The following is a 57777-nucleotide window of genomic DNA, read 5'->3' as shown; positions in this document are numbered from 1 at the left end:
AGGTTTGTGCCCCAACGGTGACACAATAACCCCTTAAAACCGCCAACCTCAGAATCTGGACATATACCGTCCTAATACCTTTTTCCCAAAAAAACAAACAAACTGAAGTCAGAATTCTTTTAAATTTCTTTGTTCTTAAAATCCTTACACCTTGCTCAGAAGTACAACAGGGAACTGGCTAGAGCAAAACACGTTACACTCAAGCACCGTTCCACTGCCTACTGACGCTTTAAATACCCAGCCACAGGTGTGGCTGGTAATCAGCGGAAGATGTGAGCAACCCACAGGTGAAACAGATCAGAGGTAACCCTGCAGGAATGCACGGAATGTTCAAGCAGGAACAATCCTCCCACAGGAACCAAAAATAACGATTAGCCAAGTGGCTAATCTGCAAGCTCGAACTAATCGTCCCCACACACCAAAATAACGATTAGCCGAGTGGCTAATCGGAATGCTAACCACTGAGCCGGTGCAGGCAGAGAAAAATGATCTACCCTGCACAGAAACTGTGACACTAACAAACTGTATATTCCTCCGTGCAACCATATCCTGGACAAATGTGAATGCAAAACAAGGCATTATTTTTATAAGCTTTCTAAAATGTAAGCCTGCTGAACTTCTGATCAATGTGCTTTCAAAGTCCTCATAGCCATAACATAACTCCTCTTACTTCAGAACTTAATCTCCTCCTTCAGTGGCCCACACTACCATGGGACTCCCAAAACCTTGGCCCAGATTAAGCAAGCAGGCATCCATATCAGACTTTCATCATTTAAATGTGTTACAGGTGCTCTTAGACATTGAATACACCTTTATAGTCCTGTACATGAGTGAATTAGAATATAATAAAGTTATGCACATTGTGAAAAATATCATTGTTCCTCATATTAGCACACACACACAAAAAAAAAACAGTTTCTAGAGCTAAGTAGGGCCTTCATCAGGGAACATTCACAAAAGAGCATCTGCAAGTTGCTGGCCCATTGCAGTCTCAAGTAACAAAAAGAATGCAATCAGCCCAAATAAATTTTCATTTCATTCAGAGCAACCAGTCATTGATGTTTTTCCTTGGACGTAAAATCTTCTGTGGCACAGACGGACAAAACCAGCACACACATGCATGTTTATCCATGTAAAAACCAAACCAAACTGTTCTCTGTCCTCCCTATCAGAGAGGGGTCTGAGTCATTTATTATTCCAGTGGAATAATGAATCAAGGGAAGGCCTGCTGAAAGAGATAGAGTAACTAGCAGCTTCCCCTACCACCAGGAGTTTAAATGGACATGCTACATAACACGTTGATTTAAAAACTGTAAATTGAGGCTAGATTTGGAGTTGGTGGTGGATTTTTATTTAGATTGTGCTTGACCATTGACTGTATGGATAAGACAAAATGGGCAAGTTCATCTTGCAATCATTTGCTGGACTTGGAGAGTTTGGCAGAAGTTTTGGAAGAGAATGCAAGTACAGGGTAAGTCAGGGTTGTCTCCGCCCTTCCCATCATTGTGATCTTCTCTCTTATAAACCTTCAGCACTGTATGGTAACTGTTGTCATTGTCACTGGTAATGCTATCACACTACGTGCTGTCAATATCCTCCATTGTGCCACAAAATCAGACTTTATGGCAATCATGTCTCAGCAATGTAACCTCTTTCTAATATTAGAATGAACTTTCCACAAACTAAACAATTAAACAGTTGAACATTATGAACTGCAAATTCATTGTTACATGTTTACATGTTCATTGTTACAGAAAAGGAATCCTTCCAGTCATAGATCTTAAAAAAAGATAGAAAGAAAAAATACGGAAAATGTAACCAATTCTGGGATGGCACAATTTATGTAAGCTTTACTTCTCTATTTTCTCTACTATGAAGCCAGAGGTTAGGAGTTCAATCTTAACTTTAATGGAGACAGGTGTACAATAATTTATGTAATTCAACTCTCAGGTAATTGAACATATCTAAACTGAAATCCAGCACTACCTCAGATGGTTTTAAGCTTGATGTTGCAATCTGGGGTGTATAGAGCAATGTATTTACAGTAAGTCTGAATGAATCTCAATTCTGCTCCAGTTATCGGTGGTCATTTGCTCTATGTTAGCAAAGAATCGTTGCTCTTCCTTTCAAGTCTTATCTTATTCACTATGACTCACATTGGTCCTGTGTTCTGAACTGTGAATAGCCCTGTCAGTCCCTTTGAAATAAGCTTTATAATAAATAAAACATAATTGCTAAATTTAACTAGGTAATTTGTTAGTTTAGCTGGGATGGTTAATGTTGGTTGATTCGTTAACACACTGGCAGAATGTTTTTTTTTAACAGTGTGAATAGAGAAAGCAGCTGACTTAACGCTTTAATTGGGGGCTATTAACGCATCTGCACCTGTGCCACACACCATAAAACTGGAAGCACTGACTCCTAAGGCTTGAGAAAGTGAATAAAAAGTGGCCATAAATTAAACATTTGCTAAAAATGTCATGGTTTCATGGGTTTCCAGCAGACTAACTTCTCTCACAATTTTCCCGCCTCAAGTAGGCCACCAAAATCTAGAGAAAATGATGAAATCTAAATCTGAGAATTTCTTTTTGAATAGGACACTTGTTTGACATAAAATACTGTTTCAGTTGTATGTTCAAAGTACAAAAAACATATTATTAGCCAAATAAGTTGAATACCGTTTCAGTTATGTTACCATCAATTTTGTTTTTTTAAGTAGTGTGATTTGTTTACACATTCCCGTTGGATTAATAATGAATAAATTCAAGCTTTTGGGAAGGATACTGGGAACCACAATTTAACAGATCCCCTTGATTTACACTGTTGAATTGCTCAGAAATACTAAAGCGGCATGCAAATTCTCTTTACTCTAAAACTCCATAGAAAGGTAGACCCTCCCATTAATGTAATGACTAAGTGGACTTTGTCCTAGAAGTTCAGTAGGTATCATGTCCTGCCTCAGTTCAGCCTGCAAATATATACTCATGCTTACCCTTCGATGGTTTCAATTAATCACATTTTCTCTTTAGTTGCATTGCAGTAACGATTGCAGTATCACCTTGCTGTTACAGTATATATTTAATGTTGTCTCCTACCATTATGATGCAGGTATTCAATGGCATACTTGCCATGTTTGAATTTTTTGTTTTCCAAAGGGAAACATTTTGTATGGTCATAATGGAAGAAGAGCTACCATACTATTTAATTTAAAAAGAATCATGTGTTTATTCATAAACTGCCAATACTATTGATTGTATTAAATATTACCTAGAAGCTGTGTGGAGGATGAATGGAGGGCAGCTATAAATGCCCTCCACCTGTTCTTGTGGCCTCAGTGTACTCTTATGACAGCATATCACAAGACTGGAGAGGTTTAGGGCACAGCAGGTTGTGTTCATGCACATGAGCAAGACCTGGACCTGCTGTGTATCCTAACGTTTTCACCAAAACGAGCCTCTTAAACTTCAATCGACCGAAGCAGGACGCACCTTGACAGAGACGAGTGTTCCCTCCCATTGGTGTAGGAGAAAGAACAGTGGGGGGTGTAGAGTGAGGAGGGGAGGGTGGTGGGGGTGGAATTGGTTCACCAGGCTGAGACTGTGGGGTTGAGATAAACTTGGGGGAACCACTCACATCACTTCCGCCTTTTGTTCGGGAAATTATTTTCAAGGCTTGGAATGTAATTCCTGTCAAGGGCGAAGGAATTCAAAACAAGTTCATTAACCCCGTGCAGCGCGAACGGGAAAAGACATTTTGTGAAGCTGTGTTTGTGTGTGAGAATGGGAGTGTACCACACCCTGCATACATCCTGCACCACCCTTCTCCCTTTCCCTCGTCTGACCAGTGTGCCATGCTACCAACCCTACCATCCTGCAGTATTTCAGCATAGATCACAATCCTCAGGGAAGAACTGTGATATCTATACAGGGGCTGGAGAAAATCTGATCAAAATTGCATTTTAAAATAGCCCTAATAAAATGGCTTAAGCCATCACTCTAATGATCATACCAGTAGTTATAAATAGTCACAAGTATAATTTGTAATGTTAATCCACGTACGTATAAATGAACAATAAAAAGAACCACAAGAACACAAAAACACATGAAAGGAAAATGGGGCACTTTTTTTGTATTCCCAGACAGCCCATTCCTCATGGCAATATACCTTTCATATTTTTTCAAAAATAACAGACATGTGAACTGTATTCTATTCTCTAATGCATTTTGAAATGTTAGTTACTAATATTCATTTGATTTAATTATGGAAAATTATGGCAGTAAAATTACATTCAAGAGTTTGACAGGGTCTACAGGGTCAGGGTCTACAGATTTTACATAGAGAAATGTGTGCATTTGCTGCCGGATTTCCAGTAATCCTGTAGTTCTCTGTTGAAAGACCTCAATTGCAGTAATGGCCCAGTAGGAAACTGTTGTCAGCATGCTTCCAATTTACATTTGGATTACTGCAATTTTCCATCAGGCACTCACAGTCTGGTACTCAGAAGACTCCCAGTCTTTTGGAAATACATTGGAGGACAGAAAACATTACCAATTCCTTTCATGTTATTGCCTCTGCTTAACAACCTCACTTCTGAAACAGTGTCTGTTTAACCACTCACCTGTGGCTGGTGCTTGGCTTATGCTTATTTTCCTTACCTGTGGTGTGCAACTAGTCCCTTTTTTACTGTTACTACCCCCTGGGGTGACAGAATCAGAAAATACAATGCAGTTTTTTTCTCACTGTGTTGACAGGCTGCCACTCACAGGGTGTTAGAGTGATGTTGTTACTGACTTTGAGTTTAAGACGGCAGCTTGACTCATAAACTGAGCATTGGCACAGCAGAAGGGAGGGGTGTTCAGAACAAAGGGGTGACATTTGTGAGGCTTGTTTTTCAAGCGTTTGGTACTATGCACACATGCGGATTATTCACTTTACCAGACCCACTCCCCTTTTGCTGCTCTGTTTGTGTGCCAGTGGGTTTATGACTTTGTAAAAACCCATTTCCCCCATTTTTTACCTGTATCTGAAAGATTATTTAGATGACAATGCTGGCTCTGCCTATAGAAGAAATAACGCTTGAAGCTGCAGAATATTGGTGGCTTTCTTTCATGCTGTTAACCTGACTGGCAGATTTATTGAAAGGGTTAGATGAGCAAAACCCATTACATTCAATCTACATTTTGCTAAGGACTGTCATAACCAGTACCAAAAAAATAAGGCCACGAGCCAAGCAAATTCTGTGGGCCCAACCACAATGCTTTTTCTGTCAGTCAGGATTTCTGATCGTCAGTTGTAGGATATTCAGAGACATCACTGAGGTTGCTATCTAACTTTATAGGGTCTAAAGTTAGATAGACCCTATAAAGTTAGATAGCAACCTCAGTGATGTCTCTGAATATCCTACAACTGACGGCCTGCACCATCCTGCATAGAGTGATATCTTCTCAGTGGAAAGTCATTGTAATCCATATTATGCAATCTTTATGAAATCCAATAAATCAACAATATCAATAAGGATATTTAAACTTCTGAACAGATCAATGGCATGAAATTCTTCATGGACCAAGAAACTACTCTGATTTTACTGCCTACCTTGATAGACTTACATGGAGTCATTCCAGACAAGGATATAACACTTCTCGGCATAAAAAACAAAACTGATTTATGGGTAATAAGAGACAGGTTTATCCACACATAGCCTGATGGGCTTTTGCCAAAACATAATTTAATGCCTCTGATAGCTACTCAATAGCTCTGTTTATCATTAAATGGTTTTCTTCTCAATAACTCATGTCAAAGATTGTGTGTATGTCCTGTAGAAACCTATACAACTGACTAGAAGTACTTGCATCTATATAATTGTAAAAACATGGTACATTCAGCAGCTTTTCAACTTTTAATACCTGTAAAAATTGGATTTGCAAAGTATTTGGTATTTGTTGCAATGAAAAGGCCGGTAATCATCTGGTCCAAAAGCACGGAGAGTCCCTCACAGACGGAGAAATGAAACCTCTGGATACACTTAGTGGAACTTGCACACACATAGCAGAAAACCAGACATTATTTCTGACATCCATCTCCAAAAGTTCATGAATATCTTTTACCACAATTCAATTTTCGTCCTTTTCATGATATTACTCTTCAGGAATTTTTTTTTTTAATTTGGCAAAATAATGTGGAACTAAGTGTTTTCTTAAAATAAATGTCAGTGCAGTAAATGTTTGTTGTAAACTAAGACAATACATATTTTTTCTGCCTTTCGTTCTGTAGGACTACACGTTATATGAGTGTCTGATGCATCAGCTGTTTCAGACAGCTCTTACTGGAATTTGATCTCAACTCACGTGGTTGTCCAAATGTTGGGCTAAAGGGGGGGGGGGGGGGGGGGGGGATTTGATTGTAACAGTAAATTAACCCTCTGCTGTCATGTGTTTTTTTCCCTTCTTGATATTTGACGGAATGTGGATAAAACCTCTAATTCTGATGTCAGTTGCGGGGCAATACTGGTGGCAGAAGGAATGTCAGCGATTGTCTCCAGATGATTATTGCAATGTGCTCACTCTCTAGAAATGCACAATACACAGTGTTTGAAACTCAATTTGTCAAGGTCTATTTCATGGCTATAGAAAGGCTTCAATACAAGGCACATGTGAAAACTACTCTAAAAATGCTCAGGTTAAATGTCATTCTTCACATCATAATAAAAAGAATAAATATTGTAAGGTTTATGCAAAATACAAAAATTACCAAGAGAATCTGCATGTGGCTGCAGGTGAGACCCAAGTAACAAAATCATCATATAACTAAGCTACCTGTTGCCAATATGCATATAATTTAGTAACTCTCAGAATTGGCCTACCAGATTTAAAGGTGAAAATACGACCTAAACTGTGTTATTCCTATCCTTGAATCACATTTCCAAAGGAGAACACATAAAACAGTAAAGAATTACTTTTAAATGCAATTAACTCAGTAATTAATGGACCGAAGGTACAGTAACAATCTTCAATAATGCACAAAGTGAGACAAGACAAGAGATGTGTCAGACAATTTGGAACTCTTATTTTAGTTAGATTTTCACAAGGGAGATGTGCCTACTTCCTTGGCCTATTATGAGTGGAATATTTTATCACAATTACATATAAATTTATATGTGCTTAGGTGAGAGTACAGGATGTGGGATAACAGTTGCTGGGCCCCTGTTGGTTTTGCTGTGGGGGTTGAAGGGATCTGCTGCGTGTCTGCAACATTCCCCTTGTGATGGTGCCTGGCTGTTTCTGAAGAGGAAGGAGGGTACAAGCCTTCGGAGCCAGGAAATCCTGTTTGGCTCCTTGTGGTGGAAATCATGTCAGCGTTTTGGATTGGAATTGGGTGGGTGGGTGGGTGGGGGGGGGGTGGGGGGGGGGCGGGGGGGTCATAATCCCAGTGAGTAGGGACAGCTCACTCCTTCTATCTGAGCAATATCAATGCAAAGTCTGTATTGTACGTGTACATTCATCATCATTCTGCATATTGTAGAGCACATCATGGACCATCAGCCAGTGGTCTGAGATGTTGCAACTGGGATCCCAGATTTCATAGGGAAATGCATCAGCTCTATCTAATATGGCTTAATTCATCAACCTAATTAACTACAGACGTTTCAACTTGGTTAGACAAAACCAGGTAGTCAGCATAACTGCAAGGAGGGGTGGCAAATGAGTAACTCATTATTCCATGGTCTGAAATAAACTAACGGTGTGCATGCTTTTTATGGCATATGTACTAGACAGTTATATGACCAATATGCAATACTTTAGGGGTACTTAATTTTGCAGAGGGTGTACTCTCCATATATTTAACATGCTACCTGGCCTATGTAACACAAGCATCTCACTAAAAACATACCAGGAGGCTTAGCTTTCAATTTCATGTACTCTCATATTAAGTTTAGACCCACTCATACATATTTGCTTTCAGCATGACCATCTGTACCTAGGAAGAGTGAACCTTCTTGTCTTCCATTTTGTCAAAATAATATACATGGTAACTTGGTTTTTGTGTTTCTTGGTTTCCAGAGATGATTTTATCTTTGTTTTGGCCAGGACATTTAAAGAGAATGAGAAAGAGAAAGAGAACTGGATTTTTCTCTCTGCCAACAAAAGCTCAATGTAGATGTATGGCTGAAAATGTAAGGTTTATAATTTTCAGTGCTTATGCTTTTTCATTGTCCCACTTTGTATCATTTACCTGAATGCCTTTAGTGTCCAGGCCTAACTGAATTAGCTATTGATAATGTTAAATGTAACTAAGCGATTTTCAAAATATTTTCATTGTTACTGATGCAATATCCTTCCAAATGAATCGAACTGATACGTTCATGAAACCAAAATCTAAGGCCTCCCCATAAATTGTAAATAATGTTGATCATCCACTGAACCTGTCTTTGACTATTTATTCAGAAAGAACTGTTTCTGTACAGCAGAAGAAAGTAGCATACTGTAGACTTTACTGAAATGGTCCCTTAGTTTCTGTCTTTTCCACAGGGTCAGTTCTGCTGCCCTTTCCAAAATCTGTCAGGTCCCCTTTGACGCAGATCCGTTTCCTGCACAAGTGAGATTTTTATTGTTTCGAGGGACCAGACTCCAACATCTCTCCCCACCAGCCACTTCCCGCTTCCTCTCTGACAGGAAATTCTACAGCAGTCCTTCTTTTTTTTTTCCTTTAGAGCCAAAATCTGGAAAATGGAGTCTCAAATGAATGTGAACCAGTCCAGCTTTGATTTCAAAGAAAAAGGAGATTCAAAGATATCTTAAAGAGGGTTGGTAAGTGCATACAACCCTAAGCCCTCATATGCTCACTTGAACATATTTCCACCTGGGAACCTGAAGCCAATGTGTTCCCAAAGTACTGATATACACCCTCACTGTTGCTGTCACAAAGAACAGAGATGATGGTACAACAATAACTGAGAGTCAATGCTTCACATTACAGATGTGAAAGGAATAAATACAACAGACCACTGGGTGAAAAAGCATGCTTGCTCTTTATTGTTCTTACATAAATACTATCTCATTCTCCAGTCGGGTGTCCACCATAAATGTGACCATGAAAGCAATGCAACATAATATTAGTTACTTTCTTTGGCTTTTTAAGGCACGCTATTACACCGGTGGTTAAATACATTTTTGTACGAAACTATAAAATTGTTACCAGAGAAAATGTGAACTGCACTTGCAGATTAGTTCCATGAATCCCTAACGCAGCACATTTTGACCCTGTAGTCCCAAAAACGGCACTTCAGTATGATTATAGAGCAGTATTAAATTTGGCATTTTCCAATATCAACACAGGCCAAAATACATCCAGTATGACTGAGGGCCATGGAACAATCTCTAACTTAAATACAGATAGGGAAAGACAGCCTGAAAGGAATGGCCTGCTCTCTTTTTCATAATTTTGTGTATATTAAACCAGTTTGTGAATGGCATGACGAATGAAACAGAAAAGGAAATCAGGCAGAAATGACTTTGTGGGCAACTGCCTTCATTTTGAGAGCCATTGCTGACAGAACATCAGGAAGCTGTGAATATGAGTTCTCCATTGCACAGCTTGAAAGCGAATGCATGTCCACTGCTGTTGCATCACCACCGGTAACAGTGATAAGAGCTCTGTTAGTTCCCCTGGATAGGCCCTTTGTTTTTTATTTTGAAAAGAGCAAATCATGTCTCTTCTGAGGAGGTTGTGTCATGTTTGATCCCAGAACAGATCAAGCTGGCTGCAGATCCATGGCCATTCAGTATTGCTGGCCATTCAGTATGGAGCTACTGGTAGAAGGACTGCAGTCCTTCTAATTTCACAGCAGCAGGGCAGTATATGCTTTTCAGTCTGCACTGTCAAAGCTTCATAGTGGAACACTCATGAAATAACGATAAAAGACACTGAACATAAAACCCAGCATTTAAAATGATAAAGATTTCTTCACACTTATCTAATTGTTGCATGCATCATAAAGAATATTTTTTTAAATATGGCTAGTATTGCCTAACTATTATATATATATATATATATATATATATATATAAATAAAAAAACAGCTGCCCACCGCATACGTTTCTCCAGCGCAGCTGTTTTTCTAAACTTAAACCCCATCCACACCGCTGGCTTTCATCCACATTTTTATTAACTGTTATACATTCTCAGAGAGAAATATTAATCATAGCTAACGTTCATTAAAACATTGGTAGCGCTGACATTACACCACTGAGTAAACATGATTATTATTGAATTTTGAAAACAGAAAAGAGAAATTGCATTTAGCCCAAAAGCCTGGGGCTCCACAATCTAACTAAATCCAAAGACTAAATAAACACTGGACCTTCATAGCCATAGCACAAAGTGAATATTCAAAACTCTAAATAAATAAATAAATAAATAAATAAATAAATAAATAAATAAATATGCACTTCAATTTGCACCCTCCTTCAAGCCAGCTGCCTAAATGACTTTTCAGACTCAAGCCCTGGGATATGGCTCATGTCAAAGGAGGGGGGATGGCAGTCTCATTGTTGGAGAGGAATTTAAAAAATAAATGAAATTAAATAAAACATTATTATTATTGCTGTTGTGTATATTTCTTCTGCATGCAGTCTCTATTCACCAAGAATCTGTTTAAATCGGAGCCCTATCTTTTCATTAAATTAATGGGAGTTCCTTGTTTGTTAGAGTTGAGCCAATTAGATACTAATATTGAGAGCTTCATTTAAGTTAAGGTGACACTGTAAAATCATAATAATAATACAGAATTCTATGGAATTACAGAATCTGCAGAATTTATTTAAAGTCAGCACATGCATGCTGAAATTGTTCATCTAGATTTGTTTAGATTCTAGTGTGTCAGGTATTTATGAGCTAAAGCCATTTATCCTGTGAACATCTACGAGCTGCAGCTAGATCCATGTTCATTGTTCAGGTTCACAAATTAAACATCAGGAAGATTGCGAGAAACAAATGGAAAATGACTATTCGACAAAATAATATTCAAGCAGCTGCTTCTTGCCAGCGATACAAGGGAAACACAACTAAGCCAGAAACACACATTGGGCATAAGTGGATGATGACTGGCTAGCTTGAGCTTTGGTGACAACACAAGGATTTATTTTATTTTTTCAGAGGGCAATCTAGAGCCCCACGGCCAACAACCAAAGCATGATATGCTGAAATGAATCACTAGGTAACCGGTTGCTGTAATGGGGCAATTTTTTTATGTCACTTGGTTTTATTCTATTCTGCACTTCAGGATAAATTAGCAAGAAAGCAGAAAACTTTGTTTAGCATGTATTACTTATCACAGCTGCCTCTTGAACTGGTGATGAATGCTTCAGTTACCCAAATTCAGAACTCATGTAATATGTCAGTCCAGACTAAAATGATTCAGGAATAGTGTAGTGTGTCAGGTAAACTTGTTGAGCTCTTATTGTCAAAAAAAAAAAAGAAAAAAACATTACTACATGTTCCAGGTATCACACCCACACAGTCTGCAGTATAAAATAATCTATATGCTCCAGGTGTCACACCCACATAGACAGTTTAAAATAGTCTACGAGGAAGAGGTAGACTTCTTTTCTGTGAATTTGTATTTTTGATTGAAAAAACAAAACAAAACACATTTTCTTGTATGACACTTCATATTTGGGTGGATTAAAAAGTGTAGCACTTGGATGAAAATGCAATGGATATGTGTTTGTGAAGCACTTACTACTAGTGAGATGGGACCATGGAAGGTGCCAATGAAACACACTAAAAAGTAACATTCTGGATCCCCAATCCACACACACACGCACCCGCACGCACGTACACAGACACACGCACACGCACACACACATGCACACGCACACAATGTGAACTTTTTGTTATGTCAGAGACGACTGATCATTGGCACTATAGTTAGTTTTATTCATGTAACTTTTCTGGCTGGTGAAAACACCATGCATGCTTTATCCATTATAGTTTACATACAGTGCAGTCTGTAAGTACTTGGAAATTGACATATTTTTTGTTGTTTTGGCTCTGCACTCCAGCACATTTATATGAGTGTGTTTGTGTGTGCGTGCTGTCTTATTATCCAATAAAATCTGAAAAACAATTCATTCAGTCTTAAAATGGAGGGGGTCCGAGGCCATCTTGTTAGGGCTGAAAATAGCAGCTCACTTTCTATGTGTTTAACACAGGCATGTGGGATAGGATATGCTGAAAAATGTGGCTCATTAAGCAGTTTGAGCAGGATGGAGCATGTTTGTTCTGTAAAAACGGTTTTATCAGTTCGAAACACACACAGGAATTCCGGTTTGGGATTGTCCGTCCAATTCCTGACTTCCACAGGAAGGCCAGCATAAAAAGCAACTGAAAAACGCCCAAAGGCATTACATTTCTCTCCAGCCGGTTCAACGGGGAACATCGAGAACTTAACCGTGGGTTGTATCCTAATAAAAACTTTGGGATGAGTTTAAAAGAAACTATGGAAGAGTTTGGTAGACCGCCTGTCAAGTGGTTGGGTTTGGTGTCTATGGCTGCAGCTCTTCTCAAGACTAGAGGAGCCTCGTGCTACTTCAGAATCTGGGGGTAGGCACACCTTTCTTGGTAATAATGCAATGCACTTGTGTTTTATATATGTGATACGAGCAGGTTTTGCCCTATGGTATTTATTTATTTATTTAGCAAAATTCTAATCCTTTAGTCCTAGTCTAGCCTATAAGGACATGTGTTGAGGTAAAGTTTCACGAATTAATTTGATAAATAATGCGTTGAACCATTTTAAACATAAGCGTAACTTACTTTATTTTTATTCAATTATTGTAATGTGTGAATCTAAACGGGTGCAGTTCTTGAGAGTAGGTACAGTGCTTCAATTGTGCCGGGTAAAAAAGACAACCAGCTTTCACTAGCTAATACCACAGTGCCGCAAGACTTGAGATATTACGCGCTCACGCCATTTCTGTTCATTTAATCAACATGGCCATCAAAACATCACAACCTTTCCACAAGCAGCTTCTCAAGTTCTTTAAGGGTGAAATGTAGTCTGTGAAGTACAATGTAAATGTTACCACTACAATTACTATTATTAATATTTTTGAATTTTGGAAGTGTATTATAAATTGGCCATTGATCTGGTCCAACCTATAATTATGCCCAGGGTGCGCTATAGCGTAGCCTACTGTCTACGATTTAATGAAGCGGGCTTTGGATGCAGGAAAAGTCAATAACATTCACTCTGCCATGTGCTCTTATTATCAGGCAAATAGCATATTATATCCATAATGAACATTTTTCAGGTATCTCCCCAATTCACAGTTGCAAATGTTTGGCATCACAAATCCAGGGAAAATTCGGTTTTTATTACGTCACGCTGAGTGTTTCCTTGACCTGTAGCTGCGGTCGTGAGGCTTCCAGCTGGCTTGATGAGAGGAGGGCTGGAGTGCCCCCCTGCGCGGACTGACAGTTAATGTTAAAGCCGACAGAGAACAAACCTGTAACTTCGAAACAGCACTAAACGGGAATACAATATCCAAAAGGGATAGTTAATACCAACGCTCCTTCGATTCAAGAGGAACAAATATTACGTTCGGATCTACTTTTTTGCTGGATAGTTTCATTAATAAACACTAACCATTTTTCTGGGAATTGTGAATTTGGAAAGTATCGTGGGAGTGTTTCAGCTTCATAGGGAACGTTTGTGAAATCAGAAAGATTCTGTCAAACCTAGAACGCTACTGGCAAGTAAGTTTATGAAATGTTTACATCGTTACTGTAGTTTGTCGAAATTAAAGACTAGCTCATAGGCAGTATCACGCATGCGACTGTACACGCATCCGCGGAATTAATTGTTCCTGTCATAATGAAAAAACGTTTTTTTTTTCATGAAGGCGGATATAATATGGTAGCTGTACTGCCATGGCTACATATTGCGATGTTATGCGATGAATAGTTTTGCTTTATACACTTTGTTTAAAAAAAAGCTTGCGCTTCATTCATTCATCTTTTCTCGAACAGGTTACGGCACGGTAAAAGAACTTAGGTAAACTCAGGCAAAAAGTGGATGTGTAAAGTAATTATATATTTATTGTGAAACAGCGCTCCCTGTTGACCACGATTATTCATTTGAAGGACAACTTACTTTGCGACTAAGTTATAGCACTCGAACTTAAATAAATATTCCTACAATGCCTGTTGTGTAATGAAATGCTTGAGAATATTTTATGGTGAATTACAGTTTTCTGAAATGTTGCACTTAGATATGCTAAGTGGCATTACAACACTGACCAAATTGAAAACGTTTTTTCCTGCTTTTCTATTTTCCTGCAGTGCGTCTTAGTGATATTGTGATAGTAAATGAAGTTTCTCACTTATATTCGGGTTGTAACAATCATCACCCGACAATATTAGACGTTACAACGTCGCATATATTGTCCCGCATTAATAACTAGTAAATAGATCTGTTGTTTATTCATCTCTTTTTGGTGAGAAAATGATCCCGCAGAGTGAGAACTTTTTGTTTAGAGTTTTAGTTTTAGTTTAGAGAGACTATACTAACAGCTAACGTATTTTCTCAAGTATTGGCTAATTTTATTTTGTCTTAGATTTATTCAATTCCTGTTTGAAATCTTACTGTACCACTTTTAGTTGAGAGAGAGATTTTCCCTGCTCTGCTAGATATGCTATTGGCTGCTTCCCCGTCTCCAAGAACCCATTCATAAATATGTTAGAGGTGTGCACTGGAGATTCACTCCCACACTCATCACAATGAGGGAAGTGCAGGCTTTCACAAAAGCGCTCCCTTGGCTGATTCAGTCCCTTTTCTCCCACCTTCATGCTGAACATTGGCGAAAGTGGACGGGCAATTACCTCTGCCTTGTCAAAACATCAGCGACTTTTGTTTGCTCCTTGTCAGAGGGAGAGTGTCCCTACTGAGCAAAGACATCAGTCCAGCTTCAGTGGCAAGTATAATGGAACTTGGGCCTGCAGCCACCGGGTGATCAAGTGAAAATCCTCTGTGTAGCACAGAGCTCTGTTCTGCAGACTATCCTGATGACTTTCCACGGATTTTGCTCTGTATAATTGCCTGTCAGCCTGTATATCTTTGTCTGAGCTGGACATGCAGCTTCTCTTGTGAGTCACTCTGCTGGGTCTCTGTTAGCTTTCTATGGGAGGTCTTTATTTTCTTTTTGTTGGACGGTCTCATTTAAGTGAAGGGAGAGACACTCAGACAAATTCCGAAAACAATACCTGCTAATTGAGTGCTTGCAGGAGTATAGGAGTAATTGTAGAGGGCAGCCAAAATTGATTCGTTATTCAGAGCTAAATTCAATTGAGAGCCCACCTGCTCTGCATTGTCAGTCAGTCTTGGATCAGAACAGGGTCATCAACTTTTCTGTTGAAATAAGGATGTGGGGGGGGGGGGGGGGGGGGGGGGGCAAGAGAAAATTTGCTATAAAATGGACTTTTTGTCTTTAACTATGTCTGAGATGTGTTTTTCAACCATTTTCATTTCCACCCGTGTCCTCTGTGCCTTCAGGAGTATGACTCAATAAGTACAGAGGAAAACTTGATGTGACAATGATAATCTCCACAGCCAGGTGTAATTAAATAAAAGTAGAGTTAAAATGCTGTCCTCATTAAAGACTTGCAGACAGGTCTTTAATGAGGATAGCTATTAATTTCAGCACATGCTCCTGACAGTGAACTCCCCTTAATGATGAGTTAATGACATTTGTAAGTCTGTGCTCTCTTTTGCCATTGTTGTGTCGATGTTGAAAGCAGACAGAAAGTAGCTGCATGCACACTGACCCATTCTGTCTGCAGGAGGCCTTTTCCTCCTCATTCTTCACCTCCCAGTGGAGGAGGAGGAGGGGAGGGTGGGGGGGTTTAAGCAATGGCGCGAGTCGATCCATCCGCACTTCTCTCCGCCAAGGCTGCCCCCAGCCAAGCCGCGAGGCCGGCGCAGGGTCGCTGCCGTGACAGTTTCTGAATGAACGTAGACCGAGTCTTTGGGCTGCCTCTGGGCAGAGAGCCAGAGCAAATCAGAGAAACATGCCGTTTGTCAGCCAGTGCTCGGCTTCACCTTCTGGCTAAGGGAAGAGGCCATGCCATTTTTACACACTCCAAAGCTCTCTTTGAGGACACTGTGAAGGTTATTAGTTTTAACCTTTACACTGTAGTGTAGCGAAGACACTGTACATCATTTCAGTAATACAAGCTTCCCTTGATTCTGATTTTTTCAGTCAAATAAATAGCCTATTGACTTGGCGAGACAAGCCTCAGGTCAGCCGCTTGTCAGCCAGGCACCTCACATGTACTCCAGGGCAGCTCATAGGTTCTGGAGCGCTTTCATTTAAAAGAAATCTCCACTTCATACACCCTGTACAGATCAGGCACATTAAAGGGCAAGCATTTAATACCAACAGCAACAGTAACTTTAATTTTGGGTACTTCCTTTGATCTAAAAAGCTCACGAAAGAGAAGAAAAAGAACAGTTACAAAGTATTGTTTAATAGTAAGCCCACTGGCAAGGAGGTATAATGTGACTTCAGTGATGTGCCTTCATCGTGAAAGCAGAAATGAGGAACTGAGGAAACAGTCACCCCCTCCGTGACCCAATATTCCTTGTAAAATTCTGTGATATTCCATGAAAAAATGTGTTGTTGAAAGACTGGAAAGGAAAGCTGCTGAATAAAAATCAAATGATTTTGTTGTGAGTGGTGAAATGATTTTCTGACAGGACAAAGAAACCGCGTTGGAACAGCAGCAGAATCCCCCAGTGTAACTCCATAGGGGAACTCAGGCAACACTCTTGGGGGGCTTTTCATTTCTCGCTCTCCAGAGACAGTTTGATAGGGGAAGATCAGTGTAGTCTCAAGCTGGCCCAATCCCACCATTACGTCCCGCACGGAGACAGAGCGGGGTCGAGAGGCCAAACGGAATTGCCTGTAATCTCTGGGGGCCTCTTTCCTAAACCTTGAGTAAACCACCCATTAGCTCCGCCATGGTGCCACTTCCTGTGGCCCAGACCCGCACGGGGCTCAGTGACTTATTAACGGCCCCCTAATGGCTGACCCTTATCCCTGAGTGGCTGGGCTTATGTCAGTGTCTGGGTGATTCTGGCTCTCAGTCACCATAGCAATTTAATGTACGCCCAACTGGCGAGGTCAAGGCCCTCCCATGCAGACCGCACCATCAGCTTCTAAAAGCCAAGTGTGTGTGTCTGCAATCAAGGGTGATAAACTTCCTGAAAGCAATGGTAAATGGACCACTGCTACTCCATGGAATCCGTCTTTATTGAGTCCTTTATTGGAGTTTTACTGTTTCGGGTGCTTACCAGGCACTCTTGCTCAAACACCTTTGCAGTCATTCATCAGCTAGGAGTTTTTACAAATAAACAAACAGATTGATTAATGTAAGCTATTCAAGATGTGTGGATGGCGTAAGCATTTTAAGCGTTATCGTTTACTTAGTGTTGAGCAAATCAAAAAATTGAAATTGCGAAAATGTTGAATTTCTCATTTCCGGTTGTATAATCAACATCAGAGTAAGAATGATAATCAGTTCCACATTTTAATAAGATGAAAGAATGTTTCCCTTGCTTTCCCCTAGTCTGGCTTGCCTTTCTTATCTGCTGGAGAGACTGGCTGGTTTCTCTCTCCTGTCTCAGTGCAGTAATGTATTCACTCTTAATTTGTGCTGGATGACATGCAGGAAAGTTTTTCTTTTGGTTTTCACACTGTTGGGGAACTTATTTTAAGTTAAGAAAGCTTGTTAAATTGGCTAACTTTATCTTTTATACTCTCATAGGTAATTACACCAGTGATTCTTCTGTAATGCTCATTGGATTTTGGTTCAGCTGGGTACATTTTGGAGGGTTGAATATAATATTGGCACCTTTAATATTCATATCCTGTTTGCCAGTCTCTAATACCTACTCTTCTTGGAAAATGTTGGTGTAAATCTGCTGGGGGGGTTCTTTGACTTCATTTTGACATGATACAGCTGTGTCCCAGGGGAACATGTTTGCCCTAAAAGGCTAGGCCTTGCAGACTAGGGAGGATTTGTCACCTGCAGTGCCTCTTCACTACAACACCTGTTCATTTCCATCAGCATTAGCAGAACACATGGAGCTCCTCTCAGTTGGTAATTAGCTCACTTGAAAGGAAGTCAGCATAGTGGCAGCATCAGTGTAGGGGATATGTGGAGATATCAGTATAGAATATCATATGGGTATGGTGGGGGAATCTGAGGTGATTTGTTGAATTCACCTCAGACCTAGCAATTGTATAAGAGTGGACTATCAAAATAATGCACATTGCACATTGTTTCCTTAATCAGTTAATCCTTTTTTTCTCCCATTAAGACCAGTTTTGAATAACCAATACTATTTATGTAAATAACATGTGGCAAGTAGTTAATTCAGGGCAATTATGCAAGATTTTGCGAGTGAGGGGCAATGTTTCCACCTCCAGTTGTTGCCCTTTTAAAACCCGTGGTGCCCAAATGTGTCGTTTGATTTCAGGTAGCTGGAGTCTTCTGGAAGCCTCTGCAAGGCACAGACAGGCCAGGGTGCGCGGACCTCAGCCTCCTTCAGACGCCCCCCCCCCCCCCCCCCCGCTCACCCGCAGCACCTCCCGACTGAGGGGGTGAAGCAGAGATGTCCGTAGCGCTCCTCCTTCTGTCGTCCTCCCTGCTGCTCCTGCATGTGACGTGCACACCGCAGCATTTCAGCCACTCTGGGTACCCGCCGTCCTCCCGCACACTGTCTGTCCACTTCTGCTGCATAGCACAGTTCCTAGCTGCTCTTATTTATGAGAGGCTCAAGTCTCTCATAAGCAAGTCTTTGTTAAGGTTGGTAACAGGTCAGAAAGCTAAAAGCTTGCATGAGTGATGGTGTCAGAGGACCAGTTCAGGGCTGAGGTCTCTGCCCTGATACATCTTGAAGTGATCGAGGGGGGCAGCTGACATGAATTGACCTTGCATGTCGCCAGACACTCAGGTCTCACGGCCCTCACCTGGAACATAATTGGCCCTCCGGTTTATTTGTGTCCAGCGTCACTTATCTCTCTCCTTTTGGACCATGTGTTTCAAATAAATTAGATGGCTTCAGCTAGTCAGGGAAAATGCTTGAAAGGTAATGGGGATTAAGTTGCTATAATTTTCTGTTGTAAATCATGAAGGTTCCTGTCAGTTTTAATTCTAATTTTCACTCCTGAGAAGTTAATTTAATCCCTTCACATTTTTCTTTGACAGTGAAGCATATGCACTTCAGAGAAGAGCCTTCTGCACAAACCATGCAAATGAATATTTTGTTGTTATATATTTTGTTTGCCCCTGAGCAAAGTAATTTAGGGTTGTTCCGGATTTATGTGATCTACTCAACAAAAAATAAAAACATGAGCCTACCAGGTAATCATAGATTTCATGCATTCCTTATTCTCACCAGCGGTACCTGGTTGTGACATAGCCCTTAGCTGTGGTGTAGTAATTGGCTTAGGTGCTCGGATTTGATGTAATCTTGCTGTAGGATGACTGGGTGGTGAAAGGTGTCTGCTGAAGCGTATGTTTGTGATGGCTCTTTATGCAGGCGGCGGGCCTGTGCCAGACATGTCCCCCATCTCAACACTGTCCTCCACACGGAGTCATTCATCCAGCCCGTCCATAAGCCCTACATAACCCTCTGCCAGGGGCATCGGCTCTGCAGCACCTACAAGTAAGATCCTTAGCTCTGTGTACTGCTAGTACTACTACTAGTAATAATAATAATAATAATAATAATAATAATATTGAGGAGGAGAATTAGGTTATTTCCCCTCGGGATCTGTTTCTCAGAAACAAGCTGGGTCATAACGGCAGAAGATTTTTTGTTTAATCTGAATATTGGGCTTGACTCTGGGAAATCATTTGGCAGCAGGCCTTGTTTGTCCAGGCAATGCTACCCTCTTTGTGGTCCTCTTGCTTCTCGTATATGCTGTGCGTCATGATGCAGGAAAACTGTCCTGTAATTCAGCTGCAGTCTTCAGCACTTGCTGTGTTTGCTGGAATTCCCTGGACTGGCTGGGATAGTTTCTGGGAAGTCTTTTGGTGATGTCTTTTGGGCTGCCAGGAAAAATTTCAATTACCTGGTTCGAGCCATCAATGGAACCTCAAAAAAGGCTTGTTGCTTTTTGTGTAATGTTCTGCGTAACTTGCTTTTCTTATACCCTTGTTGAGAAACAGTGTGCCGTGGGGAATTCAGTTTAGTCTCACCAACCGCAGATCTACAGACTGCCTTTCATACTCTGATCTGTAGCTACACAACAACTTAGAGAGATAGGCCATTGTGCTGAGTGTAGTGATACACTGTACCGCTGTCTGTGTTTACAGGACTGTGTACAGAGTATCCTACCGGCAGGTGAATCGAGTGCCAGCGTCACACTTCTATCCAGAATGCTGTCCAGGATGGAGACGAGTCCACTCTCACAACTGTAACCAAGGTAACCGCTTCAAGTGCTCATCACACGCATCTGCAAAAGAGCTTACAGGCACATGCAAAGGGTTCTAGAATTACTGCTTGTGTGCACGCTCAAGTCTGTGGTCTTCTGAGGGTTAGGATCAAACCAAAATGACAGGAATGAAACATAAAACATGTACCGTGTGGTGTCATAGCCAGTTGGTCTGAATACAGTTACATCTTTGCTCTGGCAAACAGATATTGACAGTGTTCAGGTATGTATGCCTATTACTGAACTCTCAGCGTTCCTCTCTCCCACAGCCATGTGTGCCCAAGTTTGTGTGAACGGGGGCACGTGCATAAGGCCCAATCACTGTGCCTGTCCACTGGGCTGGACAGGACAGCACTGTCAGACAGGTAAGCATTCCCACAATGAGACACAAACCATTATTTCCTCTAAATCACTTTAGCAAATGCTAATGCTAATTGTAAGCATCTCACCGGCATACATCTTTTCGTACAGTTGATGTCTTTTAGGTAAAGCGCAGATTTTTCTACAGTATTGTCTGGTACTAGTGTCCAGGATATTGGGCTACATGAATAGACCTCACATATGACTGTACCAAATGATCAGCCTGTTCTGCTTACTCTATGTTTCTTGACAAACATAAACCAAACACAGGTGTGCACATGTGCAAGATCTCTGTGTGTACCTCAGTATATCTTTTACAGATTTTCTTTGTTTTGGACAGTATAAGGACTCCAAACACTGGCCTAAACAGGCAGCAGATGTAATAAATTGCTCTTAAAAATGTAACATACTGTTCCTCGATTGTGCATTCACGGTGCTGTTGTCATGGTGTCTGCAGTGTCTGTTGAGATGCGTTTCCACGGCAACGCTCACTCTGTCCCTCCACGCTCTCTCAGACATGGATGAGTGCAGTGCCCTGAACCCCTGCTCCCAGTACTGCGTCAACACGGCGGGCAGCTATCGGTGCGGGTGCAGGGACGGGTACCGCCTGGCAGGGGACGGGCGCTCCTGCCAGCCTCTCCCACCGCCTCCCACCCTGCCTGCTCCGCCCAGGCCAACCAGTCTCCCGCCACCCACCAGTCACGCAGGTAGGCCATTCCTAACCCCCCTCACGTCACGGTAATTAATAACAGAGCTCGTCAGATCAGAAGCAACCCTGTTGAGTGTTTTCTGTTACCAGCAGCGGTTCTCGCCTCCTTGCAAGCCCTTAAACTGCATGCGCAAACCACAAATATTAGGGGGTACTGAAAAATTGCCTCTTTAAGTCCCAATTATCTTAGGATGGGAGGGGAAAGCAAACTGTGAGGCTATTCTAAGCCTGTGTGCCTGTGCCAGTGAATACTGCTGTGTGTGAATATCGGGGCCAGCCGGGCTTCCGTTCCCAGACTCTCCCTCCCTCCCTCTCCACCATTCCATTTCGAGGCAGCAGATTCTCCTGGGCTCCCCTGGTTTTCCCTGCTCGCATTATTCCCAGTGGTCCACAGGGGGAATCAGATATGAGCAGAGCCTGAGGGCAGTTCATCTGATCAGCTGTTAATTACCAAATCAATGCATTTTGAAATTAGTAACACGATCAAAGGCAGCAAGAAGCTTCAGCAGCTGTTCAGGAGACCCTGGGGTCCTGGGGTAGCGAGCAGACTACAGATGCTCCTCAGTAGAGCTGGATCCTCAGTCCTGCAATGATTCTTTTAGATTAGGATAGAGGGAGTTGACCCCTCTGTCAGCACTGTCCAAAGACGCACTTAATTGAAACGACATGCACCTGTCTGTTTGCCAAATCTAAGGGTGCGGGTCATCTTTTTATACCTCCTCATCTACTTTTCCTAGGCAGAACTACACTTGGTTGTTTTAATATCAGTATATTCTCAAAATAATGTCAGTAGGGTTTTGTGAGCATGTGTGTGTGCGCATGTGTGCATGTGTGTGTGTGTGTGCATGTGCACGTGTGCACGTGTTTGTGTGTGTGTGTTTTAATGACAGTGCCCCCTACTGGAAAGAAGACCACCAGCTTCACGGTCCATTATTACTTTTGGTACGCGCTATGCCACTCTCAACTCGTACCGTGAGTAATAATGCACTGTGGCTGGTAATGCCACCGAAGGGATCATTCCTGGTCAGGTACTACATAAATTAGCCAGTCCGTGGATTATGACCCTTGAATATACCGATATTACACTTGTCTGGTATTGTGATCAGTTCTCCTTTGAGTGTTAGTAGTATGTGTGCTCGTAACAGCATGTGTCAGCTGGCGATCTGTCTATCAATGCTTGTTGCACTTTAATTAATTAGGGAATCAGAATGAAATCACTGTTGTTGTTTCACTTGTCAGTCACCTTAATCCAAAGCAATGTAAAAAAAAATGTGAATTTTTAACCTTATATGTAGTCTCTGACCCATGCTTTTAACTAATGTTTCCATTTTTAAAAGAATAGGTCAGAAAAACGTTCTTTCCTTTGGGGAAATGCAGTCTGTAGGATTTGAACCCACGACCCTATGCTGATATGTCTGGCATGCAGCAGCTTAACTATTTCAATCTGCTGGTTGCCATCGGTATGACCAGAATAGGATGGTTTATTGTATGCTAGCAACACAGGGAAAATAATCCTGTTGTTTGGAGTGTTGGACAGAACACAAGGAAATTCCTGCTTGAGTGCAGGCATGACTTCTCTCAAAACTGCCACTCTGGAGCTGATCTGACCCCCAAGGAGGTTCTCTCTTTCCCACACATGACAAACCTCTTTAGTCATGCACACAGCTTTTTTCAGCCTGCTCGAGCTGGTTATTTAGGTTTATTTGCTTTATCAGCAGAAAGGAAGAATACGATGAATATGCTAGCCAGTTTGTTTGTGGAGCTGACATTGGATAGTTCTGGGAAGGGGCTGCTGTGAAATGTTAAGCATCATTCAGCGGTGCTGAAGTTGCAGCTGAGTCAGCTGTTCGACTTTTCTTTCACTACAGTTGCGAAGAACATCAATATCATATTGACAAAGCTGTAAGACATTATGCAGTCTGCATGAAAGCATGCATGCACTGTATTTACAGCACATATACATGCAATCTGGTTATTGCAATGTGGGAATGTATTGTTGTTATTATAACATGCTGAATATAACAGAAAATGTACTAAAACTGAAAGCACAAGGCAAGAATAGCTATGTCTGGATGAGATTTATTTTAAGACTGCTTCATTAAATCAGAAGTTGGATGCCTTTTGTTTTCCTTGAAATGTGCGGGACTACACTGCTTTTTAGTCAGGTTTAGGTTAGAGTCCAATGCGGGCAAGGAGAAGCATGATCGCGTGAGCGTAGGCTGTCACATTTCTGGGGGTGCGATAAAGCAGATGAAGCAGGCAGTATCTCTCACTCCTCACTGCCAAACTGAAGCAGGTTGCAGTTGAAGGAATAGTGGTGAGAGAGGGGAGTGTGGACGTCCAAGGGCCTGCTCTAACTCTCTGTGCTTCCATTGGAAGCTCTTGAGTAGATTCTTGTTCCCTTTCCAGCTCCACCAACCCCATCTGCTGGGGGGAGGGGTCAACCCCCCCCCAACCCAACCCAACACCCCGGCCTTCACTCATGTCTCAGTAACAGCCAACATCTGGGAAAGATCTATGCTCAGAGCGTAGATTTACATGACCTGCATTAAGGTCCGCAACATGAGCAAATACTGCCCTGCCGAGCCACAGAGAGCACAGGGGACAGCTAGTGGCGGCTGGGATGAGGCCAGAGGCCCTGCCTCAGCCCTGACTTGGGGCTGCATGTTTACAGAATGCATGATGGACCGTTCTTCTATTTATGACACTGCTCATTTGCTTTCTCTTTCCCATAATTCGGGCTCTTGGTGGCCTATGCCGTGGAATCTATTTGCCCGGGGGTTAGCCCTCGAGCTTCATATTCCCCAGCCCCCTCGACCTGTTAGTTTTGGGACCCAGGCTAGCTATTAATCACATTGCGATGGAACGCTTCAGTGACTATCTCAGGGCACTTCTCAAGTTTGGGCCTTAGTGGCTAACTGGGAGATGCTGCCTGGGAGCCCCGCAGACACTGATGAGGTTGTGTAATGTGTTGTGTTTCGCAAAGGGGGAGGGCCAGGAGCTGCGGAAAACATGACCGAGGAGGTGCAGATCCTGAAGAACAGAGTGGAGCTGTTAGAACAGGTAGGGCCTGGAGCCATTATGTTCCAGTCCTATAACACTTATCACAAAGATATTGTCTCTCATTCATTGATGAAATTTAAATAACCTAAAATAAATTACACACTGTGTCACACGCCAAGTGTGACACCCCAGGGAGGGAGATGCGGCAGAACCGGGCAACACCGTTGTCTGTCGTATGGAGAGAGAGAGAGAGCGCACCCACACAAACATGAAATAAAATAAACAGACACCTTCACCCTTCCCCTTCACGGGTTCCGGGCAAAAACAATAAACTAAAACAACAAGCTAAAATAACAAAGACAAAAGAAAGTAAAACAGAGCAGCAACTTTTCAGCTCCCTGCTCTGTAGCTGAACCGCCTTCCCGGTCAGGTCCAGCTCCTCCAGCATCCCAGCTGAGGATTCCTTTCTTTTTTAGTGCTCAAAATAAAATGAATCGAAAATCATGCGCTCTCGGTGTTAGCTCCTAGTCTCAGCCCCAAACTGTGGAGAGCAGCACACCTTTAAGCACCTGGGCTGATTAGCTAATGCAACCCAGGTGTGTGTGCTCTCTCCACCAGCCGGCGCAGCCGAGACCAATCTGCCTCTCCGGCAGACTGAATGGTACAAAAATAAATTAAACACTGCTTATGAAAGCCAAGCATTTTTTAAAATGTCATTTTATGGGTGCAAATTTAAACTAAAGGACCTCAAGGCAATAATTTGTTTTTAAAATCATGGTGGTTTAATGTGAGTAAAATATGGGTACAGAAATGCTTTATGAATAAAATCCTGCCTTACGTAAAGTGTGTTGCTGGTAAATGTACAGGTACCATGGCTGTGGACTTGTAGAGTATCTTTTCTGTGATGTTTATTTTCAGCATTAATTATCTCGGCATGGTTACTTACTGATAGAGCTTCTTTTCAATGACTTCTCCAATCTAGCTTCCACGCAGCTAGGCTTAGGCCTGGCAATTGCTCATAGAGAGGCATGACACTTAACAGACATGCTTTTGTCACACTCTGTTACGTATATGCAGACACTGTTATAGATGCAGCTACTCTGATGTGTAGCTAACGGTTGTCCATAGCCTGACAGACCGATAGACGTCTGCTACACAGAAGCAGAAAACCTGTCTCATTGCAAATACTAGAGGTCAGTGTTTTTTAAATATTGGCTATTCATTGGGCACACTCCATTTTCTCAGTAGCACATAGAGTTTTAGGGCCTGACCTATGACGCCATCCCATGGGTTTGGGATGTGGGGAGCACTTGCCTCACACTGCACTTTGTCTCTCCTGACAGAAGTTACAGCTGGCCTTGGCTCCTGTCAGCAGTCTCTTCCCTCTGTCTCTGGATGAGGGTGTGGCTGAGAGGACCACTTTCCTCACCCATTCCATCCAGCAGCTGGATCGCATCGATTCGCTCAGCGAACAAATCGGCTTCCTCGAGGAGCGTCTCGGGACCTGTGAGTGTCTGTCTATGTGCTTTGTTTCCTCTCAGCAAGCATTCATCAGTCCATAGTCTGCATCAGTTTATAAATCCAAATCTTTTCTATAAGTGTACATCATAGGCACACTACATGGACCCTACATGCCCTGTAGAGTTCCGGTGGTTTTCCAAGATCTCTCCATTCTGCACTGTCTGTCTTCAACATGTAAGAGGGTTAACCAGACTTTGTCTAGTGCAGTGATGAACGAGTGTCTTGCTCCAGCTTCCAAAAGTTTCCAAAAAGTTAAAAGCCTTTGAACAAATGCCAAAGTAGCTCTTGGATAACAGCAAAATGGTATCTCGATACATAAAGGATTTTAAAAACTGAATAATGCGTAACAGTGTTACAAATACTTCTGTGTGCGTGTATTAGTCTGGCTGATCCCCAATAAGCAGGAAATGGAAGGAGGTGTTGACACATCTGGCATGATTAAAATATCTGATACTGCTGCCATACATTATGCCTCCATGTTTCTCCATCTGTCCCTTGATCTCCATGGAGAGTGTGATGCTGTCCAGGCTCTGAAAGAGAGAGAATAAGGCAGGTCTTATCTAAGGGTTTGCAGAATGTATCACCGCCATTCTAAATGTAATGATCAAGTCCATTTCCATTATAGGTGCAAGTTCGTGCATGGTGATAAATAAATGGTGGCGTGATACAAAACTCTATATAAAGAGTGATTTGGCACCATGTGTAATGTCTACACTGGGTCAACACCACTGTATGTTTGCAGAAGCTGTTGCATAGGACTGCAGTGGAGAGTAGTGGCTATTATAAAATAGCAAGGAAGCAAAGATTATGGGTTTGAAGCCCAGATGGGTAATGTTGCTGTACCTTCAGTAAGATACTTTTCTTAAATTGATCCAGAAAAAACTCTATATAAAACAAGGACATTGCATTGTACCTGTTTGTTGAGAAAGTAAGGTACTGTAATAAGTCTGCTATGCTCTTTTTACCCCAGGCTCCTGCAGAGACAATTAGACACAGAAGACGAAGGCTTGGCTTCAGTCTCCGTTCTGGTCTGCTTCTACGTGGATCATCAAATCCAAGATGCCTGGTCCAGCAGTTTTACAACCCCTTGATCCATTACAAGGGACGACATATATTTCAAATGCTACTCATGTTTGTAAGAGAGTGAATACAGAAAGTAATCACGATGCATACATTTTGCTGTTACCCTGAAACTGAAATGGCCAAAAATGGCCTTTTTTCCATTCAACACCTCATATGTTTTTAGTTTTTTTAAGTTAGTGTTGATGATGCTGTAAATGTGACAAGTTTTGTCACACCCACATAATTTGGACAGCGGCACCAGATCTAGTTTTGTCCTGTAGTTTATGTTCCTCAGCACCCCCTGAACAGACAGCTTTAACACTGAACAGCGTGGTGCGGCATTTACTGATTTACTGTAGGTCTGATAAATTCCAAAAAGAAAGCAGGATCAAACTGGAACCTTGTGCTGCTTTCCGTTTTTATTGTCTCCATTTCACCGTCTTTATTCCATTTTTATGCGTCTGGCCCTTAGTCAGAACTAGACCCCTTTCTGAAGGGCAGACTTGGATGTCTGTATTTATGTATTTAAGTTATAAATTCATGTGCTTGTGTAGATGTGATAGATGAATTGTGTCTGTCTTTTTTATAATAAAACAAATTTGCCAGAAAAGAGCAAAAAAATTCCTCTGTGAGTTCCTTTATCAAATTCTACATTAGTTTCAGCAGGAAAAGAAGAAAAATATTCGGTCTTTAAAACAACAAGGAGGCATAATAAGCCAAATGACTTATTGTGCTGATATTTTAAGGTAATCCCAGGAGAGGTTCATTTGAGAACATTACTCTTAATTAAAACCGCATGTGTAAGGCAAGAAAAAACACAGAAAGGGGAGCACTGCATTCCCATAGGAAAAATGAACTTTATTTTTTCAAGGCATTCTTAAACAGGTTTAGCCAGATTCTGTGAAATCAAGACCATTACATCTTCAATATAACCAGATACTACTATGGGTTTATACATCACGTATATGTGCCGTGTATGTACATGTACACAGATTGGACCATACACACACAAGGCTCTGTTTTATTTGAAATGCAGACACTTCTGACAGTTTGTCTAAAGCTACCACAAAGTCTACACTTTTAATAGCTTTGGTGAACTTGATAGAGTATTTTGCAAATTTGACATATTTCCAATACATTCTTTGTTCACTTTTACTTTCTTCACTACCTCCCTATGAATGGAAAGAAAAATTCAAAGTGCTTCACAACTTTATTCAAAACAAAACCACATTAAATCTATTTCAGCAGACAGCCTAGGCTCTTACACACAAGACCACATGATTTATTTGAAATTTGTAGGCAAATTGTCAGAAACGATGAGGTAGGCAAAACACTAATCACTGGTTTGTTAGAGTTGCACAGAAGCAAAAAACAAAAAACAAAAAAACTTGAATAGCAGAATCAAAATGGATACTTCTAGTTAAATAGCTACAATTTGTATTCAGTCAGCTACCTAATGATTCCAGAATTTCATAATCCATTTACTTGCTTTTTGGCGAGATAGCTTTTTTTTGGGAAACATTTGAATGACTGTGTAACAATCAAAATTAACACAGATTTTACTCAATTTTATACTGGGAGCTAATTTTTTGCACAATGTCACAGTAACTAGTAAGCTAAAACTGTAGAATTTCACTTGATACACAGCCCAATTTTCATTGAAACAAATACAAAATTACTTCAGTTACATGACAGAAACAGACACAACATAATATAATAGTTCAATAAACTTATCTTAGGTTTGTTTGTAGATCTGATAATCATGTGCATGCATTATAAATATTTCACCCATGACTAATGGTGGTAATAATATATTTTAAGAACCAGTGTTTAAAATGAAAATAAGATCAATAAAAATTGACAAAAAGTGAAAAATACTAAGTGAAATATGCATGCTCCTTTTAATGTTTCCTTGTGAAACCTTCATATATATATACATATATATATGTATATATATACGCCGTCAATCACATCAACCTTAGAAAAATTGCTCCCGTGACTCTACTCATGCTTAACAATGACCAATGTGTTTTGCCTACAAAAATGTTATGAAAATCATAAAGATCATGTGATACATTACATACAAGCAACAGGTTAACTGGTGCCATAAACGTTCACTGGCATAGTAGTTACAACTCCTGTTACTGCAGAATAATGTTAGCTGTTATATCTGAAAAACTTTTGGGTGTGCAGAACAGTCAGGAAAGACAGTCTGTTCACTTTCTTCATCCAAAATAAATATAAATACAAGTGTTTTGTTATGAATGTGTTGAGAATCAAGGTTACACTGCATTCCATTCAATTAGATCAGTTAGAATACAATACAGTTTATTGCAATTAGCAAATCCAAATTAGTTATACAATACAGTTTATTGCAATTAGCAATTTCAAATTTGTTTTAAATTAGATCATAGATTCGAAGAGGAACCTCAAAAGCCCAAAAATTTGTTTTTCCACTTCACCACCAACCAGACTGTAATGTTATCGTACAGAAGTAAATGTAAATTATATGTGCTTGCACAATGGTCTTTCATATAATAGGTTCAGCACTACACTGCAGAAACACTCCCTTTTAAGAGGATCTTCTTATTCTGGCATTGAATTACGATGACATTTCTATTAAGAACACGCTGCCAAAATATCATAGAATTAAGAATTATTCTAATTTCAAAATATGGTATATTACTATTGTTTTAAATAAATATTAAAATGTTTTTTTTTCAATAGACTCTTTAATTGTAACAAATTTGTCGGATTATATATTCTATATGATTTCATTCTCTACTGACGATATCTCGGCAGATAACCAAGTGTTTATAGGCATTCCATTGTGGCTAATTGCTCTTCATCACTCAATTCAAAAAAGTTAAAATTATGTTATGGAATAATATCTGCTGTACATTTGCAACACATTGTGTTGCCTGCAATGGATTTGAGTTATTTCAGGTTCAGCAGTGATGACATGGCTCACTTAACCTGATTACATGTACCCAGTGAAAAGGTGAGACAGGACACAATCTAATCGTGTCAACTCCTAGCACCGGCACCAAAATATTAAAGTGATCATAAATTAATTCTGAATTCACCATTTTCACGAATCTGTAAATTTCCCGCAAGGTTTCAGTGTGCATGGATAGTCTTGGTCTTTATGGTAGCTCTGCCCCGCACTGCTCATTACTCCCTATAGCCAACTGAAACACTTGAAACATGTATGTTCTGCACACAATTTCTGTGCAGGAGTGAGAGCAGAATATTTATCAGCAAAATAAACAGGGCACATGGTCACTGCTAAAAATTCAAGTTTCAAGTAAAATGAAAATATTTGAGCCCTAGGAAGGAGACCCCAACCGAATCATGGGGGGGGGGGGGGGAGTAGCTGCAACAATCTGCTTTTTACAGCAATGAAACCACTGTTTGTCATTTTGAACATTCTGGCAATGTCTTTTCACCATGCTTAAACCCTTTCTGTGTTACATAGTAGTAAAGCACCTGTAACTAAAGGTTTGACATGGCACAACTGGAAGCTTGTACTTTGGAATGGTAACATTGGTACAGTGTAATCTGTACTTGACTAAATTACCTTTGACACTTCAAGCAGGTTCACTGTTGGGGCTCTTCTACGAAGAGGAAAAATGCTAATTTTATAAAAACATGAATCTATAAGTACACCGTTTGGAAACACTTGCATTAGGTTACATGCAGAATCTTGCAAGATTGTTGGGAAACACTGTGGTGCACAAACTATGCAGAATATTAGAATAAACTAGTCCAATTAATGGTTGATCTTTTTCCTTGCAGTTTGGCTTAATATGTTGACATTAACCATTCAGTTGGATTGCTTTCATGATAACTGAGAATAGATGTGGTAAAAGGATGTTGGTTTGCTCTAGTCACCTTTAACTACTCCCACTCATCCCCTTCCTCATCCTCTTTATTCACTCTAACCCACTCCTCTTCTCTTTCATAGTAGAGAAAATCTGGAATGTAGTCAGCCGTAGGGGGGGAAGACTAGAGAGGGAGATAATGTGTGCGTGTGTGTGTGTGTGCATGTGTTTGGAGGGTATGTGTGTGTAAGGCGCAAAAAGAAAGTAATACAAATATACACTGAAATTTTACAACTAAAAACAAATGCTTATAAATCTGGCTAGGACAATAAACTTGGAACTACAATGGAAAAGCAAAAGCACAACCATTGATAAACAAAATAAAACAGCTTGGACCGAATGGTCCAAAGGCATGCATGATGAACGCACATCCATAAAGAGTCCTTACAGCAGGACGGGGCCCCACCCGACCCAACTGGACCCAACAAGCAATAGTATTCCTGGAGGATGGGTTAAGGACAAGGCTGACGAGAGTCCAGGCCCAGGACAGGCTCACAGAGCAAGTTGGTGGCTGAAATTGAGAGTCTGAAACCAAGCACTTCAAACGGCCTCCCAAAAAACCCCAAGCCCTCACCCCCCACCCTCAAAAAAACTCACAAAGCCCACTAAAAGACCCCGTGGGGATGGCTAAAACATTGTGTTCTGTACCTCTAGCGCTGCCGCGATTGTAGCTCTGGAAATAAAAACGGTTGGTTGGTTGGTCGGTTGGTTGGTTGGTCGTCCTCGTCAGTGCCGCGTCTCGTTCGGGAGAAAACCTGCCACTGCTCTGCCCTGCGTGTCCTAGGAGCTGCTGGAGAAGGGTGGGGCGGGGCGGGGTGAGGTGGGTTGAGGTGGGCGGGAGGGCAGGGGTGTGGGAGAGGGTGGGGGTTCTGGGTACCAGTGGAATGCTCAGTGACCTGAAGGCCCGTTGCTCTGACTGGCTGATCCCGAGATCTCCATGAAAACAGAGCGCATGATGTTGTAGGATTTGTCAGAAAGGGCAGACACATCGTCTGTCGTCATGCCCTTTGTCTCAATCTTTGGCAGGATCTTCAGCGTGATGGTACCTACACACGGAGACGAAATGCACAAATGCATGGTTTCAACATGATGAAAAATATCAACAAAACCTGAAGTATTTTAAAAATTATAACATGCACTGAACCCACATATACAGTACGTATTATGTTAATATACATCCCTCACGTAACACATGACCTTATGCAGCTACATTACCAGAAGCTGGTGTGGGCAGAGGCCCAGGCGACTATAGAGCATCACTCTGTATGCCCTCCTGCTGGTGAGTTATTAGTATTGCAGGACACCAGTGACATGTTCTGATTCCCAGATGCATGAGGATGTAGGAAACAGGTCATCATCTGGCTTCAAGGCTGCTTGCTTTGTTTTTATTCATTTGTTTAATTAATTTATAGATTTGTTGTACGTTGCTCTGGATAAGAGCGTCTGCCAAATGCCTGTAATGTAATATTTATTTATTTACTAGACATTGGAATTTGGGTTTAAAAAAAGATTTACTAATATAATACATTGTGCGCTGAGCAAACCTTCTTACCAGATGCTAGTGTGACTGCTAGCTTTCATTTTAAATTAAAATGAATGTGTTTTGCATTTCACTGTTAACATGCCTTTTTATCATTAGCATGCCTTTTGTAACCTTTTATGTATCAATGTTCTGCATTTCAAAGAAAGGGAAATGAACAAAGAAATAAAACCTCTAAATTCATGGACATTAATATTCACTGGACAAAAGTGAGCACCTGTTTCTCAGCTGTAGAATATGTAAATTAAATATAGCGTGGTCACATCTATGTACACACATTTCAGAGGGCCTTGCAGTTTGAGCACAGTCCACTCTATCAGAAACTATTTTAACAGTGAGTCTTGGAAGGAAATACAGTATGCTCAAAATGTAAACAATACAAGCTACCCTGGAAAAAAGGCTGGTACCAAATCAATGCATATGCTCCCAGAAACACTTACTGAGTGATAACATCTCAATGTACACACAGGGACAACATTTGGAATAAATGAAATGGATGCGTAGCCTCAATAGACATAGTAAATTGTTCTTCAATCCTACGTACACAACTAAGAAATGTGATATATTTTCATATTTCTTTAACTGCTTCCTTTCATTTTTTGTAAGTTGGAAAGCTCTTTTATCGGTAATTTATGTAATTTGTATTGTTTAACAATCATAATGTAACTGAGGGAAAACCATAAAAACAGCTGTGGTTTAAAAGCTATAGTTTGTCTACTTCATATCTGATATATTGAAATAAACCAATTTTACCTGCAAATAACTGCGCAACAGATTTTTGTTGTTTTAACAAGAGGTTTTGACTGTTAAAATACTGCCACCCCCTGTGATGCAAGCTACTGCACCTTGTGTTTGCACAGTTACAATGACTGGACGCATCATTTCCCTACATGCATATACAAGCCCCCTCTGTTGCACGATGACATCATCAACTGTGGATGCTTACGTTCTCACTACCAGCCTTTAGGCAGTTAAACAAACCACAAGTGCACTATAGTGCTGAGACTAACCTCTTGACAAAGAGTCCATTGTTGGCCTAAGAGAGGAAAATACCCCAACCTCATTATTCCTACACGTGCACGTGAGAACAAATCAAAATGTCATGCTCAGACTCAGTCAAGAAACATTTAATTTGTCCTCCAAGTTCCCTAGGCGGCTCATATCCCCAAACCGCAGACCAGTGTAAGCATGGTGTTAAAAGAGCACATTCTCTGAGTATTTCCCTGGGTTAGTGGTGCCTCTGTACCCACAGCTTTCACACAGGCCACTGACGGAATGATGAAGAAATGAGTGTAATGAGTCTGTTATCATAGGATAATGGATATGCTGTGGATGAATACAAAATAAACCGTTTTCAAACTGTAGGGGAAAAACAGTTTTCTTATCATTATAAAGTTCCTAGTTGCGTCAATCAACTATCTCCAAGCACTTGGATCATCCTGAATTTAAATATTTAATACTGAATATTATACACATTCTACATAAACTACATTTAGAAAATAAAAAAGATAGATATTCCATACTGGGAAAATGCGATTATGCTTGAAATAAGCACTGCTACAGAGTACTGCTAACTGCCAAAATATACTGAATGAAATTATTTCAGACTATTTTTTTTTCTCTTAGACTGACCACATGCTTAACATTATGTAGCTGCTAATGGGCAACTTAATTAACTGCATGTCTTCTGAGGTTTCCCTCATTTATTTTTCCAAAATCAAGCTATAACTACACATTATACAACTGCCACATGCTGTGAGATGCAATTAACTTTTTGAAATTCAAAACCTCTCTCACACAAACAAAATTTTATAAACATTGGACCTTCCAATTGTATTAGTACATTTACAAAAAAGCAAACAAGATTCATACCAGATTTGAACTGCTTTTCTTTCCGTAAGTAGAAGTTGCTGTAGGAGGAGAACACAATTGGTATGATGGGGGCCTAAAAAGAGAGTGAGAGAGAGCACATTAAAAAGCAGACACAGCCCATTTCAAAGGAGGGGGGAGGAGGGTGTCTGAGGATAAGACCCATAACAGAGTTTAACTATCAAGAGTATCAACTCTACCACAGGACTGTGACCACCAGACTACTTTGTCTGCCTCCTGCTCTTACCAAATCACATACTCTAGATCGGAAAATAAATACTGGGAGCAGATTCTTGGAAGTGAAACAAACATCCATACACATGCGCTCACACAAACAGAGGAATTCCCAAGTACAGAAGGATAGATCTCCTCTTCAGCTAATAATAGAGCTGGAAAAGTTCTCACAAGGACGAAGCCCGCCCCAGACACTCCACCGTCTGGGGGTTTGCTCAGCATGACATGCGCTCCCCCTGGGGGCACCCTGCATATATCCAGCCCTTTGGACATGAACACATGTTAGTCTTGGCACGGCGCTAACCCTTTCTCACGTGAGTCGTGGGGGCTGGAGGGTTCACTTGGCCCGACCGTGTACTGTGGCAATTTGAGGGCCTCGCCAGTTGGTTCTCAAGCCCCTGAGGTCAGTGCACATGCTCTGGCTAATAAACCTCAGGGCTGGTACAGCATTATGCCAATGTTGCCCCCCTGCCCCCCTCCCTTTTTTCTGTCAGCCCTGGCGGAGCTAATGGAAACAGAACGGAAGCCTCGTTTAACCAAATGAGCAGCCGGGGGACATTGCAGACCCAGATAAGCATCGGAGGCAGGCACAGAAAACCCCCTGTCAAAATAAAAGTCTTCCTGTCAATGTTGTGCCATGAGAAGTGCTCATAAGACAACCATTTAGGGACAAGGAATTCCAGATGTGCATTATGAGAAAAATAAAAACCTTCATCTGAGATCTCTAACCACGTGTTTAAAAAAGCAGAGACAGCAGATTTTTTTTGGTTTAAAATTTTCATTACATCTTTACACAAATAAAGCTCATACACAATTTAACAGACCATAATTGAAAAAAACTAACATCAGGACTACTTTTAGCACCCAAGTTACTCATGTAATGATGTGAAGTATAAAAACATAAATGTATGTATGTATGTGTGACTGTGTGTAAACAATATACTGCATATAATATGACTGCATGAGCTGACACACTCTACACACGTCAGTGAAGTGTAGCCAAATACTCGTACTATTGTGAGTAATAATAATAATACTACGAGGTCAAATACATCAGAAGCAAATGCAGTGCAGAAGAGGTACTACCCCTGGAACTACACTGCTTATGTGCAGCTTGCATAGAACATGCATGTAATAGTAAAATGACTCCAGCTGAAGAGATCCCTGCTCATCCTAGCGCTAACAAAAGGTCAAGCACCTTTCATTCCTACTGTGAAAAGCAGAAGCATTCTCATCAAATTGTGTGAAATTCAGTGATATCACAGTGATATCTTCCTATCACGTGTAACTTTTCAAAAGAATGGTGTTGATTCTTTAGCCTTGTATGAACTCCCCCCCCCCCCATGTTTTGCGGCTGTATTGCGCTTTCATTAATTCCTTCCACCTGTGTTTCACGCTAGTGATCTGCAAGAATGCACCTACCGCTGCATAGACGTCACACAGCCGTTTGGGTGGCTGAATATCCCACAGTCCTTTGCTCTCAACAACACTGTAAAGCCAGCTCTAAGCATTCCCCAACCTGAAATGTTTGCTGATGTTCAAGCCACTGGGTCTTCAGTTCAAATGATATTCATGCTTTCATCTGGCTGTAAACATGCAGAATGTAATGTAATCTAGTTCAATCATATAAGAACTGGGTTCTCAAGTTGCAGAGGACTATTTGCCTATTTTTCTGGACATTGATGGATTGGTATGGACCGGTTCAAAGCAGGCTCCAATATTAGTATACCAAATGTACAAAATGTGCGCTCATTAAATTGTGTAAATGATTAGAGATTTTTACCAGAGGCAAGTTAGAGGGCAACACCACAAAGGGAGTAAAACAGTGTTGCCTTCATATTTGGAAATTTATTTGGTGTTTGTCTTCATTTTGTGGCCCTGTGTAAAACTACCAGCCATAATGACTGAGCCTGTGACAAGAATGTTGGTGAAGAAGCCAAGGTGTTTAAAAGCATCGGGTTCACAAGTCACCCTGAACATGAGGTTACCATTTGTGTTAAAATGCACTGGGGTATACGCAAAATGTGTAAAATAAACTGTCAAATCTTTTTTTTTTAAACTGTAAAAAAACAGCAACAGACAACAAGAAGTATATATTGGGAAAAATACATCTCTGAAGATTGGTGAACTCCTTTAATTGTATTTCCTTTAGAAATTTTATGCTTTACTTTCATTCATCAGTGTGTTATTAATTTGTGCAGTCATTTCCAACATGGACAGTACAAAATTGTCTAGCTCCCTCTAGTGTTTGGCATTGGCACTGTGTCGCTATTATGGAACCTAACCTAATGCAATAAACTAAACAAGCCTGCTACTAGTAGACTTAAGTCTGATTCTTGCATATCTATTTTCACAATTAGAATATTTTATTATTTGCTATTCCAACCCCAGCTGCAAAGCCATTTAATTCACATATCTTGGTCCCAGAGCCCCAAAAAGTTCTTTACAGTGTAATTCTCCTCTTGTAGACCACTTTTGGCACAGATACCATATTAATACTAGCCAATGTACTGCTGCTCTAATGGATCGCTGTTTGGCACCATGTGAATCTTATGAAATAATGCAATATTGCTCTATAAACAGATTATAATTAAGTAGGAATCTAACTCTATGCTATGGATAAAGAAATCTGCTAAATAAAGAAACAACAGAAATGGGAAAACTAGCATACCTCAGCATCAGAACTGGGAATCTCTTAGACAAATAAAAAGCTGAAACACTTAGGACAAGCATAAGTGAGGGCAGGACAGAACTTGCAGGGAGAGGTGGGACATGTTTTAGTGTTCTGGGCTGATATGCTGTTACCCCCCCCCCCAGCACTTTTCTCCAGGAGAGAGCTCTAACCTGCGCCTGTATCGCCAGGTGGAACGCGCCTTTCTTGAACGGCAGGAGGTCGCCCTTTTGGTTGCGCGTGCCTTCGGGGAACACCCAGAGACGGATCTGCAGGGAAAGCATAGTGAGAGAGTGTGAGAGACGCACAGCGAGAGGAGAGAAGAAGCACTATCAACTATTAAAATAATCCAGCCATTCAGTCATTTATGAAAATAAACATACATTTCTCAGCAAGTAACTTGCCAAAAAGTGTAGGTTTACCATGTTATTAGTTATAATACAGTCAACCCTACTAATGTTATTAGTATGTTTATAATGTTATTAGTTATAATGTTTCAATAAATGCTGCATTAAATTTCTTGCATATAAAAAAAAATTATGGATACTGGAATACTGGATCTATAACTTTGCTTTTACTTGCATGATTTTTCATCTACATTTTCCCGACATGTTTTCATCAGCTTTACTGTTGTAGTGGTAGCCCTCACTGTCATACCATCCAATAAACACTTTGTCAATATGTGAGGGTCATGGCAGCTGGAACACAGGGGAGCTACCTGGTCTTTCAGCATGGTCTTGGCAGCATCACCCATCACGCTCTTGGCGTCGTTGGTCTTCTTGCGGTTTATGAAGACGATGCCACCTAGCCAGCACACAATGCCCACTGTGCCTGCATACACCAGCTCCTTCTTAGCGACCATGGTGCAACGGTCAGGAAGGATCTCCATCAGGCCTAAGGAAAATGTGGTGAGAGACGGTCACCCAAATCACCGCCAAACAGTGTATGGTCATAGCCATCACAACTACAGAGTAAAAAGGTTCTGTAATCCAGTCATTATACATTTTATCGGCCTCCCTCCATGGCTTTCCTGTGCAGTCGCTGTCCTGCCTACACAACAGCTGTTTCAGTGGCATCGGAGAGTGATTGATTGGAAGCCCATTTCTGGCTCATCACGAGGAACTTCCCTGTGGATCTCTCATAATAGCCCACCGCCTTTCTACCGAAATAGCAACTGAGCTAAGCAGTAGAACACTGTTCATAAAACTCATTTTCACTACCAAATCTTCAACAGAAAAAAAGAACAACGCCTGAGTCCAACTAAAACATTGACTCAATAAGGAGTTGACCCATCTGGTGCACATCACAAGTGGTGACGGGTGGAACTAAAAAAAGAAAAACATCTCAGGGGCATGACTGCCATTACTTTAAATCAAATGATTCAAGAGATTGATGTAAATCCAAACCTAAGTGAATGCAGCAGTTCAGACAACAGGTGTGTGTTAAACTCATTACAGCAGTAAAATGACTGTTCAGATATTCCCATGTCAACAAGAGTGCAACACTATCCAATGTTATCCTGAGGGAACAGTGAATCTGGAATCCTCAAAAAAAAAAAAAAAAAAAAAAAAAAAAAAAAAAAAAAAAAATCTGGTTACAATTACTACACTTTTACCAGGAATAGATTAGATAAAAAGAACACATTGAAGGACCTTTAACTAAACTGTTACCTCACTACCCCAAACTGTTCACACGGGTTTACAATCACAATTTAGAGGTTGTGTATGAGTTGTGCTTGAAGGATAGTCCAGGTGAGAACAGACGGGCCTTCTCTAGGATATACCAGTGAAGGAGACAAAAGGTGTCAGATAAACAGTGCCACTGCATCAGCAGTCCTGTAGGCCTCACGTCTCATTGTCAGCTCCAGGGACAGCCAATGGCAAATTCCATTACCTTTCTGACAGGCTGAATAGGGCACTGGTGGTGGTGGTAATGATAATAATAATAATAATAATAATAATCACAATTACTATTTTTATTTATCGCATTTCACGAACCCAAAGGAACTTCACATTATCCAGAGACACAAATAACAGAAAGTATCCTACAAGTTTAAAAACAAATAAATAAATGAAACATTGAATATTGGTGTAACTGGCTAGTAAGGTAACCCAGTTTACGCCTTATTACACCGCGGCTGATCTGTGGCCCACAGATGCAGGGGCCCCTGGTAGAACGAGGGCCAACGCACTGCTTTCAGTTCTAATTAATTGCCCAAATCTCTCTTGCCATCTTCTGGTAATGAGCCCGTCTGCATCCTTCACCATTGTAACACTTTCCTTCTCAAGCAGTAAATTCAATGGGGCAGAATTAGCAAGGTCACTACAACGCTCGGCAGAAGTAAAAAAAAAAATAAAAAAAAACAAGCCTTTAGATTCCCACAGTCATCAGCTTCCTGGATTGAAATCCAAACATCAAAGAACTGGACCAGGATGTGTGAAACCTGCACAGAAGTCACCAATGTACACAGGGCTTGGGGCAGAAGTACGCACAAACCAAGGAAAGATTTGGGGCAAAACTGCTGATATAACCACATTTTCTGAAATATATAAAGTGAAAAAATCACACACTCTGTTCTTGGCTCTCATTTTCTTTGAGTGGTCCTTGGCTGAGGAATAAGGCTCTCCTATAGCATACGATGGCTTTGTTTCCTTTCTCATCATTTAGGCACTTTCCTTTTAGCCTTCCATGAATAATATGAAGGGTTAAAAGTCTTTCTCAGATGAGTTACCTTCAGACAGAGCAGATAGAGAAACCGCCACAATAGAACTTAACAAGGTACTCAATAGATCAATGCAGCTGATTTCTTAGGCTTTAGTTCACAATATTCCTTGACACACAATAATCACAGACATGCCTTCCTTCAGGACCCTACACAGGCCTACACAGGGACCAACAGGACAGCCCCATCCTACCTACAGGACATAATTCAAACTTACACGACAACACGACCACTCCGCTCTGCTGCAGCACGGTGGCTTGCACTTCCTGCATTCCAGGTGTTCGGTGCCGACCATGGAGCTTCTCCACCCTAGCTCCCCAGTGGTGGAAAAAAACTCTATTCCTCTACGTACCACTCGGTCCCTGCCCATTTTCTGATGCGGTCTGAAGACGCATCTTTTCAGACTGTACCTGGGTTAACTCCATCACTACTCTGCAGGGCACTCCCAATCCAGAATCATTGTATTCTTCTATCTTGATCCTCTAGCACATTCATGTTACACTTGTATCTTCATCCAGCACTTATATTGCACTGTGTCATTATCTTGATGTTGTAGGTCTATCATACCTTGTCTTCATGCCTCATTCTAGTTTGACTTGTCATAACACTCTGACCTAGGCTATGCTATGTTTATGGCTATGGATAACCGTTACATAATAAGTATTGTACCTTATCAAACCTGTGTTTTGTAGTTGTTCCAATGACCTTCGGTATGCACTTGCGGTGTGCATCCAAATAAATGTAATGACCCTAGTGGTCTTGTCTACCAGTTTTCCCTGGTACAAACCTGGGAATAAAATTCCTATCACATCCACACTTCCACTGGTGCATTTTCAAGCAGTCAAATAGGAGACTGAAATGATTTTATCTTTGTGAATATCTGGGGAAAAATGGAAACCTGTTGTATCTTATATACTCACACATGTAACAGCTTTTACAAGTGATAATTTGCAATCCACACAATCCAAAAAATAAAGAAAAATCCATCTAAATCAAGGGAAGCATTTAAAAATTGACTCTGAGGAAGGACACACAACTGCATTTGCACAAAAAATTGGAGTTAAGACATCATTATTAAGATTGGTACAACTACAGCTAACCTCCACCCAAGGGCACGTTAATCATAAAATTATGTTCCAATCCAAATGCCTGGCATGAATCAGCCTTTGATTCAATTACACAGTCTTTAGTGCCATTGATCAGAGCCACTTTGATCCCATGTCATTTGGCAGTCAATTCTCCCACTTTGCCTCAAGTGAAGATTTAATGTGAGGTGTTTCCAGCATGCCGCTGACAGTTCAGTTTTATAATGCTCTGGCAATTAGAAAGCAATGGCCCCTCATTATGAGAACATTATGAGCATGCCATCCCTTTCAATGCCTGTGGTGATCAAATACATTTTTTAAATTTATTTGCTTTTTTCTAGAAGACCATTCTGTGCACATGAATCATTTATCATATATGTAGCCTATAGTGGTATAAGAAAAACAATAAAAGAAAAATTTAGGTTAGGAGCAGCCTTTTACAGCATGGCAAAGCAAGCGTCAAAATCCACATAAATCAAATGATCCCTTCTTTCATTGCTCATAACACTGTTCCACACTACAATAAGACTAAAAGAAGTGCTGTTTAAAAGATAAACCACGTCAATTTAAACTTGTGGCTGTTCTTATCTATCTTCCAGGGAATCCAAGGCCTTTGAGCCTGTAGATTCTGCACAGGTGATCTGTTATGTTTTCATAGGCTGTGATCCAGATCTCAGCTTCACACTGTCATTATCAGAATGGATGTTCTAGCTCTTTATCTTTACTGAGATATTCCCTGTCAGGAACACTGCAGCATATATCTCCTATTTACACAATCGACAGCACAAATACAGAAAAGTAGACAAATAGATTTTGAATGGCTGCTCTTTATGTAATACTGAAGAGGATTGGTAGGGACAGTTGAAAGGATAAAGGGAACACTAGAGGCATTTCATGTTGATGGAAGAAGAAACAGAAAAGCAGATGAGGGTGGTTTGGGAGGGGACACACTCATGGATTATGCAACCTTGATAGGTGAAGGGGGCATAGTGTCTGGAAGGTGGTGGTAGATTAAGTACATACCCAAGACATCCAGTGAGCTCTGGTGGTTGGAGATGATTACGTAGGGTCCCTCTGTCTGCAGGTGCTCCCAGCCGCTCACCTCAAACCTCAGACCCAAGAAGTACTTCACATGTCTCACCAGGGAGCGAATAACTCTAGCAAAAAAAATAAATAAAAATGTATATAAGTTTCCTAGGATGTGAAAATTCTTGATGTTACTTGATGTTTCTTATGTTATCTTAATGTTGTAGCTCGTTGTCATGCCTCCTTGTTTGATATACCATAACTTTCTGACCTAGCCTATGTTTATTGTGTGAACTGGACTTAATGTGTTCATGCCTATGAATAACTGTCACACAATGAGTATTGTACCTTATCAGACCTGTGTTTTGTAGTTGTTCAAATGACCTTTGGTATGCATTTATTGTTTGTCGTTTTGTAAAAGAGCGTCTGCCAAATAAATGTAATGCAATGAAAAATTGATATGCAATAACTACTACAGACAATGAGGAAAAGGCGTTGATGTCCCTCACGGAAACCCCCATGCAAAGCTAATATTATTAAACATAACACAAAACAGGTATCCAAACAGATTCTGAAAAACCACAAGAACTTCTTGGAGTAACTGGTAACTACACACTTATTATTGCATATCACTGTTCAAAAATTAAAGGAAGCAACCATAAGCTGATTTTAACAGGACTTTGGTAGTTCTTTGAGTTTACCCTAGCTGTTACAATCCACTCAAGGCTTTAAACCTGTCCTATGTCACGACGAGATTTGCTTATTATCTGTGGCCGGTCATTTTGTAACCCTGCTTCAAGTCCAATAACTGAAAACTGCTATGTTTGCAATATGGGTGAAAATAGGCCTAACTCTCTCCAATTTTACATAACAAGATATTGACAATGCACTGGGCATACTGCCAAGTTTAAAACTATAAAGAAGAAAAGGTCTGATTAAATTATGCAACTTAGAGTGTTTGCATAGTGTGCTATACTGAACAGTACTGAGACCACAAAAGAAGCAATCAAAACTGAGCTCAACGGCCAAGACAACTGGGTGGCTACGTTTAACCTTCAGCTGAAGACACTAAAATATACACACTCTAAGCAGTACTGCCAATTTGACACCTGCATTTGACATTTACTAAAAATTTCTATGCTAAAAAAATCATAGCTTGAATCATGACTGAATAACAAGGCCAAGCATTAAGTAAAGACTTCTGACTTGTTTTGTTTGAAATCCTTATTTGTGATAAATATCATCCCGATAAATCTATGATTCTGGCTTTAAACTGGCTGAAAAACTGTAGGCTAACTGTAAACTGAAAATGTATGACAGGGATTTAAAAACTGCCATGTCATTTGACCTTTGAGCTCAAAAAATCACAATATAGCATAACTAGATGATTTCCCACTCTTATGCGAATACAGTTCCATGTACAATTTTAGTGGGCATGAGCCTGTGAGCCACATGTCAAAAAAGTTGTAATGTTATTGGAAATGGATACTCCTGAACCTGAATACTTTTACTCTTTTCCCTTCTCTTCTAAAGTAGCCTGATTGTACCTCTACTATAATAATAATAATAATAATAATAATAATAATAATAATACTTTAAAATGTAGCTACTGATATTTTTAATAAGATTTGCGTGTGTCGAAAATAAAGGAAGCAACTGCATGCACCGCTAGCCTGTTTGGGTGGAACTGAGAAAAGCAGTGCCATTTCACAATCAGTTTATCTCCATTTAACACAATTCTGGGTCAACCATAATAAACATGACTGCAATTCATAACTGGGCAATAGGTTACATACTGAGGCAGTGATCTCATTTTAAAAGATGCAAGCCAACAGTGGGACAAAATAACATCAGCAGATAATACATAGCCTAATACTTAGAAATGTATAAAGTTCATGCAGCATAAAGGAATTAGGCTATGTCTAATACTGACACTTCATTAGTGAAACAGTGACCTTGAGTTTAAAACATTAAAACTGTCATGTGCATGCTCTCGTTCCTTGTTTTCAACTAATATTTTATCCCTTTTTGTCCTCTCAATCTGTAATGTCCTGTTACCAACAGACATGTCCAATGACGGCTTCATCCTCCATCTAAAGGGACAGCCAGCTTGTTTCAGTCTGCAATCAACCGCCTAAGCTGTGCAGACACTGTGTTGCACAACTAGACTGCATGCACGCACCTGAGCAATAAGAAAACCTACCGACTGAAACCCTCCATCCCTAAGTGAGGTTCTGTCAAATCTTGCATTGCACCCAGGGCTTTTGGCCTCAGTGTGCACTGCCAGTTATATGAAACCACATCAGCATACCTGTTCCCTGAAATCACAAAGGAACTCCTGAACTGATGGCTGATTTCCAGTGCTGTGATTTGCATTTGAAAACTTTCAATTTGCATCGATGCTGAATCGCTGAACAAATCTTCATTGTCTCAGATTTTTTCCCCTATAACTCTCACCTGCGGTATTCCAGATCATTCTCTTTTTCTGACAAACATGGTACAAGACTTCTTCTCTGATGTAAGGTACATTGGCAATGCATACCACTTGTTCAAGATTGTTTAAAAATTAAAAATAAAAAACAAGCATATCAGCATTAAGTTCATTTGGTGGGAAAATGACAAACAGTAGACCTGAGGCAGCTAGCTAATGTAGGCTAATTCAGATATTCATAGTAATCTAAAGCTAGCAAGCTAACAGCCATTCCCTGCAACTCTCCAACAACAACTTTTTTGTGTTTTCTGTAAACCTTTGTTCTTTAACTGCATTTGATGGTACAGTTGATAAAGTTCTGTTTAAGAATTGCTGGTCCTTTTGCGGTGTTTACAGATAAATTTATTTCCAGACAAGCATTGCGTAAGGTAGCCGTCAAATAGCCTCAAGAAACCAAACAAAAAGGGCAGATTAAAGGCCACTACGAAGAGAATGCCATACCTACGTGCTGGTGCAAGGTGACTGTGACATTAGACTATTCCAAGTACTGTTGTGACAAGAACAAAAAGGCCAAAGTTCCAGCTCAGCTGACCAGCAGGGCTTTTCCGTTAGGCTGGGGATCGGTTTGTTTGAACTGGGTGTGAAGGGGGGCATAGAGAAGGGGATTTGTACTCTTTTACAAGAGAGTGGATTGATGGCTTCCATCAAGGGGTTTATGCATTCCAAACCAAGCCAGTCATAGCAATGTGCACATTCTACTTCGGAATCAGCTGGAATTCAGGGTAGAATTAGGCTACATCTCGCAATGAAGAGAGGACGGAGTGTAGCACAGTGGGTAAGGAACTGGGCTTGTAACCGAAAGGTCGCAGGTTCGATTCCCGGGTAGGGCACTGCCGTTGTACCCTTGAGCAAGGTACTTAACCGAAAATTGCTTCAGTATATATCCAGCTGTATAAATGGATACAATGTAAAAATGCTATGTAAAAAGTTGTGTAAGTCGCTCTGGATAAGAGCGTCTGCTAAATGCCTGTAATGTAATGTAATGTAATGTAATGTAAGATTCAAGATTGGTACCTGGGCACCAGCAGTTGTACCATTATACGGCCAGTCACCAGAAACCTTGGTGCTATGACACAAGGGGCCATACCTTTCAAGCTGGTAATTCAAACGTAGGCTCACAGTTTTCTGTGGCATTTTCAGAGTGTACTGAACCACCCTTTGCCTCATCAGAATATCCAATCCAAAAACCAGATTATACTTTCATTCTACAAACTGGGACAGCAGAATAGGAGAGACTGCTGGCTAGCGGTGGAGCTTCACATTAGACATGTTTCTTTCAGAGATATGTGGGTGTTTAAGACACAGTTCTATATATTGAATCATTAAACCCACAAACAACCACATAACAGACTTTTTGTCTATACCAATGATCTCAAACGCCAACAGCCTCAAATTCAGGTTAAAATAGAATGCTGTGCTGATATGACATGATCGTACCACAGTCTTTACACAGTTGTACAACAACTTGGTTATCCTAGCACTAAACAAGACTGTCTTTGCTAACCAAGATAAATTACTGTATTAATTATCCAGGCAAAATTTCAGTGCTGATTTTTAAATAAATGGCCAATTCAAACAGCTCAATTTTTTTCTTAAGCAATTTGAGGAAAGCACCTTGCGCAAGGGAACAACAGCAGTGTGCCACTAAGAGACTCATATCTGTGTGACCTTTGGGTTACAAATTAAGTTTCACAACACCACACTGCTACTAGAAAATGGTTTTCTCCTGATCATATCCCCCTAACAAGGAAGTCAATTAATAAATTAATAAATAAAGACACATTTTCCATGCCCTCCACACCAAAAAACACAAAACTAAAACCTCAAGCACCAACATAATTAAAGTTAAACGTGAGAAATTCTATGAGTAGACTACACAACATTTTGTTTGTCAAAGTTCTGCTAACAGGACATTCCATCTTATCATTCTACCGATTTTATCTACAGGATGAAGTCACTTGTGTTCTGTTAGCTTAACTTTCTAGACCAGAACTCAGTTAAGCTATAGTATCCTCGAGTGGACTAAACTAACCCCCAAAAATTAAACTTATGTTGAGCCCATTTCTGGCCCAAACAAAGCCATGCACTTTATTGATAATGTTAGCAACAGCCTACAATGCATACTGAAAGAATTCAAGTCGTACAGAAAACAGAAAATGAACAAATAATCTTTAACAGATGCAGCCTACACAATAATAGTGGGGTTGTATCTGTATCAGCCAATATGATGACAGCATACATGCACAAGAAAGGTGATGTATTTATTGTGCCTCTGTTATTGTAATGCTAAGGACAGTCCCAAGCTCAAACAGTAGCACACTCATAGCAATCTAAACCTCTTTCAATTATTTTGCATTTTTAATGTACAATGTTTTACCAGTCAAACTCGCAAGTAATTATGCAGACCTCTATAGGCTCTCGGCTTAACCATAAAATAAGCAAGCTGAAATATTGTTTTACAAATTAAACTTTTATAGATTCCCTTCACAGACTGGTGTCTGTGTTCATCCACTTAAAAAAAAAAAAAAAAATTGGAAACTTGGTTGCAGTTTGCATTTCTGCTCTAATGTAAAAACAGAGGCATCGGATGGACAGCCAAATACCCGTCATTGACATCAGCCATGACAGAATTTTTATATCGTGCTTTTTTAAGGGAGAACATTTCGCTGAGCGACTTCCACTCCGAAAATTCTTGTGAAAACTCCACTCAGTTTTTATTAGATTTTCGAGCCTCCAATAAAGGACGAGTGGCACATCACTCCACAGTTGCACCAACTATCTCGGATCCCATGAATGCAATAAAATGTGACTGAAGGAATGGAAAGAAAGCTAGTTCAAATGTATCGGCTCCTTGTTTGCGATAACAATAAAGCTGTGTGTAGCGTAACGATTTCTGGCTGGAATTCATCATCATTCAGCTCTTGATATTAAATTATGCACATCTGCTGGACCCAAAGCATTGCCCCGTCGTCAGTGCACATGACTGCACTGACATTTTATTAGCTGTATTTCAGATTTTCCATATAATTATATAACAATCTGCCCATCGTTAAAAAAATAAATAAATGTTTCTCGAGATACACAATGTGCTAGTCTGAAAAGAATCGTCTAACATGCTTAGTTAGGCAGGTATAGTTAAAATGTTGCATCCGAAACCTGTATCTTAATCTAGCCTACATTTAGCTAATGTAATCAGTTGTGCCATAGAGCAAAGACATATTTACATTATGACTAATATTGCCATATTATTACTATTCCCAATGTCTTAATGAGAAAAAAAAAACTTTACATATTTCACAGCTGCTGGTGAAAAGAGGAATTAAACATGTTGCTATTCCACAACAACCCAACTGGCTAACGGTCAACGGAAATATGAACTCCCCTGCTCCCACTAGCACTTTAAACACATTTCTCCAAGTACTGGCCTGGCAACCACATTTTAAAACATGTCTGTACGTTTGCTGCTCCACGAAGTATGTTTGTTGCTATTCTAAGCTTTTTAGATACGGTTTGTTTTCAGTCTGGAAACCTGCTTCAATCAGTTGCTAACAACCACTGATAGATCGCAAACATTTCCGGCAAATTCTAAGCGCCCTGCTACTAGCTAACTACGTCAAATTTATTGAATGTCAATTGTTAGCTTAGTTAGTCTACCTAACTATTCATCAAGCCAGATACAAGTATGATAATTAGCTACCTTCAGAAGCATCTAAATGTACAGTTATACAGGTAAAGCAATTACACGCCAGATAACGTTACCGTTATTTTGATTTACTGTACAGTTCAAAACAAGTACGTGTGAATAATATTCGTGCAGCAATAGTATTAGCCATCAATACATGTTCTTGCGATGAGACTGCAATCTCGCTACATATTATTGCATAGATGGTCAACAAATGCGACCGACCAAACTGACAGTAAGTTGGCTGATTAGCTAGACATGGTATCACTGATGTAGCCAAGATACCTATAGCTACCTCAAAAATAAATATGCTCATTTTACAGTTATGTTACATGCGACATAATGTAACGCTAAACAAGGTACCAATTAGCAATGCATTGCAGATAGACTACTACCAGAAGTGTAGCTGATCAGCTACCATTGGATAATTGTGTTACAATAGGCTATGAAGCAGAAAAATTACAATTTTAAATAAAATATTTTATATTTGTGATGGTCAGCAATATGATCCCAGCTGCTATGATTTGCCAAATCTATTTTAAAGTTATTGATAGTCGATATAGCTACATCATTAGGCCCAAAACCACGAGTCATGTCTTCATGGAAAATAAATGTAGATAACGTTAGCTAGCTAGCTAGCAAACCAACCCTTAGGAAGACTGTACAACAGTGAACTAGCTAATCCACATCTGTTTTGCAAACACCGCTGGATTTAGCAAATTTATCTAGCCGTTCAACATAAACATCAAACACAATTACCGTTATGTATCTAGCTATCATTTAAAAGAGGACTACACAGGAAGCCAGTGTTAACCATCGTTAATTGGCTGGTTAGTCGGGATACTAGCGGCGGTGTTTGAAAAAATAAATTAAGCATGTGATTCATAATTACACTGCTAGCAAAGCAAGCTAAACCTTACGCCGTATTTTGAATATTTGCACCCCTATCAAAGATAAAGCTGTGTTATTTTCCACACAATGTCAGTAACGTTAGCAAACTACCCATCTCACAGGCAGCTGTGATAGCTAGCGGCAATTTATCATGGCTCGCCGTGTTCCGGGTAGCTAACTTACCTCATGTTTTCTATGTCCCTGCCTCCGCTTTTCAGAATACAAATCGGAATAGCAAGTACGGCCAAACCCATCATCCATGCCACATAGAAACACTTTTTGAAATAAAACGCAAATGTACTGCTGGTCCATAAGAGAACTGGGATCAGCAGCAGCAGTAACATCCAAAAAGCATCCATTCTGATCCACGAGAGCAGAAATGTTTAGTGGTACTGTGTCTGTGCTGCTGCTACCGCGATCGGCAACACAGCTCTGGCTGACATTACAACTTCCTAGACAAACACTTGAGCAACTTTGGTGGTGTACAGTTCGACCTTTTCCCCCAATATACTGCAGTCCAAAAACGTAAGGAGCAGGAGCGCTTTACCAAATGTTTGATTTTAGCACATTAAATTTATTTTTAACGTGCAACACGGGTCTTACGTTTACCCTGTTACAAGAGGAAACTGCCATTATGAAAAAAAAACACCAGTTTTCTTCTGTTTCCGGTTCTTGCTCATGATATTTCCTCTTCCCTGAAGAGCTTCACATGTACTGCTACGCAATGGCTAATGCTTTACACAACGAGTGGACGATGAGGACGGACAAAAATAGAATTGTGTCAGCTGTAAATAAAAATACAGACAGTTTGATGGACAGAATTAACCAGTAAATGAACACCATTGTTAATGTAATTTAACCTACAATCCAACTCCATTGCAAGGGAAGGGGAAAACAAGGCAAACCATGGTTATTTAGTATTATTATTATTATTATTATTATTATTATTATTATTATTATTAATAATATTATTATGACATTCATAGCTTAAACTAATTGCCTGTGATAATTGTAGGAATTGCGATCAAAGTGGCATTGAAAGTAATATTTCTTAACTAGTTTGTCTAGTTTAATCTTCTTAAAAAGCTTAATTAGTGAGAGTCAATACAACAGATTACAATAGGCGATGGTTAATAAGATTAACTTCAGAAGTACTGCAGAACACTGCAGAGGTCTTCAGATGTTAAACCCTCCAAACAAGGGTTTAAACACCTCTAAACAAGAGAGGCTCGATAGCACAGACTGGGGACTCTGCCCTGCAGATCAGTAAAAAAACAGACAAAACAAACAAACAAAAAAAAAAACATTCAATTACACGTTGATTTTTCTCTGTTTCTGCATATGTACCAAGGTACCAAAAATTAATGCATACCCTTGATAAAAATTAACAATACAAGTAATAGTATATTTTGCTAAAATGGGAAAGTTATATTATTTTAATACTAACACTGTTCTCTCTCAGAAATAAAAGTACAGTGGAGGTACATTTTAGTTTTTTTAGGGAACTAATTTCCCAAATATACCCTGAAAGTGCAACAGTCTTCTATTTGCATACTACCTTTTACAAGCAAAAAAGGATAAATGAATTTCTGAAAGATGAACAAGTTATGAAGGTACTGCTGTCTAGGGGGTAATATAATTTTATGTACTTATTGGGTACCAGTGAAAAAATAAATAATTACTGGCACACCTATTTTCAGTCATTCGTGTACCCTCCATTCACAAGGATAACATTACTTATGTGTATTCTATAGTGAGTTTAGTTTATAGTTTATGAGTCTGCTGAAGTAATTGTTTTGGGGGTGGGGGTCCCCGATACAAGATCTTTAAATGTCCTTTTTTTGTCAGCTAACCAACATTTTGTTGTCTCCTAACAATTTCTTGGTTGATTTTAAAGTATGTTTGAGTTCCTTTTCTTGCTGTACAGTCAGCTTGTGGCCAAATTTGAGATGCTTACCATTGGGAACTAGTATTTTTTTTTTTTTTACCAAAGTATGTGGATACTTGCAGGAAATAATGATTCCATTGAGCTTTGAAAGAGCCCCATGACCAGTAAATGCAAAGCAACACTGTCACATCAAATATCCATCCCATAATTCACCACAAGTACTGTATGTATTCTGTTCAGCATAAGAGACTTCTTCATACACAAAACCCACAGCTGGTGTGACTCAATTTTGGTGTCATGTGACCATAACACCTTGTCAGACATCTAGTTTTTATATTATCACCTTTGAGAAACAGACTACAATAATTTGATCAGGCAAACCTGTGCTGTGTAACCATAGGAATGTTGTCTGTTCTCTATCCCTGTTCTTCCCTCCACAAACATCAAAGATCAAAGGAAATGTCTTTGAGGCAATTTAAAGTCACACTACCCTAATCTAGGCATGCATTCTATGGGTTCATCCTCCTACAAAGTTTGTCTCTGAAGAGACCCTAGAACATAAAGCTGTTTAGGGGCCATCAGGGCCCAGTGTGGCTACAAAACACACAAAGATCATGTTCCTTTTGATTTTAAGTTTGATGGCAATCTGTGGCATTTAATTGAAATCACTGATTGAAAATATTAATGTCTGTATATATTATCATTGTTGAGGCCTGATAGTTGAAATCTACATTCTTCCAGGCAGAAATTTGGTTTTGTTACATGTTATTGTTGTCTTACAGCTCATCTGGCGTTTTTAAATTTTCTCCTATGGCTTTTTGGAATATTCTGCTGTCTGTTGGTTTTTGAACTTTGGACTTGTCTGCATTATCTTTATTATTAGTTTAAGTTAGTCAACCTTTATCTTTAGATTAGGCATAGCCTGTTGTGAGTTGTATATTTTGATATGGGTTAATCCAACAGGTTGCTCTGGCGACCAACACATTTGTTTAATTGATCATTTATATCTTTAGTAATAATTAACCAATTAAATTAAATACATTTATTTTACATGTTGGATAAGTGAGGAGTTTTAACTGTAGATGCACTTGTGTGCGGTATTCAGAATGGCAGACTTTTTTTTGGGGAATTGTGGCCCCAAAACAGGCCACTTCATAATCTATATTACATTATTTAACTGATTTAACTTGTGGACATAACAATTGATTGATTGAGTGATTGGATTAACTATTGAATAAATTTATCTGCCAAACAATTAAACAAGTTTTGAAGTATATGTACACTCCTGGGCAAAAAAGAAAATGGGCCAAGCCCAAAATGGCAAACAATGAAGCTTTTAATGGTCTTAACAACAAATCATTGGTCAGAAAATTAGCAAGAATTAAACAAATGCGCTCCTGAGACCTCCTGAGGCCTCAAACCACCGTGCTGCTGCCAGATATGCAGTAGATACTACAAGCATTGTTTCTCCTGATTAATTTTCCTGTTGAACTCAATGGAAAAAATATTCAGGAGAAACAATGAATATCAGGAGTGACATTTCTGTTTTACAAGAAATGTAAACATTAAGATTAGGAATTTTTATTTTTTTAATTTTCCAGTGCTTGCTTGATTCTCTGCCTTCAGTAGAGTTAAAGTTGCAATCTATATTACAAGACAACCCCAGTATGAACCACAAGGAGGAGCTGTGCAGCCAGAGAAGAGGTGACTCATTTTGCAAACAGAACGGCCACCAAAAGTTCTCAGCTGTGAGAAGAGATGATGCTGAGCGTGTTTCTGAATTCTGAAAAAGTCAAGGAAGTATAGTTATTAAAACTCACAATTTGAAATTCAGAAAATTCATTTTCCCAAATTCAGTTCAGATGAACATTAAATTTGTGCAAGATGATTCCTGGTTTTATATAGACAACTGATTGCCCTTTTCTGTTTGTGCACAAGTATGTGTGTGTGTGCGTGTGTGTGTGTGTGTCTACAGCTTCACTTGTGCAAGCCCATTTAGAGAAACAAATCCATTTATTGGGATGTGTAATTTGTAATAATTCACTGTGTTGCTCCTGTCTGTTTGGCTCCCTCTGTTGGTAATACACTCTGAAGCATTCACGATTTTCAAACAACGATTTTTCCCAATATTTAGTTTCTTAAATGGGGAACATGTTTGCCACCAAGGGAATTACTTGATATTTTCTCAGTATACATGGATACATAATGTTAACAGTATTGGTTAGTTATAAAAAGATTTTATGCTTCACATTCTCAGCTAAAGTGATCATGTTGATGTAAGGTGCATTCAGTGCTATGCCAATATACAGATATTTGGTATTGTAGCAATGTCTTACAATCCTCTGAAAAAAAAGTGTATTTTATAAGTTTGTTTATTCCCGAGCAGGGTTGCAGGGTCCAATGAGAGGCAGGAATACACCCAGCCAGGCCGCCAATCTATTGCATGGCATGCATACCATTCACTCACACCTATGGCCAATTTAGAGTCTCTAATTAGCCTGCATGTCTTTGGACTGTGGGAGGAAACTGGAATACCCAGAGAAAACGGGGACACAGGGAGAACATGCAAACTCCACACAGAAGGGCCATTTCAGTACAGTCATAAAACATCATTTTTTTGCATAACATTTCACTGCATGGCTTGGCTGGGCTCAAGTCTTTCCACACGTTTTTCTACATTTTCATAAAATAAGTTACATTGTCACTTATAATAGTTACATGGTCCGAGGCCACTGCTGCCAAACACAATCGCAATGCCAAGAGGCATTCTCAAACTGGTCATGCCTCTTGGTTCTTGGCGATGAACAATTACGGCCAGAAAACCAAAAAATAACTTCATTAGATGTGCATTAATTAATTTCTTACAATATGGCTTGTTTGAACAGTGTCATAGAGTCTATCTACCTACATCTGGAATTCTAGTGTAAGAATACAGCACTACTCTTCAGTGAGAATTTCAATAACCTCACACTTTGTTGATGGGAAGGGAAAATGGTCTTATTCCAGAATATCATATTAAAAAATATCATACTGTAGGTACCATTAATCTTGAAACATCAAGCTGCCTTGATCACTGAAGCTCCCACCAATTTGCCCTAATAGGCACACTAAGGTCACATACTTTTTTCCACAAATTTGGAAGGCATAGTTAGAGGCAGCCAGGCCTGTCCAGCATATTCATCTTACGCATGCTAAGACATCATTTGCTTAATTAAGCCACACATGTATGGTATCCTCTGCATATACTTGCTATACCACATTTATCCAGATATTTTCATTTCTTGGGCCATCTATATCATCCATTCCTTTCTTCAAAGAGAACATTATTATGACTTGCTAATTGTTCAACACTATTCCAACAAGACGGTTTACTCCATTGAATTGTATAACTTGAACCTGCCTCAATAACCTCTTTTGCACAGTTCAAAACAGCAATATTTTTAGTTCAGATTTTATAAGCATTACGAGACTATCTGACTCCGGGCGCATTGAAATATAAGCCAAAAATATAAGCCCACTATGATTACAAAAATTAGAATAAAATAAATTTTACAGTAAATCAATTAGGAGATGCCACCTGCAAATGCAAATAAATAGGATATTACAATAAGAGTATATACCATAGAGGAAACCCCTTACTTTATCTTTGCCCTTTAATGCTAAATGCATAAATACTATCCCTGCTATGGGTTCAAAATCTCATAACTGATCAATTCTTAATCAGTTCTTTCAGCCTTTGCAGTGGCTTTGGCACAGCAACAATATTGTTCATGAAAGAAATGCATGGCATCCTATTTAATATCATACAAGGGAGACTGTCACTTCCCCTGTCCCTGCAGTTTGATTGTCTAATTTTAAAACAGGACTACAACATTGCAATACTTGACAAGGAAAAGTGTGAGAGTGATATTGATTTAAGAATGGGTTCAAATGACATTGTTATCACTGTATGTATAATATATTTTTCTTCACTCTTTCAGTTTTTCTGTACTGCTTATAAGGTAGTCTTCACCTGATACTAATAAAATACCTCTCTCCAGTTCTTATGACTGCATTTCAGATTTTAAGAAAACTTGAAATGCAGATGGCATACCAGATAGGCCAAAAAACAATCGAATCCACAACAAAACTATTGTTTACGTGACTAAACTTTGTTTCCATTTATCATAGCCTGTTTGGGATTGATTACAAATATTTCTGGTGATGTTGTTTCTCAATAACTGAGTATTTCTCAGGCATGGAAGGATTTCAGAGTTGTTTTCATCAGAGTGGAATTACTACAAGACCACAGTATTTTCACGTATCTAGTCATTTTACAAAGCAATATTTGTATCCACAGTGTTTATGGTTTGGACTCAACCAGTCACCCTTGTATTTTAGAGTCCATATAACAGGTATTTCACCCACCCACACATAAACACATTAGAAATACACAAGAGTGACCTTCAAGACATTATTACTGGTGTGCAGAAATAGGGACATACTGCTGTGTGTCAATGTACTAAAAAGATGTACCATTAATAAAATTATAACATTTTGCCCCTTTTTGACCTCTAAGACCTTTTGTTCAAGAGAAAGAGTTCCTCCAAGTCTCACTTTAGGACTTGGAAGAGCAGTCTTCTTTTCCACAGAAGTCTCCATCCAAGCACAGATCAAGGGCAGCCTGTTCACTTTTGCTGAAAAATGTAAATCTAATAAAATTGTGCCGGGAACGGTTTGCGTATGATAACTGCAGTTTTCACTCTGCATGTCAGAAAAATCAAACAAAGTTTCGCATCTTAATAAGAGAATGCTGTGTAGGTGACAGAGGGGGATTGAAATGGCATGCAACTTTATTTCTTTTTTAAACCCCATGTATATTACACACTGCGTGTTTGACAAGCAAAAGATGCTTGCCAGTATGTCTGTTGAGAGCACTGCTACCTGCCCTATTTGTCACCACAGTGACTCAGGCATTTGTCTGTCAGGGAGTGATATATCAAGGATGCCTAAAAATGATCAGATTCCCATTGCCCTCATCTCCTCCATGAATAATAAATAGACTATTCTTGTATGTAATGAACACCCAACGATAAGCATAACACAAAGCATATTAAGTTTCTGTGCAGATGCAGACAACTTTGACCAAAATAAAGAATACTAGAAGACAGCATGCATGAAAAGAATATGGAGGCTAATGGCGATTTAACTCAACAGGTCAGTGCTGGTGGGAGTTGATGAAAACTGAGATAATAGGCCTCCTCACCATCTCTGTCCTGATGGTAAAACAATGCCAAAAAACTTTGCCCCCAATTATATAGAGTCAAAAAAGAATACAGGAAGAAATGTAGAGTCATTGTCTTAGCAAGCTAACGTTGCCATACCAGACAGATAAACAGCCGTGACTGACTACCATGATCTTGTCGCACAATAGGTGGATGGCCTTTATAAAACTATATGTGGCTTAATGTCATGAAAAATTTTATGTCCTTGTCACGCTTGACTCATAATGGTAGCATTTATGTAAAGATAATCTTATCCATTGTCAGTGTCCAATCTGTTGCCACTTTCCTTCTGCTGTGATTTTAATGCTTTAAATCCTGAGGTAAACCCAAACTAAGGCTCTGATCTGTATTCACTCTCTGAGACAATTAACAAGCTACATGTATCCTGCTCCAAACTGATCTTTTGACATTCACATTTTGGCTTTTAGATTTTTCTCATCTTCAGAAATGTTTGCACTTTATTATCTAAGGCACTTTATTATTCTAAGCTTTTCAAAAGCTCTCTACATTCAGTCTAGTAATTGCACCTGCTCACTCAATAGCTTTGTTTATTAAACATTACAAAAATATACTGATGAGGCCTCCTAAGTACTTTTTCCAAGTGACAAGCATATTAGTGTGATTCACCTTATGGCCTGTCACCCCATGTCCTGTGGAGAGTTGAGACTACTCAATTCATTTACTACAATTGCATTTACATTTTATCCTGCGCACACACACACACACATAGTTGGGTCTGACTTAGCACTTCGTGCTCTGTATGAACAGACACTGGAATGTTTAGGGATGAGTTGACATAGGATATAGAGTGAGAAAGGAGTGAAATTATAGTAAAGACTGGTGACACAGGGCTCACGTGCAAGAGCTTAGTTTGCTGACAGCAGGCTGCCTTCCTTAAGCAACCCTCAGTGAGTCACTGCACTAGCCCTCATTGCCAACATGTCTGCCCAGCATCTTAGCAGGCGAGGAAGTGAACAAGCTCCTCTGAGCTTGGAGGATTAGTAATAGAGAGGCATTGGCAGCCAATGTGATATGAATCTTAACAATTTAAGACCCAGAGCCCATATGCTCAGCAGACTTTGACTGCATGCCAGTTTCACTGAGCACAGGGATCACAGCCCATTCCACCAAGAGGGTTATTTTCATTGTTCCTGAACATTACCCAGCATGGAAGGATAAGCTCTATTTTCTCTTCTTGGAACCCCCTATTCCATTTTAATTCGAGACGGCCAGTTATCAACAACATGTTTATTTCGAGACACGATTATTAAGTTGTCACAAGCTATGTGCAGAGGATGCAGACAGTGTCCATTAGGAAGGCATTAAATTATACATGAGGAATGTAGGGGAAAGATCCCTAAATTGAAAATAAAA

The 57777-nt window shown here is 39.9% G+C and overlaps 2 protein-coding genes across 3 annotated transcripts; one reads left to right on the top strand and one right to left on the bottom strand.

Moving 5' to 3' along the window:
• The first annotated feature begins 12400 nt into the window (after window positions 1-12400).
• egfl7 (EGF-like-domain, multiple 7) lies at window positions 12401-27777 on the top strand. Its single transcript, XM_035391264.1, has 9 exons — window positions 12401-12600; window positions 18539-18756; window positions 19604-19729; window positions 20383-20492; window positions 20771-20866; window positions 21377-21568; window positions 24557-24633; window positions 25917-26079; window positions 27065-27777. The coding sequence occupies exons 2-9, from the start codon at window positions 18674-18676 to the stop codon at window positions 27082-27084; spliced, it is 867 nt and encodes a 288-aa protein (XP_035247155.1). The 5' UTR covers window positions 12401-12600; window positions 18539-18673; the 3' UTR covers window positions 27085-27777.
• A 212-nt stretch (window positions 27778-27989) lies between these two features.
• Window positions 27990-49917, bottom strand: agpat2 (1-acylglycerol-3-phosphate O-acyltransferase 2 (lysophosphatidic acid acyltransferase, beta)). 2 transcript variants are annotated; one of them, XM_035391014.1, is made up of 6 exons: window positions 49435-49917; window positions 42185-42318; window positions 38073-38248; window positions 37528-37623; window positions 34453-34525; window positions 27990-32086 (listed from the first exon to the last, which is right to left on the bottom strand). In XM_035391014.1, the coding sequence occupies exons 1-6, from the start codon at window positions 49608-49610 to the stop codon at window positions 31929-31931; spliced, it is 813 nt and encodes a 270-aa protein (XP_035246905.1). In that variant the 5' UTR covers window positions 49611-49917; the 3' UTR covers window positions 27990-31928. The 2 variants fall into 2 exon arrangements, with proteins under 2 accessions (XP_035246905.1, XP_035246906.1); XM_035391015.1 differs by lacking the exon at window positions 49435-49917 and adding an exon at window positions 44645-45477.
• Between the last annotated feature and the right edge of the window lie 7860 nt (window positions 49918-57777).

Source organism: Anguilla anguilla, chromosome 14 (assembly GCF_013347855.1).
Source record: "Anguilla anguilla isolate fAngAng1 chromosome 14, fAngAng1.pri, whole genome shotgun sequence".
NCBI lineage: Eukaryota > Metazoa > Chordata > Actinopteri > Anguilliformes > Anguillidae > Anguilla > Anguilla anguilla.
The sequence above is the reverse complement of the archived record's forward strand: the minus strand, read 5'-3'. Positions and strand labels throughout refer to the sequence as shown.

Bases quoted from the DNA above. Each gene is read 5' to 3' on its own strand.
- egfl7 (XM_035391264.1), top strand. From the start codon at position 18,674: ATGTCCGTAGCGCTCCTCCTTCTGTCGTCCTCCCTGCTGCTCCTGCAT. The intron at 20,493-20,770 runs GTAACCGCTTCA...TCTCTCCCACAG, and splicing joins CTCTCACAACTGTAACCAAG to CCATGTGTGCCCAAGTTTGT. The intron at 20,867-21,376 runs GTAAGCATTCCC...ACGCTCTCTCAG, and splicing joins AGGACAGCACTGTCAGACAG to ACATGGATGAGTGCAGTGCC.
- agpat2 (XM_035391014.1), bottom strand. From the start codon at position 49,610: ATGGATGCTTTTTGGATGTTACTGCTGCTGCTGATCCCAGTTCTCTTA. The intron at 42,319-49,434 runs GTAAGTTAGCTA...TTTTTTTGCTAG, and splicing joins AGGGACATAGAAAACATGAG to AGTTATTCGCTCCCTGGTGA. The intron at 32,087-34,452 runs GTATGAATCTTG...CTCCGTGTGTAG, and splicing joins AGAAAAGCAGTTCAAATCTG to GTACCATCACGCTGAAGATC.